General features: G+C 41.4%; 1 protein-coding gene across 3 annotated transcripts; it reads right to left on the reverse strand.

Annotated features, from left to right (window-relative positions):
- Positions 1 to 2,430: 2,430 nt before the first annotated feature.
- Positions 2,431 to 23,257, reverse strand: cidec (cell death inducing DFFA like effector c). 3 transcript variants are annotated; one of them, XM_028824443.2, is made up of 6 exons: positions 23,173 to 23,257; positions 19,305 to 19,415; positions 17,104 to 17,212; positions 14,249 to 14,398; positions 4,107 to 4,294; positions 2,431 to 3,898 (listed from the first exon to the last, which is right to left on the reverse strand). In XM_028824443.2, exons 2-6 carry the CDS (start codon positions 19,355 to 19,357, stop codon positions 3,718 to 3,720), a joined length of 681 nt encoding a protein of 226 aa, XP_028680276.2. In that variant the 5' UTR covers positions 19,358 to 19,415; positions 23,173 to 23,257; the 3' UTR covers positions 2,431 to 3,717. The 3 variants fall into 3 exon arrangements, with proteins under 3 accessions (XP_028680276.2, XP_028680275.2, XP_028680278.2); XM_028824442.2 differs by lacking the exon at positions 23,173 to 23,257 and adding an exon at positions 20,338 to 20,464; XM_028824445.2 differs by lacking the exon at positions 23,173 to 23,257 and adding an exon at positions 19,695 to 19,721.
- Between the last annotated feature and the right edge of the window lie 48,832 nt (positions 23,258 to 72,089).

The raw sequence follows: 72,089 nt of genomic DNA on the forward strand, positions 1-72,089 counted from the left end.
TTGTCTTCTAATGCTTGCCTAGCAGTTCTAAATGATGAGCCACTGTGTGCTAAATCTGGCTTTGTGTTAGCTGTACATGTGAGTGGATTTATAAAAGGGGTTTTTGTACAGCCCACAGTGACATATTAAACTTATGTACTTATTACACTCACGCACTTCACATTTGGGTGCCATTTAAGGAAAGAAATGAAGAAATTCAGAGGAACAAATCTTAAAAAACAAGTCAATTAAGATGATTAGAAAATGACTTCATTAGCAGCAAAAACTGTTCACCAATTAAGAAAAGGGTTAGAATGAAAGCCTCTGCAGCCCTCCAGGACCAGAGTTGGAGACCACTGTACTAAGGCAAGTCCATGATGTGACAGAGGCAGAAGCGAGGTTGCTAGCAGATAATGAGGCTGATTCCTGCATTTGTACAGTAAATGATGGTACTTACCATATATAGTAATGGAAAAAAAATCATTACTTCCGTATTAAATAAATGAAAAATATTGTTATTGCACATGCACGTTTAACATCATACCTGCCTTAAATGGTAATATTCCATCATCAAATCCGCCTGCAGCGAGGTGTATATGTTTTAATGTACATGGCCGCAGGAGTTTCACTGTTTTACAGTCAGGAGCAGCTGTCATACCATACCACTTCCTAAACTTGCCCGAGTACTGTCACTTTGTTCTGGGGTGGGCATGGCAGGAGTGGGGACACTGGCTAAAGGAGCCACTGTCGAGGTAAAACTGAAACTGTACAGAATGCCTCTCTCATTTTAAGAGTCACAAGTTTGCAAATTCACAAAATGTTTTTTTAAAGGGTGATTTTGAAATTTCAAACATATGTACAGTATGCTGCTGTTGAGACATCAATAAAAAGTAAACGGTTTCCTTGAAGAATAAGTGAGCCAAATTTCAACAACAACCAAAAAAAAAAAAAATCAGTCCACCGGGAGTGGAGTTGTTTCATGCGGACAGACATTGCAGTCCCAGAAGGTACTTTTCCACGTCACATTCAAAAGCATCTTCAAATTCAAAACTCCTTCAAATACAACTATACATGCTCACTCTAGAGCAGAGGTGTCCAACTCCCGTCCTGGTGGGCCGCAGTGGCTGCAGGTTTTCATTCTATCCATCTTTGTAATTAGCGAGTTGTTTTTCTGCTGATTAACTTGTATTGCCTTCGTTTTAATTGACGTGACTCAGGCCTCTTAGTCGTTTCTTTTCCTTAATGAGCAGCCAAACAATAATGAGACACAAAACAAGCTGCCACATGACCAGCTAAACTGAAAATAAAGAAAGGTGAAGAAGGTCTCTGTCATGTTGGTCTGCTCAGGTCACCAAAACATTTTTTTTTTCTTTATTTCGCCTTATACAATTTCTTGTATTAGGAATTTGTTAGTTTTCGCATACCCCTTGGGGTCAGAGTGCAGGGTCAGCCATTGTACAGCGCCCCTGGAGCAATTACAGGTTAAGGGTCTTGCTCAAGGGCCCAGCAGAGTAGGATCTCTTTTGGCAGTGACGGGGATTTGAACCGGCAACCTTCTGGATACCAGCACAGATCTTTAGCCTCAGAGCCACCACTCCGCCCCAAATCAGCAGTCTGCTGTGGCAGAATGAGAGCAGCAACAAGTCCGGATATTCAATAACAGCTTTAATGAACAGCAAGAATTGGCTTCTCATTAAGAAACTGGTTGGAGTGAAATTGGCTGGAGTTTGACGACGCAATTCAGCTGGTCATATGTTGGCTTGTTTCACATCTCATTTCTGTTTGCCTGCCATTTAATGAAGAAACGAATCAACTCTGAGGACTGAATCCTTAAAAACAGGGCTATTAAAATGAAGGGAAAAGGAGTTAATTATAGCAATGAAAGCTGGTCACGGATTAGGAAAAAGGGTAAAGGTGCGGCCCACCAGGACTGGAGTTGGACACCCCTGCTCTAGAGCAATTTACAATAGCTGTAGTAGTAGTACAGTGGACTGTTGGTACTGTATGAACCAGAATCAGAGGATAAAAACCAACGTGAACATAATGAGAATGCACAGATTAGTTCCAAAAGGGATCCAAACTGCGTGAGTTACACTAAAAGGCCACATTAGCTTTTATCTATTTTTACATACTCGCACTTTCATTTTCAGCTCAAAGAAGGTGGCACTATACGGCAGTACAACGACAGCAGTATTAGCATCTCATTGTGCTGTGTCCCTGACAGACCCCCGATTAAGAAGAACACTAATGGTTTACTTTTGAAGACATGCTATCACAGCAGATGCATTCTGTAACTAAATGTTATTGACTGCTTCAAACCCTGCCATCATTGCCACAGCAATAGCCTACCAGAGCTCCTTGTAACCCATTACTGGTACAAAGTCAAAAATGCCCACACTATCGGAATAAAAAATGCATTTCTTTGAAATGAACAAATTAAAAGGGTCACTATAATTTCAATATACACATTTTATTGTAACTTTATTAAATACATAAGCTTTGTATATCAAAAACAATACATGTTCCATGTAACAGTGAACTGCTCTGCAGAAAGTATCTGCCAGCACTGCACTACATTCCGCAACAAATATTACATTAGAGGCAACTTAAAATCCACAGCTTTTTTTTAACATTTGAAATTATTGCATACATTCAGTCTTTTATCCCAGCCTCTTCACAAAACTGTGCACAAATGGGCAGTCCATCCAACCCCATTAACAAAAAAACCCACCCTCTTTTTAAACTTGTCAGGTTAAAGGGGACTGGCGTGTACACTTCATAAAAATCCTTCTGTGCCCTCCGCTACTTTCAGCAAGTCAGCTAATAGACATTAAATATAACACTGTTGGCCCATATGAGGCCACGGAGAGTTGAGTAATCAGCTGAAAGCAGACCTGGAAGAGGCGCTCCTGTGCAGGCTTGGGTCATTGGAGAAGGGTGTTTGACTAGGGGGTAGGACATCCTATTGGCACACGGGTCACTTTAACCTTCTGTCAATATAAATACCTTATAAGTCTTCCAGAGAAAGCAAGAGTTGTTTTTAGAAGCTTTGACATCAATGCATGGCAGGCTGCAGTCCTGAAGCCATTTCATATTCACCCCTTCACCATTACTCTTCTGCCCGCTTTGAGGAGATGAACGCTAGGGCACAAGCAGCAGGTTAACATGCTCCATGTTAAAGTGCTAGTAACATACACTGAGGAACTCTCTCCCCCAGATTATCAAAAAAAAAAATCTTCAATACATTCCTCCACATACAGTGAATCACAAGTAAGGTGAAAAACAAAGCTAGGGCACACGTGGTATAAGTGAGAATGTAGCAATGGCACAAACATTTGGCAAGGGTGAAGAGATGCAGTGAGGGTGTGGTGCAGTGAAGGTAAGGGTGCCAACTACTTCAGGCCACTGACCCCTCGATGACCAATTAAACAAAATAAGACGTATGTAAAAGCCAGAAGCTCTGGAAACAGGAGACTAAGAGATAGACGCTTGTTGCCCATCTCTCTGAAAAGAGGTGTGGGTCAGTGAGCTCAAATCATCTCTCTTATACACACACACACTCTCCTCTCTCTTTCTCACTCACACATTCACACGCACACAGTATTAGAATGGCTCTTCTAAGACCAGGAGCTGTTCTGCACACAAGTTTACATGCTAATATACCACGGTGTGCCAGGCTGGCACATCAACCTATAAGGTACAATATAAATGGAGTGTTAACCCAGGGTGGCTTTTCCATCAAACTGCTGCCTTTCCTCCCCAGAAAATGGTCTGCAATTGCTTGGATGAAGACAGGAGGCTGGAAGGTCCACTCATGCTCCTCTCCTCTTCTTCCAAGAGCTGCTGCATATAACAGGAGGTGCCCAGCAGAATGTGGCCTGTGGCCTGCATAGTAAAGAGAGCCCAACGAAAAAGTTCTCTGTAAGGAGGAAAATAAAATTTATGAATACAGTGGTGCAGAAAGTGGACCGCACTTTTATCACTAGGACATAATGAACAAGTGGACGAGAAGCCCACAATGATATGTTAGTCATTCATTTTTTAAAATTAAGTGCTGGCAACATGCAGTCATTGAAAAGAAGCGATCTGCGAGAGTAGCACACCACGATCCGCTTCATCACACTCACTTCATGATCCGCTTGGCACTGTAGCAGCGTAAATCGTATGACACAGAGTACATTCCATATAGCGTCGCCTTAACGTTCAAGCAGCCAATGAAATCGCGTGGATTTGATTTGTACAAATCAAAGGTGATCCTGGCGACGTCTTTCCTCCGGCGCACTCTGTCCGAGAGATTCAAGCGGTACTCCCCACCCTGCAGAGCAACAAAAGAAGGAGATTTTTTTTTTTTAAATAAAAGTTTGGTTCTTCTATTTCTTGTATGCATCTTTCAGAATATGACTGGCATTGCTAACAACTTTTAATTAATTACTGCAACAAATCTTAAAATTGTACCTTTTCTTGGTTACGGTGTTTATTTAGAATCAATCCATCAGCCAGTCTTTTTTAGGTGGGTTTGCATATAATGCTATTACAAAAGCCCCTGTCTGTCGGTCCACGTGAAAAAACTTTATTGAGAAGAGTCACACTTATTCTTCAGTGAAATGTGTTGTGTCAGCTCAATTTTCAATCAGATACAGTACCTCGATCAGATTGTGTTGCATGAGGGTTTAAATATGAAAATTTCCCATTGGAGAGCACTGGCGAATTTGCAAACTTGTACATCCTATAATGGAGAAATGTTTCTGTGCGACTTCAACTAGGAATTAGTTTACTGTTTCCATTTTAGCTTGAGAGTGGTTGATTGAACAGTTTTGTATACAGTACACCCCCAAAATTCGCAGGGGTTACGTTCCTAGAGCACCTGCGAATTGTGAAAAACCGCGACTTTTGGATGTAATTAAAAAAATACCTTTTAAATGCCTATTTTTAAACCCTAAATACAGTATGCCCCCTAAACACTTTAATTTTGTTGCAAACTCGGCTTAATACATTACCTAAAAACAGAATGTAAAGGTAAACCCGTATACTGTACAGTACTGCTATGTCTCCCGCGGTGCTAGAATGTAAAATACCGATGTTACCGCTATACATACTATAATTCATGCAAGCGCGTTTTCGTTGGTATGTGCTGTCGTTTTCTTTGTTATAAGTAGAGTAAATACATAATGTCATTTAGTTAAAATACAGTAAAATGTACGGGTACTCACCAGTGATGAATGATATCGATAATGATGAAGTAACGGTGTAGTACGATGCAGAGGAATTAAAACTCCTTGGGTGGCGCCTCTTCTTCAGGCGCTTCAGGAGGAGTCATATCTTTGGACGGGTTTTCTTCTGGTGGGGTTTCGTGTTGGCTTTTCTTTATAGGTTTCAGGAACATTGTGATGGGAATTTGCTACATTGTATCCTGTAGCGAACCACTGGTACAATTTCCGTGCTTTCTCACGGGTGATTTTACCATCCAAGGGGATGTTGTTCTTCCTGCAGTCGGTGATCCACAATGCTAAGGCAGATTCCATCCTGACGATATTTTTATTCCTTACGGTTACCACCTTTTTGGCACTATCACAGAAACGGTACTCCAGGTCGTTGCTTCGTTCTACTTTATGTAGCGTGCGGTGCTTTCATTAATGCCATAGTGGCATGACTACTCCAGCATAATTTTTTAGCTCCTGGAGCAAATCCAGTAGTTCAACCTTCTCCTGGAGTGTTTTAAATTTCTTCTTTGGCTTAGACTCAGTGCCAGAAGCCTTAGAAGGTGCAGTGCGTTTTGGCGACATCTTGTGCGTTTAAGAATAACAAAATGAATACAATAACAAAATGGAAAACACGAGGACACTCAGCTGGAGACGCGTTCACAGGGCAGCAGTCAATCAGCAGCAAGGAGAAATGAAATTGGCTACTTTCACCATCCCAAGCCACGTTTCCCTCCACGGTTGCTTCCTGTTCACTCTACAGAACAGTATTGCAACGAAAAAAGCAATAAAAAATTGCAGAGAATATTTGCGCTTTCTGCCAACAATTAATAGGTAGGTTCTAAGGCAAAATCCGCGAACGACCGAGTCCGCAAACCTTGAACACACAACTTTGCGAGGGTCTACTGTACTTTCCTTTTTATACTCGTATGACAGCCGCTTAGATGCCCAATAGAAGCGATTCAGAGCGCCCATGTAAACTGCTCACACTTGCTTTAGGCAAGTTAACTAACAGAAGACAAACAAAGTCACTTCTGTTGAAATAATTGGAAGGGGAAAGCAAATATATAAGCATATACAAGACTGAATTGATTAGACAGATATCTGCAGGTAATTATTATTATAAAGCAGGGGTCGCCAACTCCGGTCCTGGAGGGCCCCAGTGGCTGCAAGTTTTCATTCTAACCCTTTTCTTAATGAGTGACCTGTTTTTGCTGCTAATTAACTTCTTTTGAATTCATTTTAAATTGACTTGCTCTTGAAGACTCAGACCCCCTAATTGTTTTTTTCCTTAATTAGCAGCCAAACAATATAACCCAGCCACAGGGGATGCACAAACCAGTGTGTTTCTTTGTGCTGGTTCCAAACCCGGATAAATGGGGAGGGTTACGTCAGGAAGGGCATCCGGTGTAAAACTTTGCCAAATCAGTATGCGGACAACAATACAAATTTCCATACCAGATCGGTGGAGCCCCGGGTTAACAATGACTGCCACCAGTACTGTTAGCCAACAGGGTGCTGGCGGAAATTGGGCTACGTGTCCGGAGACAGGAGGAGAGTAAAGAGAGTGGAACTGAGGGTAGGAACTTTGAATGTTGGCAGTATGACTGGTAAGGGGAGAGAGTTAGCAGATATGATTGAAAGAAGGAAGGTTGATATATTGTGTGTGCAAAAGACTAAATGGAAGGGGAGTAAAGCCAGGTGGATCGGAGGTGGATTCAAATTGTTCTATCGTGGTGTGGATGGGAGGAGAAATGGAGTAGGGATTATTCTGAAGGAACCGTATGTCAAGAGTGTTTTGGAGGTGAAAAGAATGTCAGGCAGAATAATGATTATGAAGCTGGAAATTGGAGGTGTGATGATAAATGTTGTTAGTGCATATGCACCGCAAGATAGATGTGCAATGAGTGAGAAAGAAGTTTTTGGAGCAAGTTGGATGAAGTGGTGAACAGTGTACCCAAGGGACAGAAAGTGGTGATTGGGGCAGATTTCAATGGGCATGTTGGTGGAGGGAACAGTGGAAACAAGGAGATGATGGGTAGGTATGGTGTCAAGGAGAGGAATGAAGAAGGTCAGAGGATAGTTGATTTTTGCCAAAGGGATGGACATGGCTGTGGTGAATATGTATTTTAAGAAGAGGGAGGAACATAGGGTTACATACAAGAGTGGAGGAAGCACACAGATAGATTACATCCTATGCAAAAGAGTTGATCTGAAGGAGATTGAAGACTGCAAAGTGGTGGCAGGGGAAAGTGTAGTAAAGCAGCATAGGATGGTGGTTTGTAGGATGACGTTGGAGATTAAGAAGAGGAAGAGAGTGAGGGCAGAGCCAAGGATCAAATGGTGGAAGTTGAAAAAGGAAGACAGCAAGGTTGAGTTTAGGGAGGAGGCGAGACAGGCACTGGATGGCAGTGAAGAGTTACCAGACAGCTGGGAAACTACAGCAGATGTAGTAAGGGTGACAGCAAGAAGGGTGCTTGGTGTGATATCTGGAAAGAGGAAGAAGGAAAAGGAAACCTGGTGGTGGAATGGGGAAGTACAGGAGAGTATACAGAGGAAGAGGATGGCAAAGAAGAAGTGGGATAGTCAAAAAGATGCAGAAAGTAGACAAGAGTACATGGAGATAAAGTGCAAGGTGAAGACAGAGAGGTGGCGAAGGCTAAAGAAAAGGCATATGATGAGTTGCACAAGAGATTGGACACTAAGGAGGGAGAACAGGACCTGTACTGATTGGCTAGACAGAGGGACCGAGCTGGGAAAGATGTGCAGCAGGTTAGGGTGATAAAGGATAATGATGGAAATGTACTCACAAGCAAGGAGAGTGTGTTAAGCAGATGGAAAGAGTACTTTGAGAGGCTGATGAATGAATAGAACGAGAGAGAGAAGAGGTTGGATGATGTGGAGATAGTGAATCAGGAAATGCAACGGATTAGCAAGGAGGAAGTAAGGACAGCTATGAAGAGGATGAAAAATGGAAAGGCCGTTGGTCCAGGTGACATACCTATGGAAGCATGGAGGTGTTCAGGAGAGATGGCAGTGGAGTTTTTAACCAGATTGTTTAATGGAATCTTGGAAAGTGAGAGGATGCCTGAGGAGTGGAGAAGAAGTGCACTGGTGCCGATATTTAAGAATAAGGAGGATGTGCAGGACTGCAGTAACCACATGGGAATAAAATTGATGAGCCACAGCATAAAGTTATGGGAAAGAGTAGTGGAAGCTAGGTTAAGAAGTAAGGTGATGATTAGTGAGCAGCAGTATAGTTTCATGCCAAGAAAGAGCACCACAGATGCAATGTTTGCCCCGAGGATGTTGATGGATAAGTTTAGAGAAGGCCAGAAGGAGTTGCATTACATCTTTGTGGACCTGGAGAAAGAATATGACAGGGTGCCTCGAGAGGAGCTGTGGCATTGTATGAGGAAGTCGGGAGTGGCAGAGAAGTACATAAGAGGTGTACAGGATATGTACGAGGGAAGTGTGACAGTGGTGAGATCTGCGGTAGGAGCGACGGATGCATTCAACGTGGAGGTGGGATTACATCAGAGATTGGCTCTGAGTCCTTTCTTATTTGCAATGGTGATGGACAGGTTGACAGACGAGATTAGACAGGAGTCCCTGTGGACTATGATGTTTGCTGATGACATTGTGATCTGTAATGAGAGTAGGGAGCAGGTTGAGGAGACCCTGGAGAGGTGGAGATATGCTCTAGAGAGGAGAGGAATGAAGGTCAGTAGGAACAAGACAGAATACATGTGTGTAAATAAGAGGGAGGTCAGTGGAATGGTGAAGATGCAAGGAGTAGAGTTGATGAAGGTGGATGAGTTTAAATACTTGGGATCAACAGTACAGAGTTCTGGAGAGTTAAGGAATTCATGCAAAATCTATTTGCATCCATTCCCAATGTGAACACTCATAAAAATATAATGGCTGGGGACTTTAATTGTGTTTTAAATCCACTCTTAGATAGGACTCCTGCCACATTGGGGATGACATCTAACACTGTAAAGACAATTACACAGTTTGTAACCGACCACAACTTATCAGACCCCTGGAGGTTTCTAAACCCAAACTCAAGAACATATTCGTTCTACTCACCAGTGCATCATAGCTACTCAAGAATCGATTCTTTATAGATAATAATTTCTTGCCTACGATTAAATCTTGTAAATACGACACAATTGTTATCTCCGACCATGCACCTCTAGTTTTGGAGCTAAAATCATTATGCCCCCCACGCTTACCTCACAGATGGCGCCTTAACCCACTTATATTAGCAGACGAGAACTGTACAGAATTTATATCCAAACAAATTAGCTTCTTCCTTGAGACAAACATGCCCTCAGAGGTCTCTGCAGGAACACTCTGGGAAATTCTAAAGGCTTTCTTAAGAGGACAGATTATTTCATATCTTTCCCACAGAAATACATTAGAAACCAAGAAAGTGTCAGAGCTAAGAAGCGAAATTACTAGAATAGATGAACAAGCCAGGCACCCAAGTGAGGCTCTTCATAGGAAAAGGCAGGCTCTGCATACAGAACTCAACATCTTGACAACTAAAGAAACTGAACAATTTATTTATAAATCAAGATATCATTACTATGAACACAGAGAGAAAGCTAATAAGCTTTTAGCTCAACAAATCCACAAGCAAGAAGTTCGCAATGCAATCCCAGTAATCACCAACACTATTGGAGATGAAATCATTGACCATAAAAATATAATGCACACATTTAGAGACTACTATAAAACCTTATATTCTACTGAGTTTAAAGAAGACAACACATAATCTAATGCATTTCTGGATACATTACAGACACCACAAATAGATACTTTAAGTGCTGAGAAACTGGCTAAACCTCTGACCCTATCAGAATTACAAGATGCTATAAAGTCACTTCAAGGCGGGAAATCAGCAGGCCCTGATGGCTACCCTATAGAATTTTATAAGAAATTCTCCGCTCAGCTAGCTCCCCTCTTATTGGCAACATTTACAGAAGCTAGAGACAATCAAATTCTACCTCAAACTTTTCGTCAAGCATTAATCACCATCTTTCCTAAACAAAATAAGGAGTTGTTACACTGTGCATCATACAGACCAATTTCACTTCTGAATAATGATGTTAAGATACTCTCAAAAATTATAGCTAGAAGGATGGAGAAAGTGCTGCCTTCGGTAAAATCACAGGATCAAACTGGATTTATTAAAGGCCGACACTTATCTTCCAATCTTTGATGCCTGTTTAATGTTATATATTCACCAGCAAAGTCAAACACCCCAGAGATATTATTATCATTGGATGCAGAAAAAGCATTTGATATGATTGAATGGAATTACCCTTTCACTGCGATGGAGAAATTTGGGTTTGGCCCGAATATTTGTGCATGGATCAAACTACTGTACACCAGTCCAGAAGCTTCAGTCTGTATCAACAACATTTGCTCAGACTACTTTAAACTAGAACGTGGCACCAGACAAGGATGCCCTTTCTCACCACTGCTGTTTGCAATCGCCATTGAACCACTGGCGGTCCACTGTCGAAATTCTCATCAGATAAAGGGGATCATAGAAGGACTGGAACAGAAAATTTCTCTATATGCAGATGATATGGTTTTATATATATCAGACCCAGAAAACACTGTGCCTGCAGTTTTAACAGCACTTTCAGATTTTCAAAAGATCTCGGGTTTCAGAATTAATTTGAATAAAAGTATACACTTTCCAGTGAATTCACAAGCATATAATCAGATTGGACACCCTACCTTTTACCATAGCAGATCAATTTAAATACCTAGGGGTAAATATCACAAGTAAACTTAAAGCTCTTTATCAACAAAATTTCACCGTACGTATGGAAAAAATTAAGCAAGACTTGCATAGATGGTCAACCCTTCATTTCACTCTAGCCGGAAGAATTAACGTTGTTAAGATGAATATCCTTCCTAAGCTTCTTTTTTTATTTCAAAACATCCCAATATATACTGTATCAATAAATAATTTTTTAAGCAATTAGATTCAACCATAACCTCATTTATTTGGAACTCAAAACATTCACGTATCCAAAGAGCGACCCTACAAAGACCTTAGGCAGAAGGTGGCATGGCTCTACCTAATTTTCAGTTTTATTACTGAGCAGCAAACATTCAAGGCATAAAAACCTGGACACAAATAAATGAACATACACAGGCCTGGTCCGCAATAGAAGTAAAATCCTGCAGCACTTCTTTATATTCCCTGCTCTGCGCTCCAATAAATGCAAGTTATCGCAAATCCATATTACTAACCGAGAATGGTAAACCGGATGGCATGGACGCAGGTTTACTAACTAAACCGGATGGCATGGACGCAGGTACACGGCGATGGGACCATGAGACGTACTGCGCAGGCGCGTACAGCGCACGTCTCATAAACTGCAATCGAAGTTGTATCCACCGCGAATGAAGGACTCACGGCCCAAAAACGAAACAGTTCAACTGACGTGAATGAGAAATGAAGCAACAAGGCGCCCATAGCTAACGACTACCGACACAGCCACGCCAAAAAGAGGATTCTGCGCTGCAGCACGGATTCAAACGGAAGAGGCTACAGCGGCCTCACAGGTCCACAAAGATAGTACGAAGGGCGCAGGCGTCACCGCCATATTGTGAGTGGCACTTCTGCGGGGTGAAGTTAGGAGTAATGTGCTGCTTGGGATTGTACAAACCGCTGAACGCTTTACACCGAATTCAAACACAATACAGCTCAACGATACAAACATGAGCCCACCTAGATAAGATCAATGAACGCAGGCGCCTACAATGTGCGTCTGAAACTGCGGAAGCAAAGCAGGCATGGGTTCAAAATGAATGAGCTCGACTGACGGATATACAAACACGAGCCCGCCTGGATAAAATCAATGAAAGCAGGCGCCTACAACGCGCGTCTGAAATTCCGCAAGCAGAGCAGGCACGGCTCCAAGACGAACGAGCTCGACTGATGTATTTCAGGATACCCAACGCCGGGGGTAAGCGAGTGAAGCGAGCAGGGGGCGGAGCCCCCCTTGTATACTAATAACCCAATTGTGCTTCACTCACTCAGAATACGGAACCAATTTAGAAAGCAATTTAAGATGGAAAATCTATCTGTGGCACCCCTGCAAGAGAACCACCTCTTTCAACCCTCGCAAACATATCCAGTTTTTAATATCTGGAAAACATTTGGGATTAAATTGCTCAGAGATCTTTATATAGACCAGGGGTGGGCAGATTCAGTCCTGGAGGGCCGCAGTGGTTGCAGGTTTTTGTTCCAACCCAGTTGCTTAATTAAAAACCAATCCTTGTCAATTATTTAATTGCATGGCTTGCTAGTGCTTTAACTCTGCCATGTCAGGTCATTCTCATATCCTAGATTTATTTTCCTTTCTAAGGATATCATCCAAATGATTTGAAGTCTAAAACAGATGAGTAATTCTCAGTGCTTCACTTTTTTCTCTTCACTTTCCTTCCAAGTATTTAATTAAACCAAATAGTGCACGATAAATACACACAGGTGTAAATGGTAACAAGCTAAATGGAGAAATTCTGGTCTCTTTTGTCATTTGCATGGTATTGCTAATTAGGAGCAATTAAAAACCAAGAATACAGCTGTTTAAGACTAAAATAAGCAATAAGGGTTCAAAATCTTAACGAGCGAGACAATTAAAGTGAAGCTGAAGTGTTACTTGAGCAATAAGGGTTTCTTATTAAGCAATTGGGTTGGAGCAAAAACCTGCAGCCACTGCGGCCCTCCAGGACTGAATCTGCTCACCCCTGATATAGACAATATCTTTGCATCTTTTGAACAAATACATTCCAAATTTAACCTTCCAGCTACACATTTCTTTCACTATCTTCAAATTAGAAACTTTGTCAAAAAGAACCTGCCCAATTTTCCTCATCTCGTACTCTCCACCATGCTGGAAAAAATACTGCTCAACCTTGAGGACTTAGACACCATTTCTGCAATTTATAAAATTTTGTTAGAGTCCCTTCCTTTCAAAGATCCAAGAAGACAATGGGAAAAAGATCTCTTAATATATCAGAAAAGGAGTGGAAGGTAGCAATTCAGAGAATTCACTCGAGCTCCATATGCGCAAAGCATAGAATTATTCAACTCAAAATTATATATCGAGCACATCTGTCTCGCTTAAAACTGTCCAAAATGTTTCCAGGGCAAGATCCAACTGGCGAACGCTGCAACCAAGCTCCTGCCTCAATGGGTCACATGTTTTGGGCCTGCACCAAACTAACATTTTGGACCAAAATTTTTAAGTGCCTTTCAGACAGCCTTGGTGTCACAATCCCTCCTAACCCATTAAATCAATAATATTTTAGAATAAGAAGAAATAATTATTTCCGCATTTCTTTTCCTTCTCCATTTATCTTTTTTTGTCCTATTAAACTCAATAATTTAGGCATGTTTACAAGCCTTAAGTTTTACTCCTTTGGCCATGCACTCCTTCTCAGGGGTGGGGTTTGATTTGTTTTCAATCCTATTTTTTGTAACAATTGATCTATATGTACCGAATGATTACAATAAATAAAAAAAAATATATGTTAAATTTAAGAAAAATTAATAGTTGGTCACAGATCCTCCACCAATAACACACCTCAATCAATGCCATTTTCACATCACTTGGATTGCAGTCTGCTGTGTATAAAGTCTATTGAGCCACCACAAGCCTATTTGCGCTCCATTTTCTACTCCATTTTAAGGTGCTGTTAAAAAAGCATGTGTTTAATCTAGTCTAACATATAAAATTGCATTATTGCTATTACTTTAAAATATGAATCTGTTACAAAACTAAATTACCAAAAATGTAATATGTGACTCTTAGATGAATAAAAGAAATTTGATATGGTTTCATATCAGTTAACATAGTTGCTGAACACACTTGACAATGTGTACATTATCTAACTTCTTTTATATTGCTGTCACCACCTTAAAGCTCTTTATTGTATGTTAGTAAAACAGTCTAATTGGACTTAATTGTGAATCTATCCAATCACAGAGTTACCGAGAATATCCTGCAATAAAACAACAGTAGTCATGTCCTTACTTCAGCTGGGGTCCACTTCTGTCCCTTGTCCAGCACCACAAAGACAGTATTGTCATCCAGAGTTTGGAAGAACTCTTCGGTGTCGATCACGGTGCCATCCTCATCAAGCACCAATGAACAGGTGCTGGACACATGGAGGGCATCAGGAACCTGAAAGAATTGGAGAAATCTGTTTAACCTTTCTGTGTGTTTTACTCTGTGTTATCAAAATCTAACAACTTTATAGTCCAGGAAGGCCAAAGACAGCCCCCCATATGTGGGTTATTGTGTACATACATCTACTAAAGAAGAGCAACACAAGCAAAGAGCAAGTAAAACTCAGCAAGTCAGATTAGGTGTTACTGCTTACCTCTTAGAGCCTCCAGACCTCATTTTATAGTTCCTTTCTTGCTGTTTTTTTCTTATCCTTTGTCCTGCTATTCCTTTGCTCTGTCACAAACCGCCTTAAGGAGCTACATGGCAAGTCATTTAGAGCCTCCCACTATCCTCCTCATCAGCTATCCTTTGTTCTGGTTATACTTTAACCCTTGTATTCTTCCTTACACCCTGCATTATGCAGACCCTATGCCAACACTCCTTATTAGGTTCCTTAGTCCTCACGCATTTCATACCTTCAGGATGCCAGTTTGTTCTCAGACACCCCATCTCTGACTGAAGGAGTAACTGTAAATCACACTATGCTAATATCAGTGTTTAGGGGGTTAACTGTGAAAGTGGGGAAGCCAATTACCATTTCTATTGTGTGTATATATATATATATATATATATATATATATATATATATATATATATATATATATATATATATATATATATATATATATATATAGATAGATAGATAGAATGTATTCAACCTCAGCTGCTTTGCCCATAAGTCTATCTCTGGCAGTTGATCAACTACCAAACCATTAGGAACACTTGTACACCTGCTAGTCCATGCAATTATCTAATTATCCAATCATGTGGCAGAAGTGCAATACAGAAAATCATTCAGGTACTGCTCAAGAGCTTCAGTTAAGGTTCACATCAAGCACCAGAATGCGAAAAGAAAAGTGATCTCCATGCATTCGGCTGTGGCATAATTTGTGCCAGATGAGCTGATTTGAGTATTTCTGTAGCTGTTGGTATCCTACACAACAGTCTCCAGAGTTTACTTATTATGCTGCGAAAAACAAACATCAGTTAGCAGCAGTTCTGTGGACGGAAACGCCTTGTTCATGAGAGGGGTCAGAGGAGAATGGCCAAGACTGGTCTAACAGAAAGGCTCCAGAAGTTCACATAACCACTCTGTACAACTATCGTGAGCAGAAAAGCATCTCAGAATGCACAACACGTTGAATCTTGAGGTGGATGGACTACAACAGCAGAAGACCACATTGGGTTCCACTCCTGTCAGCCAAGAATAGAAAGTCAAGGCTGCAGCAGGCACATGCTGACCGAAACTGGACAGTTGAAGGCTGAAACAAAAAATGTAGCCTGGTCTGAGGTCTCAGTTCCTGCTAAGGCACAAAGATGGGAGAGACAGAACAGCATGAATCCATGCACCCAACCTGCATTGCTGTCAACAGTCCAGGTTGCTGCTGGTAGTATAATGGTGTAGGGTAGGGGTCCCTAACTCCAATCCTGGAGGGCCACAGTGTCTGCAGGTTTCATTCCAACCCTTTTCTTAATTAGTGACCTGTTTTTGCTGCAAATTAACTTGTTTTGAATTCATTTTATTTGACTCGCTCTTGACGACTCAGACCCCTCAATTGTTTCTTTTTCCTTAATTAGCAGCCAAACAATAATGAGATACAAAATGAGCCAAAACAGGACCACCAAACTGTGTCCATCATACAATATCTGAAAATAAAGAAAGGTGAAGGTCTCAGGAATGCTGATCTGCTCAGGTCCATAAAACATTTTAACAGTGCCCTTAGAAAAGGGAAAAATCAACAATTTGTATGCCAATGCACAATGAGAGCAGCGTCAAGCCATGGAATTAAAGAACGGGTTTAATTAACGACAAGACTCTGCGCCTCATTAGGCAACTGGTTGGAAGTTTCAGGCCCTGACTTAGTTGGTCTTCTGTTGGCTCCCTCACTTCATTTCTGTTTGGGTGCCATTTAAGGAAAGAAATGAAGAAATTCAGAGGAACGATGAAGAAATTCAGGTAAACAAATCTTAAAAACCAAGTCAATTAAAATTAATTCAAAAGAAGTTAATTAGCAGCAAAAACAGATCACTAATTAAGAAAAGGGTTGGAATGAAACCTGCAGACACTGTAGCCCTCCAGGACTGGAGTTGGGCACCCCTGGTGTAGGGAATGTTTTCTCAGCACACCATTGGCATGTCAATTCCAATCAATCATTGGTTGAATGTCACTGCCTATTTAAGTGTTGCTGTTGACCATGGCTACAATTTACCCATCTTCTAATGGCTTACTTCCAGCACGAGAATGCACCATGGCACAAAACAAAAGTCATCTCAAACTGGCTTCATGAACATGACAAGGAGTTCAGTGTTCTTCAATAGCCTTCTCAGTCACCAGATCTGAATCCAGTAGAAACACCTTCGGGACGTGGTAAAATGGTAGGTTTGCAGCATGAATATGCAGTTGCCAAAATGAAGAAAGAGTGTCAACATGGACCAGAATCTCAAAGGAATATATCCAACATCTTGTGGAATCCATGCCATGAAGAACATGATGCAGTTTTGAGAGCAAAAGGAGGCCCTACGCAGTATTGGTACAGTGGTCCTAATCATTTGCTCAGTGAGTGTAGAGTGGCCACAGTCTTTCACAGAAAATGCAAAGCTTGGGCAGCACCATTTGCCAACACCTCCAACTTTCATCATCCTACCTGAAAAACCCTCACCTTGCTTAACAGGTCCCTCAGGCCTTCAGCCATGATGCCCTTCTTAATGCTGCGATTGAAGGTAGCAACTCGGAAGGGTTTAGGGCGAGAGGTGCTTGTGGACACACACCTGGGGGGGTCAAGAAAGAGAGGGACAGAAGTTACAGACAGGCTAATGCAAGACCCTCAACATCTCCCTTGATACTAATTCAAAGCACTTGCACAGGCTTCCTTGAAACCTGCTGCAGATTAAACAAAAGACTAAAATGTGATTGACATGAGACCAGTAAAGAAGTAGACAACAACTGATGGGTGTTAGAAAATTGGCAAAAAAATTAGGTTCAATCAGACGGCTTCCTTAGCTTGTTATCCCTCAAAGAACTTCAGTACAAATGTTATTGTTGTCTCAGCCTTGTGCACAGAAAGAGACATATTTATCTTAAATTGGGTTTATTTTAGTTTGCTGACTCATTAGGACTGAGTTCTTAATTGTTTCTTTTTTTTAAACAAGCAGCAGTTAGCAAGTTGCAGTTACAAAAAATGTAAAAGTAAAAATGAAAGAAAAAAGCTGAACATAAAGGGTTTAAGAAACTTGTTGGCTTATTCAAAAAAAAAATTCTGACTGGGAAGAATGGGATGTCTAATTAACTGATTTGTTCCAATAGCAGACAGGATACGTTTCTCATTACAAAACAATTGTTTGGATTGAGGATTGTGGTCAGTGTAGCTTTCAGAGACTATGACTATCTAACATCTGAAATAGAAACTGAATTTACTTTCATGCCTTAAATGCTATGACAAAAATTCATAATGTGCATAATTGTTCATAAACAGAGCTGGATGCAATTGAAACCTGCAGCCATCGAGGTATTTCAAAACCTCCTCCTTCTAGAACGGAGGGTGCTTTATGCCAAGACTGGCCATCACATCATCTGTACCACCAGTCCAACAGGGAACAATAAAAAGTGATAGATTCATCTGTCTATTGTCTGAACCCATGCATTCCAATAAGGGTGACAAAGATCCCAGCAGAACCCAGAACTGGTTGCCAGTTCAATGGCGGATATATTTCCACAGATTCATACTCATAGCTCCAGTTAACATATCATGCATAACTTTGGGTTGTGGCAGGAAACCAAAACATCCACCTAGGGAAATGGGGAGGCTGTGCAAACTCCACACAGATAGTGAACCAAATCTACTGGGCCACCATGCTGCTGGGATGGAGGTAATGAAACTAAAGGGAAAGAAATTCTCCAAATCACAATGCAGGAATGTTCTCTTCCCTCATGTTCTGTAAATGTTACATTGTGTGTTTTTAGGGTTAAACAAGAGCCCACCACTAAAGTGCTAGGCAAAAGATATAACGCCTATGCTATCTCATCACTTTCTGTCAACAGGAAGCGTTGCCTGTGAAAATTGAGCTGTAAAGATTACGGCTACTACAGCGAGTCACAGTGGGCTGTGAGTTCATCATTTCAATGGCAGAGCAGCTTCAAGGGCTTCACCCTCCCAAAAAAAATAAAATCGCCATGCAGTAAATGGAGAGCCGTTAGGAAGAGGATTATATATTTTTTCCAATAGCCTAACTGTTCAGAAGCAGCAGGTTTATCATAAATGTCTTTGGGGATTTTCCTTACTGATCAAACAAATGGTTTTGCCAGAAACAAAAGTTTGGAAAGCTTAACTTATACAGTAGATTCCATTTGTTTCATCTCTTTGTATGAGACATGGTGACTATCTTAAACAAAACGACATGACCTTTGTCCCCTGAAGGCTGGTCAGCTGGAATGGCACACTGTCAGCTGGCAGTACAATTTCCGTGGCTGATGAATCAGACCTGACACCATGATGATGCAGATTCAAAGCACACTGTTTAGCTCCCTAAGTTACCGGGAGTATACGTCTACATCAACGACAAAAGAAAATAGGCGCTTTACACCATGCTAGGTGTGATATAAAATAAAGATTAACAGACACAGTTCAGTTCAAGGGCAGATGCCACATGGACAACGCAGTTTGGCTTTTCACCTACTTTTTTTAACTTATTAACTTCATGTCCTGCTTTTACAGTGCAACACTTTTACAAGACAAAAGCTGCCGGAAGGTTTCCATTTTCCTTTTAGACGGTCACATTTAACAGAATTTCTGAACCATAAAGTCAGGCTTTGCCCCCCAGGGTCTGTTTTTCCACATGAAGGGGAGGATAGTTACCCACTTACTTGGAGAGAGATTTGGGCGATAGAAGACTCAGCGACTTCCTGGCGTACTCCATTTTCCAAAGCTGATGTAGACGCTGCTTCTTCTTCCTCCTCCTCCAAAGTCAGTTAGATCTGCAAAAGCCGGAGGATTACAATGTCAGCCACATGCAGGGTTTGAAGAAAAGGGGTACAAATATGAATGCGGCATGGCTAGGGAAGCACATTTAGGTTTCTTTATTTATATATATACAAAAAAAAATATGAATAGAACTTCATAGGATTATAACAAAAGAAACTCTCAGCAGAGGTTTAAGGATGCAAACTAAACTGTAATCATCTACACTTCTTGACAGCCTGTCAAAGGAGCTTTGGACTTACCTGGAAGACAAAAGTAATATAAAAGCTTTGTACCTTCTCGATATTACAATAGCAGTTAGAACCTGGAATTAGTTTTAAGTCAATGGTTAATCTCTTAACAAATGTCCAGAACAGTATTTGATGTTGCTAGTGTCAGTCTGCCAGGTATCAAAAACCTAATATCTGACATGCTTAGCTTGATAGCCTTGGATTAAAGCCGAGGCTGGATTACACTTCGAGTTATTATCAGTCATGTCACCCCCCGCTCTCCTCCAAAGAATCAACATTATCAGTCACTGGTAAACATTTCCCTGAAGACTGAATTACATTTTTACTTCCAGTTGCACCCAAAGCAGACTACCTACCACTCTAGTACAAGTTCTGTTATATTGCCACTGAATTTAATTTTACTCTCTTTAAATCTGTATTTTGTTGTTAGATGTGTTGTATCTTCAAAGATTTCTCTTTCTTTCTTACTACTTTCTGTCAATATAACCCAGTTTCCTTCCCTGGATTCTTCTCTCTCTCTCTCTCATCTCAAACAAAGTACACATTTTACAGTTACATTTCTGTCACCTACATCAAATAGGCCATGTGTTCCCCATTAAGCAATAGCTTTAGATATAAGCAGGGCCCACATGCCTCCCTACTTCCTATATCTAAAGACTCAATCATTCGAGCTGCCATCAGTCAGTACCTGGATTGCTGCCCTTCAAATTATTCAACCTAACCTCCCTCCTTGTTGATGCGAGCGTGTTCCTCTCTGTAGCAAAGTGATCTGCATGGAGTGACTGCCTGCAGCCTCACCCTAAACATGAATGATGTCATCAATGCAAGTCCAGAGTCTGCCGTGTTGAGCAATGCTGCTTGCCCGTCACCTGATTGGGCAAGTGGTATGCTTCTACCATTCTTGGTGACACTGCACACACTTGGCAACCTTCACATCCAGAGCCTGGGAGAAGAGGAGAGGCTTGAATCTTTGACCCTCCTAGTTACAGCCAGAGACCAGTTAATCAGGGCCAAGGCCACTTATTCAGGCAAAGGCCTCTTTGATATTGGTAATCACACATAAAATGTCCAGGCGATTCAAAAATGTTCAAATGAGGTGAAAGGTGGTGGGTAGATTTATTAAAAAAGGAAAAAAGAAAAGTCTTGAGGTGAGTGGAGAATAACACAGGAGCCGAGTGTACCCAGCTGGAGTCTGCATCTTGGAGATAATATTAATGAGACGCATCTGCAGACACACCGAAGTCACAGGTCATGAAAGAAAGCTGACTAGACTTAACTGATCCCAAGGGCAGAGCTTCCCATTTTCAGAGCTTACAAGTGGTGTGCTTACTAAATAATCCGACACATGTGATGTATAGAAACAGTTGTCATAGATACTTATTGAAGAGGATATTACCTAGTTAGATGAAAACTCTAAGAGGAGCTCCTAGAAGTAGATTAGCAGTGTTCCGAGTTTAAATAGAACATTTTAAATACATGAACTCTGGTTAGATATATTGGACTCTAATTGAAATTATTGGAAAAAAAAAATAAAATCATACAGTTAGATTTCCTAGGAGGTCCTTTCTATGATGAAATCTATTCATGGCCTGTGCTGTGTGATATTAAGCAGAGAATTGGCGGCTTTAAAATTTATGACATGTAGGACTCAAGAAGAGAGCAACAGAATATCTGCATGTGCCAAGAGTGGGAGAGCAAAATCGGACTCACACCAAAAACCAAAATCTACCACCAAAAATACGGCCTAGTCAAAACTTCACAAAAAGCCTTAACAGCCTAAGAGATAGCAACATAAAATTATTTAACATGGCAAACCTTTCTCTACCTGATGTTCGAGGAAAAAAAGTGTTCTAATACAACGATTTTCAAATCCAGAGAACCTAAGATATCATAAAATATTCAACTGCTGCAAGAACTCAAGCAGCTGGACAGCTTGCACCGCTTGTCAGAGCAAGGTCAATTCTTAGACAAACAGGAGTGCCAAGAGGCTTCTGTGGATCATCATTCTCAAAGGTCACATCTGGGACCCTGAATTTAACGGTGCATGAATGTGTTCACAGAGGACATAATGAGTGTCTTGTTCATTTCAATCCTGCAGAGCCTACTTTGATCCCAGATGCTGGTTCACAGATTAAAAAGAGAAGATAAACATCTTCATGAGTGCAATCTTCATTACAACAACAATAATTGTAATAATTATTGTATACAGGCAGTGTGGCGTAGTGGTTAAAGCTTTGGACATCCATCTTTGAAGTTGTGGGTTCAAATCCAGGTACTGACACTGTGTGATCATGAGCATGTCACTTCATCTGCATTTGCTCCAATTAGAAAAACTAAATACAGTAAATGTAACCAGTTGTGTCTTATATGTCGTAAGTCACCTTGGATAAAGGTGACAGCTAAAAAAATAAGCAATAATAATAATAGGGTTAGCCTGGATCAGAGAAACAGCATGGTTTTCACCAGTTAAACGAGAGAGTGAAATAAAAAAAAAAACAGCATCAAATAAGGAGTCAAAAAAATTTGGACTAGGTGGAAATAAGAACAGAGCTGACATTTTCAAAAAGCTAAACATGTCTACCTACAAGCTTCCCTAACAGTTAGTCCCAAAGGGTGACTAACTCACCTATCCTGTATTAGCAGTCATTGACTTCCCATTGGGTTCTCATTACAGTTTTAAAATGTCCCCTGGGAAGCCAAAAGTAAAAGTATTAAAGGTCACAAGTGGAGGGCCATGTTGTCTATTCTCACCCTCTATCAAACCTCAAGGTTCTGAGACAACAGCGGCCCCTGGTGGACTCCAAGCGCACACCACCACCTACCGGTACATCTTTCAGATTACAGTATATTTGAGGAACCTTTTTTTTTATTTAATTAAATTAAACAATGGAAACAGGTCAAAGCAAAGCCCCCATTAGGCCACGGTGAGCCACTCACTAGGTTTTAAATCGCACATTTGTCTGCGATAAAGGCACAGTGGCAAGTAAAGCTGCCTGCTTTATCATTAAATCTGTCACCAACTGAGTAGCCTAATTCACTGAAAAATCAAGCACACGTGACAAACAGAAAATGCAAAGATAGCGTAAATCGTTCAAAAATGTAAAGATCGAAAAAATAAATTAAAAAAGATAAAACAATGCTCGCTGAACACAGTCTTGACCCTGAACGATGCGTCCTGTACCTGTTTATCAATCTCATGCACAACAATGACAGGCGCACATCGATTCTTATTTCATTTAAGCCAGATCTATCCATGTCGTATCACACGAAAAAGAACTCAATGTCGCAGGCCGTTTTTAAATAACAAGTATCAAATCAATTTATGCTCCGAGGTCCCAAACTCACAAACAGCTGCGTCAGCGGACGGCAAACAACGCGAGTCACACGGCTTTCTTAGACAGATGGGCTACTGCTCGACACACACGCGCACAGCTCTTCCCGTGGTGCTGCTAGTGAAAGAACATTTGTAAAAAGTCCGTGCAACCCGAACCACTGCACGTCCCTTCTTCAGAATATGGCATACCGTTGTTAACGTGTCCGTCTTGAAGCACCGGCTGCCCTCCCACCTCGCATGTATGACCCCTCTCCCTGCTGACCCACCGCCTCACCTGCTCACTCACTTCAACTGCACACTTGACTCCGCCCACTCCCCCAGGTGAGGCCCACAATCCGTCACGTGCTCTTCTCCGCAGTCAGGACACCGCTGGAATAGGGAAGATCCATCCATTTATTTTCTGAATCTTCTTTAACAAGTGTACGATCCTGAGAGTCACAGAGCACAAGGCAGGACTTCATCCCATGTATGGATATTTGGAAATGGCAAAATGTTTAGCAGCATATCATTGTAGTGTGTGGGAGCGTAATTTAGATGTGGTGACATGAAGAGAACATCCATACCTTGCACCAGTCACTTCATCTTGATCCAAAGAAAGAGCTATAAGGCTGCTACCATCGTGGTATCCGGCTACCCATTATTGTTGTAATAATAATATATTAATCTCTCTGGAATATTCAACTGAAATACAGTGGATTCAGAAAGTATTCGGACCCCTTCACTTTCTATACACCTTTTTTTATTATGCTGTGGATTTAATTTTAAATAGATATTTTTGCCATTTTTGCTCATTAATCTACACTCAATAACTCATAATGACAAAGTGGAAACATGGCAAATTTATTAAAAATGTCTCCAGACCTTCAATTCAGTAATATGTACAGTAGAACTCCTTTTTGTAGAAATTATTATTATTATTATTATTATATATCAGGCCTCTTTATCCAAGATGACTTACCTAGCAAGTTATAATGCATGTAAAAATGGTTAAAAGGTGTAAGTATCAAAAGCAACAGACAATAAGATGAAAAATGTGGGAGTACTACTACTACTATATAATTATACCTGCCACTAGACAAAGACAAAAATCGGTATCTTAAAACTCTGTCAGTACAACAGCAGCTATCCTGTAGAAGAGACACTAAGCAGTTGTGAAGTATATCATGAAAAGGCATGTTTTCAAAAGACACCTAAACAGGGGTAATTTGGATGCAGTTTGAATAGCCAAAGGGAGATCATTCCACAGCTGTGGAGCAACAATGGAGAAGCATTGTCCAGTCTTGGTACAGCTGACAAAGGAAAGGAGGGTCAGCAGACAGGCAAAAGAGGAGCCAAGACCTCATGAAGGGACTAAGATTGGAGATACTGAGGAGCAAAACCATTCATAGAATTGTAAGTCAACACAAGACCTTTGAACTGGATCCCTCAAGCAACAGGAAGCCATTGAAAAGACAGGAGTGAAACAAGGAACAGAGAACACCGAGTATTACGGGTCATTGAGTGTAGATTAATTATTTTGCCTAAAAAGTCAATTAGCCAATAAGTTTAATATGCACTTGATTGGCAATGATATTTAGATATCCTGCATCATTTAAATATTGCTTATTCATATCATTTCACAACTGTACTATTGAAAGTATCCTGACCAGATTCATCACGGTGTGGTTCGGTAACCTGACTTTCCAGGAGCACAAACTACTCCATAGCACTGTCCATACAGCTTCTAAAATCATTGGGGCTGACCTTTCACAGCTTCATACCCATCTAATCAACCAGATATCTGAGGACAGCAGAATCCATCACCTCTGTTGACAGCCATCTAACTCATTCCCTGTTTCCATTTCTGCCTTCTGAGGAAGCTCTCCTGGTGCCTCACCATTTGCTCCATCTACTTCAAGATGAGCTTCTTCGCCATAACGTTACAGAACTCACAGTAAGCCCTGTACTGTGTACTGTACCCACCTGCTGGTTTATCTGTAATTGTTCTCTATGTTGCTTTTTTACTGTTATTTATTTATGCTATTTATCTTCCAGTAGTCTTATTTATTAAGTATATTAATTTATATATCACCACAACTGTGGCACAAGAATTTCACTATGCTCTTGCAGTGTATGTTACAATAAAGATCTCTAATCTCTCAAATCTCTAATCAGGAGATTAAATATGTTGTGTACAGACAGTACACCAAAGAAGATCACATTGTCCTCTAATTTAATTGATTCCTGTTACCGTGCCCTTAATGGAGACCTAACGCTCCGTGTGAATCAGCAGTAACCAGAATTAATCAGACTGCTAAACCCCATCAAAGACAACATACAGCAAAATATGCGTCCTCTTGGTTCTCTTCTGGAGCCATGGTGGCACTTGATTGTCAGTTAACTGACTATGGCCCCTCTGTTACCTTGCCATCTCCTTTTATTAGTTGCCCCTTACTGTCTGTGGGGCCGCTATTTACTGGATATTTTTGGGTGACAGCCAATTACACCAGTGCCAATGTAATATATGAAAATGCCAGCAGTGTTTCTATACACATGCCAGGGTGCCTGCCAGCCACTGATGCTTTTTAAAAGGGCAGGCATCTCAAGGTGAAACTTGCAGAGCTGGTGATTTGAGGCCTAAGTGGAGCTTGCCATCTTCTCACAGAGACCAAGAGATGAACTGAAACCGTGTAGCAGGCAGAGCTAATGTGGAGACATTCAAACCCAGATATGACATTTGTTCAAGGTTTTATGTGAAGGACTTTTAGCACGCTTTGTTGAGTTGAACGGCTTCTTCAAAAGGTTTTCTTATGTTTGTCTTATGGCATCATGGGTGCGGTAAGGAGCTGCAGTATGGTGGCTTTGTTGCAATGAAGGACTGGCCCTAACCTTGAGCTGAGTTTAATGGTTGCTTCCCCACAGTCACCCTAAGAGAGCAGTGGCTTGCAATGAATTGGGTGAAGGCTGACTGCAGGAGAGAAAGAGATGCCATATGTTTGGAGAATGACAGAAGGAGTGACACCAAAGGACAACTCAAGAGGGGTGAAAACGGGGAGATTGTCCCATTTGAATAGCAGGTGACATCCTGTGAAGGCAGTCTCAGGGGTGCTGTTGGACTGATTTTGAAACTGAGGTTTGGGTTTCATAGAACTGCACAGTATATTTTACTTTTAAACATTTTAGTTAATAATTGTGTGGATTCTTTTGAACCATTATACTGCAGATATCAGAAAATTAATGCATTCATAAATTACATGAAAGCGCACCACTTTAGGTCATTTCAAAGCATGTATAACCTAGGTGAAAATTAATAAATGTCTGTTACTTCTGTGTCTTCAAGATAATAGCATGTTCTTAAATATGATGAATTAGTGAGCCTGTTGTAATGAATCATGGCTGTTGCTGGAGTTCAAGGTGAAATCAGTAAAGAATGAAGACTCCCAAGGATATGTGAAAGTGAATCACCGTTGACAAGAAGGCAAGAACATAGATTAATGAGACATGTGTTTATTTTTCTAACGTTTTCCAGTTTAGGGTTGTAGGTGACAGATCCTCCACTGGAAGCATTGGGTACAAGGCAGGAAGCATAGGTAAGGAAGTACAGTAAAGGTTCATTTTATACTAAAGCATACACTCACAAAGCAAATTATGAGGAACACTTGTGGACCTGCTTATCCATGCAATTATCTAAGCAGCAACTCATGTGGCGGTAGTGCAATGCATGAAATCATGCAGGTTCAGGTCAGGAGTTTCAGTAAATGTTCACATCAAGCACCAGAATAAGGAAAAACCTCAGTGATTTTGACCATGACTTCATTGTTGGTGCCATACGATGATCTCCTGGGATTTTCACGCACAACAGTCTCTTGAGTTTACTCAGAATGGTGCAGAAAAGCAAAAAACATCCGATGAGAGATGAGAGAGGTCAAAGGAGAATGGCCAGACTGGTTCAAGCTGACAGAAAGGCTATGGTAACTCAAATAAGCACTCTGTACAACTGTGTGGAGGAGAAAATCATCTCAGAAATGCACCACATGTTGAACCTTGAACCAAAACACCATGTCGGGTTGCACTCCTGTCAGCCAAGAACAGAAAGCTGAAGCTGCTTTGGGCAAAAGGCTCACCAAACCTGGGCAACTGAAAATTGGAACAACATAGCCTGGTCTGGTGAATCTCATTTTCAGCTGAGGCACACAGACGGTATGGTCAGAATTTGGCACTGACGGCATGAATCCATGTGTCGATAGTCCATGGTGGAGGCAGTGATGGTGCAATAGTGTGAGGAATATTTTCTTGGCACATTTTGAGCCTGTTAATACCAATCAATCATCACATGAATGTCATGGCCTATCTGAGTATTGTTACTGGCCATGTGCACCCCTTCATGACCACAATTTAAATATCTTCTAATTTTCACAAAACAAAAGTTGTCTCAGACTGGTTTCATGAACATGGCAAAGAGTTCAGTGTTCTTCAGTGGCCTTCCCTGTCATCGGATCTGAATCCCAAAGAACACCTTCAGGATGTGGTAGAAGGGGAGATTCTCAGATTGAATGTGCAGCCGACAAAATCTGTTGATCATGCAATCATGTCATCATGGACCAGAATCTCAAAGGATTGTGCCCAACATCTTGTGGAATCCATGGCATTAAGAACTGATGCAGTTTTGAAAGCAAAACGAGGCCCTACCTAGTATTATAGCATTAGTCTAGTGGTCCTCAGAATTTGCTCAGTGAGTGTATAGTGGCCACAGCAAGGAGGCCCTATAGTATTATAGTATTAGTCTAGTAGTCCCATATTTGCTCACTGAGTGTGTATTGTACAGATACCTTGTTGGATTTACCTTGTAGAAGGTTTGAGGTAAGGATCAGTAGTTTCATTCATCTTATCATGGCTCCGGAAAGTGGTGATGTGCTGCATGTTGATTAACCTATACAAGTATGAACTTTGCAGCACTCTGTACAGGTGACAGTAAGGTTCAGGGTCAAGTAAGTAAATCTATACATAATGCAGGTGGCCTAGTTAGACTCTCCATGTTTTGAAATTACATTATGATGCGCTCAAGTGTGCTTGTGCTTCTTATCTTTAATGCCCTTTCATGAGCTGAATTGTGCTGTAGAAGTTAGTCCTGCTGCCTGACAGGTCATGGAGACCAAGCATCTGTAAAACTTTTTTCCAGGTCCTGGGGTTTCCTTCTATCTTCCAAAGATGTGCCAGTTGTCTTAAGTAGGAACTGACAGAATTTGGGCCTATGCATCTATGTGACTAGTGATGGACTGACGTCCTGTCCAGGAATGGCTCCTGTCTTGCTCTTGATGTTTCTGGGATTGGCCTGTCACTCTAAAATTGGGTTAAACGGGTTTTTAAGTTTGAACGGATGAATGAATGCTCTAAGCTTTCTTCATGAAGCTGTCAGAAAAAAATCTTGCTGTTACAGCTCATGTAAAATTGCCCTGATGGCATTTCAGACTACTTTACACATTTTCTATTTGCCCTTTGTAAAACCTGCAAGGAATCCACTTTGCATCAGATATATGCAAATACTTTTTGTATCAAATTCTGAATAAATAGTACAAGTAAAAATAGAGTAATGTATGTGAAAATGAAAAAAGTGTTACAACTCCCCCGCTTAGGAAAGATGAAGGGAGTCGGGATGCAGAACTTGCATTGAGACCCCGATTGAAATGCCTCATGAAGCTCGAGCAGCCTTCGTTTTATGTAACGCCTATCACGACAAACACGATCTCAAAGCTCTGAACGGTGTATTTTTAACTGTGATGTCTGTTTATGTAACGGAATTGCAGACTAAGTGAGTCAGTGGGTGGGACTGAACCTGCAATTTTGTGGTTTCCTGTCCACCTTCTTATTCATAGGTATGAAAGTCAGTACCGGTGCACACCTTATATAACAACAAGGTGAAAGCCATCTTGAAGAAATGACCAGACAAGCATCTGGATGCATCTCATCTCATTCTCAAACTATACAAAGCAGGATTGTGAGAGGTCAGAGCCAATTCCAGAGGCACTGGGCGCAAGGCTGGACACCCCAAGAACTTTGCAGAGCCCACATACACACCCATACATATAGAAGCAAATGGGAATAATCCATCAAACTAACCTGCCCAATGTACAATTGTTGGCTGCCCACACAGTGCCATTATGTCAGTTTGCTTCTCACGTTGAAAGCCTATTTTTAATTTAAGCATAACTTTCCACTAATTTCATAAGGCACTGTGTCAGATTATTTGATGTAGTCATCTTAGGTCTTCTCTAAGAGGGGCACCATGGTGGCAGAGCGTGTGACTGAGCACGAGTTCGCTGATTGTTTTTTTTTTTTTTCTTCAAAGATAGCATAGCTTAACTACCAAAAACGAACTATTCAAGAGTGGACGTACAGTGCATCCGGAAAGTATTCACAGCGCATCACTTTTTCCACATTTTGTTATGTTACAGCCTTATTCCAAAATGGATTAAATTCATTTTTTTCCTCAGAATTCTACAAACAACATCCCATAATGACAACATGAAAAAAGTTTACTTGAGGTTTTTACAAATTTATTAAAAATAAAAAAACTGAGAAAGCACATGTCCATAAGTATTCACAGCCTTTGCTCAATACTTTGTCGATGCTCCTTTGGCAGCAATTACAGCCTCAAGTCTTTTTGAATATGATGCCACAAGCTTGGCACACCTATCCTTGGCCAGTTTCGCCCATTCCTCTTTGCAGCACCTCTCAAGCTCCATCAGGTTGGATGGGAAGCGTCGGTGCACAGCCATTTGAAGATCTCTCCAGAGATGTTCAATCAGATTCAAGTCTGGGCTCTGGCTGGGCCACTCAAGGACATTCACAGAGTTGTCCTGAAGCCACTCCTTTGATATCTTGGCTGTGTGCTTAGGGTCGCTGTCCTGCTGAAAGATGAACCGTCGCCCCAGTCTGAGGTCAAGAGCGTTCTGGAGCAGGTTTTCATCCAGGATGTCTCTGTACATTGCTGCAGTCATCTTTCCCTTTATCCTGACTAGTCTCCCAGTTCCTGCTGCTGAAAACATCCCCACAGCATGATGCTGCCACCACCATGTTTCACTGTAGGGATGGTGCCCGGTTTCCTCCAAACGTGACACCTGGCATTCACACCAAAGAGTTTAATCTTTGTCTCATCAGACCAGAGAATTTTCTTTCTCATGGTCTGAGAGTCCTTCAGGTGCCTTTTGGAAAACTCCAGGTGGGCTGCCATGTGCCTTTTACTAAGGAGTGGCTTCCGTCTGGCCACTCTACCATACAGGCCTGATTGGTGGATTGCTGCAGAGATGGTTGTCCTTCTGGAAGGTTCTCCTTTCTCCACAGAGGACCTCTGGAGCTCTGACAGAGTGACCATCGGGTTCTTGGTCACCTCCCTGACTAAGGCCCTTCTCTCCCGATCGCTCAGCTTAGATGGCCGGCCAGCTCTAGGAAGAATCCTGGTGGTTTCGAACTTCTTCCACTTATGGATGATGGAGGCCACTGTGCTCATTGGGACCTTCAAAGCAGCAGAAATGTTTCTGTAACCTTCCCCAGATTTGTGCCTCAAGACAATCCTGTCTCGGAGGTCTACAGACAATTCCTTTGACTTCATGCTTGGTTTGTGCTCTGACATGAACTGTCAACTGTGGGACCTTCTATAGACAGGTGTGTGCCTTTCCAAATCATGTCCAGTCAACTGAATTTACCACAGGTGGACTCCAATTAAGCTGCAGAAACATCTCAAAGATGATCAGGGGAAACAGGATGCACCTGAGCTCAATTTGGAGCTTCATGGCAAAGGCTGTGAATACTTATGTACATGTGCTTTCTCAATTTTTTTATTTTTAATAAATTTGCAAAACTCTCAAGTAAACTTTTTTCACGTTGTCATTATGGGGTGTTGTGTGTGGAATTCTGAGGAAAAAAATGAATTTAATTCATTTTGGAATAAGGCTGTAACATAACAAAATGTGGAGAAAGTGATGCGCTGTGAATACTTTCCGGATGCACTGTATGTGACCCCGTGACAGACTGGCACCCAATTCATGTCTCCTTCAAGACTGGCACCCGATGATGCTGCGGTAAAGCCGGCTCTCAGCGATCCTGTCAGGAATAAGCACGTTTAGAAAGCGCTGACAATCACTGGTCAGTCATCGTGTCAGCCCAATGCCGAGCGGACGTCCACTCCACTTGACCGTGTAGTTTTCATTGAATCGCAGAAAAAACTAAATCTTCTCAGCAATCTTTTAGACGATATCATCGCTACAATGGCTTTTCAATGGCTTCAAACAGCAGTTTGAAAAAAAATGTGTCATATATGACGTCTGTATAATCAGATTTGTTGATTTGCTGAATTTTCAGATTATTTAGTGTTCTGTGCATTCGCGTATCGTATTGAATCTCCGGTTTTCTGCACAGATTGCTAATTAAAATACATCCTCCATTAGAGCAGGGAACATGCCTTGTTTGTCTCGATTTAATTGCAAAGACTAGCGTTTTTATTTCTAGCTGCAGTGATTTGGCCGTCATTAAAAATAGATTATTTCACTCTGTGGTCAATGCGCTGTTCAGATAATGTGTTCAGGAGAACAATTTTAATAACCGGTCGATCATTCTTGCTCATTAGACTACTTATCCACTACACTTGTCCTTTAAGATTATGTCACTCGTTTTCAATCAATTGACAATCCCAACAATGAAATTAAATCGGTGACTGGTGGCCCACATTGTCTGTTTATGCAGCATAAAAGCGAGCCAGTTCTCGGTTCGTGTATCAGCAGCAGTCCGCGTACGGGGCTTTGCTTTAATGAGAATTTCTTGGGGAGCGCGTTAAGCAGCGGGAGCATCCCTTTGACTTTAATTAAAATACCTTGCTGTGCAGCGGAGCGGCGCATCCTTCAAGCCTGACACACTGACAGCTGTCCTCCAGAGCGGAGCGGGGCTCGTGAGGCACGGCGCCGGTGAACTGGCCTGAACCAGCCGAATGTCAAAGCAGCCCATTTACAGAATCGAAATATGGGACTGCTGCTCAATGCACACGTAAAACATTTCCCCCCTAATATCTGGCAGATTGAGCTTGTTGGCACGCACCGTTTCGTGTATCTAAAAATAGTGTACACTCGTGAATAATAAATACAAGTGCCGAGAGTCCAATGCCGAGTGCTACAGGCAGGAAATGCCTTCGCAAGGCGGATAATGAAGTGACATCCTTATTCCAGGGATATGCCATTTTAAATTAAATGAGCCGGGCTGCAAACATACGGGAGATAAATCAGATTAAGGATAAAAATATATCTAAAAATTGATGAATATATTCATCTTAAATTCGTTTGACGTAATTTGACTAAATGGGATTATTGCTGAATTGAAACAAGCAACGAACCTAACGGACTCTGAACGGTTTTATTGAGCCTCGGACATTTCTTCATTCACTTAAGGCCAGTATGGGTGTATTTTATAAGGTATTGATTTGTCTCGTTTAAGATTTAAATAGTTGGGAGTATTCTGTACGAAAACAAAACTCGTCTCTTATTAGGGTGGGGCGATGAAATTATTGGTGAAATACGATAAAATGATTAAATAATAGTAACACGAAGGACTTTAAAACAGTTTAGCAAAAAGCAAACAGATTTCTCGAGAAATATTTGGGTAACGCATTTAATAAAGACAAGTGCAAGTAAGGACAGCCTTACCCGTAAATACAATATGAAGCAAACTTTAAAAAGCGGGCTTACGTTTGCCTAACAGTTTAATCCATCATTCAATGTTCAGAACTGTCGAATTCTGTTTGCAGCCCTAAGGGAGGGGTGGATGGACGTCGCCCCTCATTGTTCACAGTGGGTCCTCCTCGGTGACCGGAGTGCGCGCCCCTTCAATAGTACAAACGGCGCCCCTATGTGTATATACCGCGGGGAGCACGCGCACCCTGGTGCGCTTTTACATTTATTAACGGCGCCCAAGTCAGTTATCATCTGGGTTCGACGACCTGAGACCATTGGATGCCTTAAGTTTTAGAAATGGCGCCCCTTTCAGATGATGGCACCCTATCGTCACCAGTGTCGCCTAGCGTGTACTGTTCACAAGGGTGACACATACATTTTTAAATCGGAGTGTTCAAACTATATGAGACGACATTCCTGAAGCTCTTTCAGTCGACGCCATAAATGAGCTTATATGTACGCACCTCGTCTGAAGGCGCGGTGGCGCAGTGCCTAGTGCTGCTGTCTCGCTCAACTTGGCTTTGAATCTCTCGCTGTCTGAACGTGGTTTGTCTTATTCCTGACGGTGTTAGTACGCGTGTACGGTGTTTCACGTCAAGTAACGCTCTTTTGTTCTGTTGGGTTTTAATGGGCTACATCTGTAGCATGGGAGGCACCTTGGCGTGATGATTAATGTCGCGGATCGGCCGTCCTTGTGGGCTATTTCGGAACACATGCAAGTCCGGTAAATTAATTAAACTGAGCTGGACCGGCCAGCACCTGGCGTCATCCATCCATCATCCAACCCAGGGTCACGGGGGTCTGCTGGAGCCAATCCCAGCCAACACAGGGCACAAGGCAGGAACCAATCACTAGGGCCAATTTAGAATCGCCAATCCGCATGTCTTTGGACTGTGGGAGGAAACCGGAGCGCCCGGAGGGAACCCACGCAGGGGAGAACATGCAAACTCCACGCAGGGAGGACCCGGGAAGCGAACCCAGGTCCCCAGGTCTCCTAACTGCTAGGCAGCAGCGCTACCCACTGCACCACCGTGCCGCCCCACCTGGCGTTATGTCTTTGGCTGATTCCTGTTTTATGGCCAGTGGTCCCTCCATCTGTGAACAGTGCGAAGAGGGTTTCGAGAATCGTGTGTTGTATCTGTAGCAATTCTGTAAAGAGAATCTGCTGTACTTGATGCACAGTGACCTTGATCATTCTGTGTGATCTCATCATTGCTTACGTAACCACTTTTGACGTCTCACCTGTAATGTATAGTGCGTTGATCAAGGTTGTGTTGTTCAAAAAGGGCAACAACATGTCTACAGACCTTATCCTGATTCGTCATCGTGAGCGTTCGCTACTGGCCGCAACTGATTGACTTATAATTAGCCCCGCCCCTTTTAGGAACGTGACGCCCTGACGAAGTTTGTTCTGCACCTTTCCAGAGGATCGGTAAGCTTACTGCAGTTCCTCTCTGGCAGGATTATAAACCTTTTGTGTTTAATTTGATTTCTCTTTGGCTGGATATACTCTTACTGTGTTTCTAAAGTGTTTCTGACAGCTTTCCTAGTCTCCAGAACAACAGACTTTAAAATTCATCCCGGATGCAAACAATCAAACTCCAACTGTTGTGCGTCCAACAGAACAAATCACACACCTACTGAAATGGGCATATGTAAGAGTTAGTGTAGTCAATTCTGTGAGTGACTTGGATGCATATGACACGGGGTGTTGTGGTGTGGTTTGGGTGAAAGATGAAGAAATGGAATCAGCCTCTTCACGACAATTGCTGGTTAAAAAAAAAAAAAAAAAAAAAAAAACCCTTGAAAGGACAGTTGGCATCTTCAGTGGCTGCTTCTGCCCAGCCGCTCAGGTCTTGAGCAGTGACACGGGCTCCCAGCTGCTTCATCACTTTGTGTGCTCACACATGCTACCCATTGCATGACATAAGTGTCCGTATTGAGGTAAGATAAGGGGTAAGATGGGGAGAGTCTCCTTGGTCCTCCATGTCTCATAGTACTGACTGAGTGCTATCAGCACTGAGGAGCACCTTTCAGGTAACTTGTTGGGTGCTCACTCCAGACACAGGGGGATAAGAGACTCCATTTGGGCTATGGACCTGTCACGGCATACCCACCTGGCTCTGCCTAACTCAACTCACCTGGGGTCAGAGGTAACCTGTATGCCACACTGTGAGTCAACCCAAGACTAGGGTCCACATCCGAGGATCGTCAGTGGCCACACATCAGGGCCAAAGAGCTTTGTTAGCCAGAAGACATGATACAAGTGCTCTTTAAGTGGTGTTTCTACAACCCCTCTACAACAGGGGTGTTGAACTCCAGGCCTGGAGGGCCGCAGTGGCTGCAGGTTTTCATTCCAACCCTGTTCCTAATCACTGACCAGTTTTCACTGCTAATTAATGTCTTTTCCCTTCATTTTAATAGTCCTGTTTTTAAGGATTCAGTCCTCTGAATTTATTCCTTTCTTCATTAAATGGCAGCCAAACAGAAATGAGATGTGAAACAAGCCAACAGTTGACCAGCTAAACTGGGATTTCAAACTCCAACCAGTTTCTTAATGAGAAGCCGATTCCTGCTGTTAATTAAACTCGATTAAATTCCACAGCTTATTGCTGCTCTCACTCTGCCACAGCAGACACTTCCAAAACTGTTCATTTTCGTTTTTTTCTAAGACCACCGTCAAAAAGTTTTGGTGACCTGAGAGATCAACCTTACTGAGACCTTCACCTTTCTTTATTTTCAGATATTGTGAGATGGGCACAGGTGAGCTGGTCATGTGGCAGCTTGTTTTGTGTCTCATTATTGTTTGGCTGCGAATTAAGGAAAAAGAAACAACTAAGAGGCCCGAGTCAACTTAATTTAAATTAACACAAAAAGAAGTTCATTAGCAGCAAAAACTGGTCACTAATGAAGAAGATGGTTGGAATGAAAACCTGCAGCCACTGCGGCCCACCAGGACTGGAGTTTGACACCCTTGCTCTACAACATGCTGCTCATGGGACTCCTTTATACAGTAGCTGGATTCTGCAGGTGTGCCCACCTGAGGAGCGTGACCCACTCATGCCTGGACACAGCGGTGATACAATATTTTTTAGTAAATAATTGTATGTGGGCATCATCATTAACTATTCTTACTGGACAATCTGCAGCAATTGCATATCAAGTAAAGAACTTCAGCTAAGGTTTCAGTGAGGGCGCAAGTTTGGGCTCAATTATCCAACAACTCCACAACATCAGTTTCATTAGCTTTTTTTAAATTGAGCAACAAGGACGCAGCTACACTCTGAAAAATAAAAGTAGTTCTTCATAGTGATGCCATAGGGGAACTGTTTTTGACTCTGAAATGAAGTATCTATATGATGATCCCACAAAAAAAACAAAACATTTTATTTATATTTGTAACAGGCTCCATAAGCAACCATTAATAGATAAATTCCAGACTTTAATAGGACTCTTGCTGAAAATTAACTCAGGCTAAGTTCAAGTTTTCTTGATCTGTTAATATCCTGCTAGGTAGCCCACCATACATTAAAGATTTCTGTTTATCCCCATAATAATCTTTCCAAAGCCCAAACAACCAATTTCATATGCATAGAACCTGCCCCAGAAGGGAATGGTTCTTTGTTCAAGCGATATTTCTATGAGGAAAACACAACTCAGTAAAGTGCCATTAAAGCACCAGCCGAGTGTGGTTAGTGCTGCCGCCTTGATGCCAATATTCTGGGTTACAATCTGATTGTTGTTTGCATGGTGGTTGCATTTTCTCTCTAGGTCTGCATAGCATTTTCCTCCATCAGGTACTTTGATTTTTCATCCCACAACCCCAAAAATGTGTAGGCTAGGTTAATGTGGTGACTTTAAATTAAGAGATTGTGAGTATGTGCTCAAGTGGGCCCTGCTATGGATTGGCACTCTGTGCAGTGCTGTATCCTTACTTGTGCCCACTGCTGCCAGCATAGGGCTCTGATCTCACCTGAAATGCAATGAATGGGTTTGAGAATGTAGTGGTGGTAGCTAAACAAGAATCTATTAAAATAGTATAATTTTATTAAATACAAAATATATATCAGCTTATCTAATATACTCCTTACGACCGACAGACAGACAGACAGACAGACAGACAGACAGACAGACAGACAGACAGACAGACAGACAGACAGACAGATAGATAGATAGATAGATAGATAGATAGATAGATAGATAGATAGATAGATAGATAGATAGATAGATAGATAGATAGATAGATAGATAGATTTGTCTCCAAGAGTAAATTCAAACTTTATAGAAGCTCAAGGAAAAGAAACTTATATATAGTAACTTGGCCAGGAAGACTAGTGTAGGCTGGCAGGAAACATCACCAGCCATGTCTCACCGTTTAATTGCAACAAAAAACAAACAAACTGCTGTGCAGTGGTGGAAATGAAAGTACATATGGCTCTTGACAGCCTTGCTTTAGAATTAGAGTTTGCTATGCATTAGAGCTATGTCCTTCTCTCTTGCGGTTTAAACAGTGACGCCATGTTCCTCTTTTATATCGTTTGCGTCACAAGGAGTCTCATCAGAGCTTTATAGACTGAGATACAGTTAGGTCCATAAATATTTGGACAGAGACAACTTTTTTCTAATTTTGGTTCTGTACATTTCCACAATGAATATTAAATGAAACAACTCAGATGCAGTTGAAGTGCAGACTTTCAGCTTTAATTCAGTGGAGTGAACAAAACGATTGCATAAAAATGTGAGGCAACTAAAGTATCTTTTAACACAATCCCTTCATTTCAGGGGCTCAAAAGTAATTGGACAATTGACTCAAAGGCTATTTCATGGGCAGGTGTGGACAAGTCCGTTGTTATGTCATTATCAATTAAGCAGATAAAAGGCCTGGAGTTGATTTGAGGTGTGGTGCTTGCATGTGGAAGATTTTGATGTGAACAGGCAACATGCGGTCAAAGGAGCTTTCCATGCAGGTGAAAGAAGCCATCCTTAAGCTGCGAAAACAGAAAAAACCCATCCGAGAAATTGCTACAATATTATGAGTGGCAAAATCTACAGTTTGGTACATCCTGAGAAAGAAAGCAAGCTCTGGTGAACTCAGCAACGCGAAAAGACCTGGATGTCCACAGAAGACAACAGTGGTGGATGATTGCAGAATCATTTCCATGGTGAAGAGAAACCCCTTCACAACAGCCAACCAAGTGAACAACACTCATCAGGGGGTAGGCGTATCGATATCCAAGTCTACCATAAAGAGAAGACTGCATGAAAGTAAATACAGAGGGTGCGCTGCAAGGTGCAAGCCACTCATAAGCCTCAAGAATAGAAAGGCTAAATTGGACTTTGCTAAACAACATCTAAAAAAGCCAGCACAGTTCTGGAAAAACATTCTTTGGACAGATGAAACCAAGATCAACCTCTACCAGAATGATGGCAAGAAAAAAGTATGGAGAAGGCGTGGAACAGCTCATTATCCAAAGCATACCACATCATCTGTAAAACACGGTGGAGGCAGTGTGATAGCTTGGGCGTGCATGGCTGCCAGTGGCACTGGGACACTAGTGTTTATTGATGATGTGACACAGGACAGAAGCAGCCGAATGAATTCTGAGGTGTTCAGAGACATACTGTCTGCTCAAATCCAGCTAAATGCAGTCAAATTGATTGGGCGGCGTTTCTTGATACAGATGGACAATGACCCAAAACATACAGCCAAAGCAACCCAGGAGTTTATTAAAGCAAAGAAGTGGAAAATTCTTGAATGGCCAAGTCAGTCACCTGATCTTAACCCAATTGAGCATGCATTTCACTTGTTGAAGACTAAACTTCAGACAGAAAGGCCCACAAACAAACAGCAACTGAAAGCCGCTGCAGTAAAGGCCTGGCAGAGCATTAAAAAGGAGGAAACCCAGCATCTGGTGATGTCCAGGAGTTCAAGACTTCAGGCTGTCATTGCCAGCAAAGGGTTTTCAACCAGGTATTAGAAATTAACATTTTATTTCCAGCTATTTAACTTGTCCAATTACTTTTAAATCCCTGAAATGAAGGGATTGTGTTAAAAAAATGCTTTAGTTGCCTCACATTTTTATGCAATCGATTTGTTCACCCCACTGAATTAAAGCTGAAAGTCTGCACTTCAACTGTATCTGAGTTGTTTCATTTAAAATTAATTGTGGTAATGTACAGAACCAAAATTAGAAAAAAGTTGTCTCTGTCCAAATATTTATGGACCTAACTGTACATGTTGTTCTTTTTGATGCTTGGGGAAAAGAGAGGATACCGTTAGTGTTAGTACCCCCTCTCATCTCAGGGTGGAACTGATTATCTCAGAAGAGCCAGGACAGTCGTCCCAAGGCAAATATGCATGACTATATATATATATATATATATATATATATATATATACATACAGTATATATACATACAGTATAAGATTAGAATGTATGAGATAAAACATTATTAATCCTATAATGAAATTGATATATATATATATATATATATATATATATATATATATACACACTAGGGGGCTATGCCCCCTGCTCACTTTGCTCGCCAACCCCTTGGCCAATGCTATGCACTAGCCTCTTTGTAGTTCTGCCGCTCGCATATGGGGATGTGGATGTACAATTTAAACAGTTTTTATACAGATAGATAGATAGAAACCCAGGGGGAAATTTCTCTTTTTACAAAAAGGTCTTTAAATAAATACATACATACATAAATCAATAAATGCACACACACACACTATAGTCTAAACACACCAGAATGACTAAAAAGGAAGAAAATTTAAAAAGAAAAGAGAACTTCTTTCTTGGCTGTCACTGTCATAGTGAGGCATTATGCAAGCATATTGTTGCTAATATACAGAAGCCTCAGTAGCATTTCCTGGGCAACTTCTGCTGAATGATTTCTTGGCTGAACGTCCTCAGTGTTGTTTTGTCAGAGAGAGGATGTGCAGCATTGTTCATAATGGCACTCAGTTTTGTTTTAGATCCGTCCTTTGCTACGACTTCCAGGGGGTCCAGAGTGCATCCTATAACTGAGCTTGCCCTTCTTGATTTGGTGGGCCTCTCTTGAAGTGATGTTACCAGCCCAGCACACCACAGCGTAGAAAGTCACACTGGTCATCACTGAGCTATAGAAGATGTGAAGGATGTCACATCCTATATTAAAGGGAAGGCGTCTCCTAAGGAAGAAAAGCCTGCCCTGCCCTTTCTTCTCTAGTTCCACTGTATTTTGAGACCATTCCAACCTGTCATTAATGTGGACCACCTCTACATCCATTCCCTGAATAGTGACAAGACATAGAGGCTCTTTGGTGCGGCAGAAGTCAACAAGCAGTTCCTTAGTTTTGTGGATGTTAAGGTGCAGATAATTCTCTTTATACCAAAATCAAAGTTCTCAACTTGACTACATATGTTTAATAGAAAAAGTCTTGAGAAAGCTCCAGGATAATTATGAGTGGATTTCTCCATCTGATAACATTATAGGTTAATGAACAAACTGTGAATATTGCACACACTCTCAGGTGCCTTGTTATTCTTGACCTGATCATTAAGAATGGCCACATTCAAGACTATTTCCCCTAAGAAATTAAGCAAAAAATAAGTGCATAAGAAAGAAAGGAGTACAGTATACTTTGAATTACACTCTGGTTTGATCAGCAAAACTCTCTGCAACTGTGCACTGGGTTAAAAGTGCTATATAAAAAGCCAAATGGCTAAATGCTGGACATACACACTGCCATATGATTTACAGTCTACATATGACGGCAGTAACTGGCATGAAGTAACCCTGGAGAAGATGACAGGCCTTAGGAAGTCCAAGTCTTACATTGCACAGTTGCTAATTTTCCTAACTACATTTCTCTGTCTGGAAACCAGAGGCCCACCTTATCCCACCCATACACAGCAAGAAGGTACACACTTCACTCAGAAGACACCTTAGCTGGGAATCAAACTGTGTGTACACTCTATTGATTATTTAATAACTGATTTTCTTGTAACTTTAGAATTAATTGTCCTTAATAACCAATGTTCCATGACATCCCTTACTTACTCAGAATGACCAGGGAGCTACTGGGGAGGGCTGTCCATATTTTCAGGGGCTTCTGCCTGACCTGTGAGTACGTCCTCCTTGACACCCGAAGGATGTCCAGCCTAAAAGTGGGTATTGCACTTTCTCGTTTCTCGTTAAAGGAAGCAATTTTTTTCCCCCAATGCAGAGGGTGACCACTCTACCAGAAAACATTTCTCTCAATTACATTTTGAAAATTTTTTTAGGGTACCTCTGTCCACTGGGTGATGAGAGTTGTGAGGAGGAGGAGGAGGACGAGACTGCATGTGAGGTATAGGAGGAGAAACATAGTGCTTGTTGTGTGGTCTAGATGGAAGGAAACCTGAAACTCTGTGGAGGCATTGTCTGAAACAAACACCTTTCATTTGTACCCAGGACTGTGTTGTGAAGTTGTGTTTGGGGGCTTGGAGGTCTGCAACGCCACAATACAATGTCATTATTATCTGTGAATTGAAACAGAGGTTTATTCATGGTATAATTACCAAATGACCAGGTCATTGTTTTAGATTATTGTGACATTTTCACATTGTTTATTTGTCAATTGATATGTTTCTTTACGGTAATGTGCTTATTTTTAATTATTGAAGTTCGCTAACATCGAACCTAGAAATACAGTGGAAATACATACTGTATACATATGTAGCTGGATATTTGCTTAGGTAAATGATTTATAATGTACCTTTTATTCTTCTGTCCAGAAACCAGGCTACCTTCTCTTGTCTCTGCTGTGTGTATCTTTGGAAATGAGGGGCTTTGCCTCGCCCTTCTCACACTCAGGTTAAATATAACATAGGCTGCCCTCTCACACTCCATTGCCCATATTTACAGATAAATAAGCACAAATTTTGTTAACAAAAAAGTACTTTGTGTGCAGATGCTGTCTCCTCAGTATGGCTCCTGTCAGTGTGACTAATACATTGTAATCCTTCTCCATATTGACAAAATCTCCTTCAAAGGTGCCCTTCATGTAGACTCTACCTATAAATAAGCAGATTTAATTCAACTACAGTTGGCCCTCCCAGACCACTCGGTCAGCAATAAATTGCAATAACCAACAGTATCCATATAGAACTCCGCATGTAACGCAGTTTATCTATTTACAGTGACTTGCGCTTGCTGTATAATTACTTGTGTTTTATTAAGCCGTCTAGAAGACCTTCAAGGTCAATTAAGGAACCGTTCAGCATTACAGATGAGAACATTTTGACAACTAAACTCTAGAAAGTAAGTTCAAAATGGAATCAGCTCAGACCAAAATAAATTCATATTATGTTATGTAAGCCATTTACCATGCTGTTTATTCCTCCTCGTTTTCCTATATTATTGCATACCTAAACTGTAAATCTGGTTACATTTTATGGGGGCTGAATTAAAATATAGAAGAGAATCTGAGGGAAAAATACAACAGCCAATGCCTCCTTTGTTTGGTGTGCAAGGTAATCAAAAATATAATTATTCAAGTGTGAAAACTGAGATTTCTCCTAGTGAACTCATCCCAATTAAAGACGTATTTAATACGAGTAAATTCTCTTGAGAACGAGGCCTAATTTAAAACTGACTCATTTGGGCTTCATCACCGGAGGGAAGTTTTCTGCAAAGAGATTCTAGAAGGAAATCACACCAAGGCAAAATAAAATCCCAGAAACTGTCAGAAAAAAAATGTTTCAAATGTCTGTCAGTATAGACGGTGGTGTGAATTGATTTCTATGCCTTTGTGGTGTGCAGAACCACTGAGAGAGCCATATTGTCTATACTGAGATTGAGTTAGGAGCTAATCTTTCCAGGAGGGGCTGTTCTGTCAAAATATTCACAAAAATATGGTGTAAAAAGTTCACAAAAGACCTTAAATCAGTATCTATGGACCTGCAAGTAGAACGGGTAAATGTTTACGACAGATAATGAGCATAATGGACAGAATAGCACAGAGTGAACTTCAGATCAGTGATGGGGGTATCAGTTCTTACCAAAGGTTTGCTCAAATGAGCTTGAATGATATTTATGACTTCAGCATTATGGACAGATGAGTCAACAATGTGGGCAGTTAGAACATTAGAACAATAGAAAAACCTTTGACGAGAACAAGCCATTCAGCCTAACAAGTGCGCCCATCCTATTCATTCTAAATCTCATTCTGAGATTTGAAAATCCCTAAAGTCTCTTTGCCATATTACCTGGTCATTTGTTTCATGTGTCTATTGTTCAATGCTTGAAGAAAAACGTTCTGACATCTGTGTGAAATCTGCTTTGAACAAGTTTCTAAATGTGTCCCCATGCTTTGGTTGCAGAATTTATTTTAAAGTAATAACTGGGATCCACTGGACACATTCCTTTCATCATTTTAAACATTTCAATCATGTCTCCTCTTAATCTCCTTTTTGCTTAAACTGAAAGGGCCCAGCTCCTTTAATCTTTCCTCATAACTCATTCTCAGCAGTCCTGGAATCAGCCTAGTTGCTCTTCTCTGGAGTTTTTTTGAGCACTGCTATATCTTATTTACAGCTCAGAAACCAAAACTGAACACAGTACTCCAGGTGAGGCCTTACTGGTGTGTTATAAAGCTTAAACATCCTACTTGGACTTATACTCTACATATTGTGTGATATAATTTGACATTCTGTTAGCTTTCATCATGGCTTCTGTTCACTGTCTGGATGGTGATAGTGATGAGTCTACTGTCACTCCTAGGTCCTTCTCATAAAGTGTACCTTCAAGTTTCAAGTAATTTACCGCTCACAGGAAGTTTTTGTTTTTCACACCATTCTGAGGAAACTCTAGAGACTGTAGTCCATGAAAATCCCAGCAGATCAACAGCTACAGAAATACTCAAACCAGCTCGTCTGGTACCAGAAATCACACCACAGTCGAACTCATTGAGATCAAATTTCATAAGGTGTACTTTCAAATCTCAGACCTCCCATTGTGTGTCCAAATCTAACATTTTTAACATCCTACATGCAAGACCTTACATTAACTTACATTTAATTGAGTCTGCCACAAATCTGCCCAACCCTGTCCAAGTGTCTCTGTAACAATTCACAGGATTTTAGATTATTTCTACCTATCTTTAAACTATTTGCAAACTTATACAGTGTGTTATTTATATTCCTCTCCAGACCATTAATGTATATTAAAAATGGCAGTGGCCCTAGCACTGAGCCCAGTGGGACACCACTCTTAACATCACCCAGTTCTAGTGTTTGAGCTCTTGACCTGTGCCTGCTTGATTTTATGCAGTGTCCTGCTGCCACATGATTGGCTGATTAGGTAATTTCATGGATAATCAGGCATACAGGTGTTCCTAATAGTTTGTTCAGTGAGTGTATATTTCATAACTCAAATATCCCTATAGAGTTTGTCAGTCATTTTTATCCTTCTATAATATGGGGAGCAATGCTGAAAAATTAAAATGTCATGATTACTGCATACAGTATACACCATAACACATCTTACTGCCACCTATGAACATGACTGACAGCAGCAGCTCTCTTGTTCAAGCCAGAAGTTCTTATATGTTTTTGAAGGGTTGTTGTTGTAATATTTTGTATATATTTATATTTATATAAATATTAGCTGTGTAAGCCACTGCTGTAAAAAGCTAGAAACTATTAAAATTGTCAGAAAAAAAATTGAAATGCAGAGTCGGCGGTTTCGTTTTGCGGGCGTACTTCACCCCCCTTGTCTATCAGTGGCTAAGCGAGTTTCTCTCTCCTCTGAGGTTTCGTTTTACCGATGTGCTCACCTCGCTTATGTATTAGCAGCTAAGCGAGTTTGTCTTTCATCAGCGGTTTCACTTTGGCGACAGAGTCACTTTCTTTCAGCTTCATGCCATAGCCTCGCACTTCTTTCTTCTTCCGATTTGTTAATTTGGGTCTGCCTTGCCGGCTCTTTGAGCTTCATGCTGTAGCCTCGCACTGTCGGCCAAGACAGACAAACACAGACACTTCCACGTGTAGACATTTATATACAAGATATATATCTCTCTATTATATAAAAACTTCTTTTGACGCGACAAGACTTTTTAGGAGACTAAACTTTTTGAAGTCCTGCGAGACAAAAATATTGCCATGATATTTTTAAAAATCACACCCTCCTAGCAACCATTTTTAAACAAGACCACGGTACTCTCACCTCTCAGACATATGAATACTTGTGTCAGACACACTTCCTGCGCTTTCAGCTCTTATAAATTTTAATGTTTTCCTCACTTTAAGTTCCCAATTAAAGAAGACATATTATGTCCAAATCTTATTGAAGAATTTCATCACAAAGGGTTATCAACAGAAAAAATGAATACACAGGCAATCCTAGCACCGAGAACCGAGGAAATCAAATGAATTTACGCCCAAAATGTTAATCAGTAACACGGCAAAATGGTTAAATACGTATTAATAGACTATGCTGAAACAGTTGGTGATGAAAACAACAACTTACAATATCACAAAGAATATCTACAACCGTTAACACCGTCTGGTCTTCCACCGGCCGAATTACTGTTGAAAGAAGGATGTATCCAAGAAAGGAAATGTAGTACATCTTCAGGGGATAACATTAGACACCAAAGGAGATCTTAATATGCCATTCATATTAAGACGTTAACAGTTTCCGGTTAGAATAGCTTTTGCAAAGACAATTAACAAATCTTAGAGCCAAACATTTGAAAAAGTTGTTTTATTTAATAGAGAGAAAGAAACGAAATTCAATCACGGGCAGTTATACGTGCAAATGTAACACTTCACATAGAAAATTAAAAACTGTTTAAATTGTACATCCACATTCCCATACGCGAGCGGCAGAAATACAAAGAGTCTAGCGCATAGCGTTGGCCAAGGGGTTGGCGAGCAAAGCGAGCAGGAGCATAGCCCCCTAGTGTATATATATATATATATATAAATATGAATTTCATTATAGGATTAATAAAGTTTTATCTCATATATTCTAATCTTATATTGTATGTATATATATATATATATATATAGTCATGCAGCCTTGGGACAACCTTCCTGGCTCTTCTGAGATAATCAGTTCCACCCTGAGATGAGAGGGGCACTAACACTAATGGTATCCTCTCTTTTTCCCAAAGCATCAAAAGGCCACCCAAGAACAACACGTATCTCTATAAGGCTCTGATGAGACTCCTTGTGATGCAAACGATATAAAAGGGGAACATGGCGTCACTGTTTAAACCGCAAGAGAGAAGGACATAGCTCTAATGCAGAGCAAACTCTAATTCTAAAGCAAGGCTGTCAAGAGCCATATGTACTTTTGTTTCCACCATTGCACAGCAGTTTTTTTTTGTTGCAATTAAATGGTGAGACATGGCTGGTGATATTTCCTGCCAGCCCACACAAGTCTTCCTGGCCAAGTTACTATATCTAAGTTTCTTTTCCTTGAGCTTCTGTAAAGTTTGAATTTACTCTTGGAGACAAGTAATGTCAGTCAGTCAGTCAGTCAGTCAGTCACTCAAAAATATTACAATAAACTGGCATCCAACTATTCATTTTCTCAACCTGCCTTTTCTTTTATAAGGCTGTGGGTTACTTCAGCCTGTCCCAACAGCGGCTGACTTAAGGCAGGTATCAGATCAGACCAAGGGCAACACCACCAAGTGCTCAATTAGGGATTAATAAAATAACAGCAACATCCAAAGTTCAGGTCCTGTGAATTTAGTTAAAAGACTAATGTAAGGAGAAAAAAAAAAAACTTCAAAAGATAAGACATGAATGAGTAACAGGCTTTCTAAATCGGATTAACCAGAGGTGCTTTTCTGTGCACCAACTCCCTTGCACTCTACTCAAAGATATGGAACTTCAATTGACAAGAAGACCCGAGGGAAGGGAATAAAGAAATAAAAGATTCTGAAGTATCAGGAAGGCTGTTTTCAGCTTAGGATGAATAAAACAAAGGCTGACTGTAGAGTCAAGTGTGTCTGTTGCATTCTAGGCCAACATTTGTTTTTTATTATTATTTTTACATTTTTAATGTTTCATTAATGAGGTCATTTTATTGATAAGGAAAGTGAATGTAATTCAAACACGTTTTCCTGCATACATTTTTAATATTTTTCCCTAAAACAAAACAAACACAGCAAAATGACGTGGCAATGGTCCACTCTGCTGTGTTCTTTGCAAGTCCAACACATACTAACTACAGACACAAAGAATAACTCATCATACTTTTTTAATCAATTATTGACTTCCGATAAAAAACACTTACTTTTTCCCACAAGGTATTGCACAAAACCTTTTTTATGTAATTTGGGGTATTAACATTGCTGCTTCATAAGAGCAACATACATAACCCAGTCCACACTACTTTCATCTAAAACGTTTCTGATGCCTGATGAGGGCACATTGACTTGGGATCATCTGCCAGTTCATGCCTTGAAATGGCCAGTGACTGGACCAGTAATCTTTGTGATGGCAGTTGGCATCTTTTTCCAAAAGACATAATTAACCATGTTGTTAATGATGGCTAAAGGTAAAAATAGAAGGTTTGGGTATATCTGTTGCAAGATCATTATTGTCATAACACCCCAAGCAAGCGAATCATATTAGTTGTGAGCCGGTTGTCATAGAAAACAATGTTTGGCTGGCATCCCAACTGGGATGGATGTTTCTTTACATGGCTGAGATGCCTTTATAATGAAAAAATGGAAGGAGACCTTCTCCTGGAGCCATGTGCTTACCCAGTCTGACGGAGGGCAGCAGCTCTTTGGTAGGTTTACCTTATATAGACTCCTGCAGGGCTTCATGGGAATTGGAGCACTGCTGGGTCTTGTGGGAGCCACCAGAGGGAGCTGTGGGGAGGAGTTTTTCTCCTTTTCGGGAGGTTCTGCCTGACCTGGAAGTACTTCCTAGATGCACTGTGGTGAGCCACTTCTCCTCATTTTAGTAGAGTCAAACTCGGGTGGATGAGGATGAAGCTCACTGAGGAGGAGTGGAAGAGTGGGAAGAGACAAAGAGAAGAAAGAAGTCTTTCTGTAATTGTACTGTGTAACAGATCAGCCTGTTAGAGGTATTTGAACTCACTAAATCGTGTGTTTGCACCACTTGTAGTTGTAGTTGTATTTGGAGTGGGGTGCTGCAAAGCTCCCTGCTGGTCACACGGTGTAGTCGAAAATTCAGAGGAAAAGCCTATTTCATGGCCCTCGGCCATGTAACAAAAAGAGTGAGATAGGAAAATGGATGGATTGGTTTATAAAATCATCAAAAATAGCCAGGCAGACTACACTCAGCTTAATTCTGTATTGCATAGGAACTGTTGCCATTTTCATATTGGAAGGAAAAACACCCATGTGTTTATAGTTCAATATTGCTGAAGATCCTAAGTAGCATACAATTCAAAAGGCGCTTTCCTAATATCTCTCACTTGATAATTTAATGGATACGGCAGAATGAGCACATCTACCGACGAATAAAGGCTCACTATATAATGTGAATCACCTATTTACTGAGCGTCAGAGAACCTCTTGAACATGCCACACTGGGGTTTGAGAAGGGACATACAGTGATCCCTCGCTATATCACGCTTCGACTTTCGCGGCTTCGCTCTATCGCGATTTTTTCCCATACACGCTTACGTCACTACGCATGTGCTTTCTGAGAACTTTTATCTAAGCCCCACGATGGCTCCTAAACGTGCTGCTTTTACTAAGCCTTCTGACAATAAAACTAAGCGCCGGAGGAAGATGCTTACCATCCAGGAGAAGGTGAAACTCTTGGATATGATCAAAGATGGCAATACCCTACAAAAGCCTCCTCACGCATATGAAAAGACAGCGCCAGCAACTGCCTATCAAGTACTCCTAGTACTCCTTCAGTGGAAGAAGACAACGACGCACCTGCTGAAGATACTGCACCACCTGAAGACTCTCCTACTGAAGTCGTGCCTTCATAGGTTAGTGGTTGTGTGTAAGAACTGTGTGTGTGTGTAATTAAATGAACAGTACAATAATAATAATATGATATTTGTAACGTCTAATATGTCTTATTTTCTCTTATTCTGTCTAATATATTGAGTAATACGAGTGTAATGGTGACTAAAGGGTGTTATTTCATGTCTAGAGGGCTCTAATAATGTTAAAAAATGTATTTAGAAGGTCGTAAACAGGTTTTCTATACTCTAACTGTGAAAATATTCAATTTATAAATAAAGAATCCTACTTCACGAAAATTCATTTATCGCGGTAGAGTCTGGAATGGATTAACCGTGATAAACGAGGGTTCACTGTATCACCTGTTTTTATTATTTCTTCTTCTTCTTATTTTAACATAATGCCAAACCTTGGGTTACTTGTGATTTGAGTGAAACACAGCTCACCATCTCCATTTAACAGACGGCATGAAGAACAGCAGATGGGCATTCAGCCTTTTCTGTGCCTACCTGCGGAGTTAAACTGCTGGTTCAGTGGGATATTTCACTTACATGGGTGAGGGGTTCCAAGTTTTAAGACCATATTCATGGTAGAGTCAGCAGAAGAAAACCTCTCCTGCGACCTAGCCACAAAATTCAAGCTCATTTTCAAATGAACATCTAAGCAAGTCTGATGCGTTTTAGAGACAAGTCATGTGGAATGATGACGTCAAAACAGAACTTTTTGGCCACAATGTTAAAGGTATGTTTGGAAAAAAAATGGTGCCAAATTTCCAGAAAAAGAGCAAGTCTCCAACTATTAAGCATGATAGTGGATCGATTACGCTTTGGGCTTGAGTTGTAGCCAATAGCATAGGAAACATGTCATTGGTAGAGGGATGAATGGATTCAAATGAATACCAGCAAATTTCAGAAGCAAACATCACACCATCTGTAAAAAAGTTGAAGTTTAAATTATCAGCAAGATAATGATCTGAAACACACCTCCAAATCTACAGTGGAGTCCTCAAGTGGTGCAAGCTAACGGTTTTGTCATGGCCCTCACCTAAATATAATTGAAAAACTGTGGCTCAGAAGGTCTCAGAAGAGAAGTGCATACAAGATGGCTCAAGAATCTTCCAAAATTAGAAGTCTTTTGTAAGGACGAATGGGTGAAAATACCCCAAGTCAGAACTGAAAGACTCTTAGCTGGCTACAAAAGTGTTTACAAGCTGTGATGCTTGCCAGAGGGAGTCGTACTAAGTACTGATCGTGTCGGGAGCCCAAACTTTTGCTTCAGGCCCTTTTAATTTTTTCTGGGTATTTTGAGCCTTTTGATTAATGGAAATAAAAATGTAACCCTGTTTAAAATATTAAAGCAATGTGTCATCTTTAACTTTATGCCGTTTGGTGATAGTTCACTTAACTATTCACAGTAACAGATATTTGAAGCAAGGGTGCCCAGACTTTTGCATGCCACTTTAAAATTATACAGTGAGAGTAGCATAGCATTAGTGCAACTCCAGAATCCCTGCCAGTCACTGTCTCTATGGAGTACGTGAATTAGGATCATTGGTGCCTGTAAAATGGTTCAGCATCAGTGGGTGTGCAATGGTACCCAGTGATACAATGTTCGCTTGTTCAGCGTGGCTCCCAATGCTCCTCGACAAGGCCCTGACCTCCATAATCATATGCTGTACAAATGATTACAATGTCCCTCTTAAGTCTTTGCTTGGTGATTATGAGCTGGAACTCCAGATAAATGCAAACAGGTCACCAGGCAGACAGAAACACACAGGCAAGCGTTTGTGGGTGGCTAATTTTGCATCAGTTAATAGCAAACAAATTCCACTGGAATGGAATAAATTGTAGCACCCAGAGAAATCCAAATGCCTGGGCAAGATGGAAACTTTAACTCTCTACGGTAGCTCGATTAAATATGTAATAAAAATGGTGTAATTTTCATCATGTACAATACAATACAATTTATTTTTGAATCGCCCAAACTCATACGAGAAGTGCCAATATGGGCTTTAACAGGCCCTGCCTCTTGACAGCCCCCCAGCCTTGACACTCTAAGAAGACAAGGAAACACTCCCAAAAAAAACCCTTGTAGGGGAAAAAATGGAAGAAACTTTGGGGAAGGCAGTTCAAAAAGAGACCCCTTTCCAGGTAGGCTGGGCGTGCAGTGGGTGTCAACAAAACACACAGAACAAAACACAAGTAATCGTCAATACAGTATAACAGGTAAAATAAAAATATTACAAGTACAGAACAGAATTCAACAGTAGATGATATTTCATAATAGGATTTGGATTTGTTCAGAGTCTTGGAGACCTCGGCCATCAAGCTGCCTTCCCCTATTGGCCATTCCACAGCTGAGTCAATGCTGGGCCAGCCAATCCGATGGAAGGACTCCTCTACCTGATGATTCCTGTGATCCTCCATCGTGTGTCTTTGATGTTTTTAGATTGAACTTCCCCATTATTTGTTTGTTATATTATTGGTGCACCCACTATCTCAGCTAACGTGGGGTTCACCATCCACAAAGGAAAAACTGAGACACTGAAGGTCAAAGCTGACCATCAGGATCCAGTCCAGCTTGAGGGAGAACTTCTAGAACAGCTCTACTGTGGCTGCAGGTTTTCATTCCAACCGTGTTCTTAATTGCTAATTAACTTTTTTTCTCTTCATTTTAAATGCCGTGTTTTTTAAGACTTGGTCCTATGAATGGTTTCTTTGTTCCATAAATGGCAGCCAAACAAAAATAAGATGTGAAGTGAGGCAACAGATGACCAGTGAAGTCGGGGCCTCAAACTGTTAATTAATTCAGTTATTTAATTCTATATCTTGTGCCACTCTTATTCCAGCACAGCAGACATCTCCATAACTGTTGATTTTCTTTTTTTCTAAGAACACCGTCACAATGTTTTGGTAACCTGAACAGATCGGTTTTACTGTAACCTTCACTTTCTTTATTATCAGAGTTGGTATGATGGACACAGGTTGCTGGACATGTGTTGGCTCGTTTTGTATCTCATTATTGTTTGGCTGCTAATTAAGAAGAAAAGGGGGTTTGAGTATAATATATCAAGTCAATTAAAGAGTTAATTATTAACAAAAACTGGTCGCTAATTAAGAAAATGGTTAGAAAGAAAATCAGCAGCCGCTGTAGCACACCAAGACTGGAGTTGGAGACCCCTGCCCTAGAAGATGTAAACGTCTTAATTTACCTGGGCAGCATGGTGGATGAACAAGACAGAACAGATGTCAATGTAAAGATCAGCAAGGCAAAGGCTGCATTTTTCCAAATTAGGAACATTAGGGGATGCACAAACCAGTGTGTCTCTTTGTGCCGGTCCCAAGCCCGAATAAATTGGGAGGGTTACATCAGGAAGGGCATCCGGTGTCAAATTTTGCAAAATCAATATGCGGACAAAGATGATGTGCTGTGGCAACCCCTAACGGGAGCAGCTGAAAGAAGAAAAAGAAGGAATTCCAAAGAGTTTTGGATGATCTTCCATTCTTCATTAATTCATTACCCCACAAACTTTAAAATCAATAAACAAACAAGTATCACTAGCTAAGCGGAGGCAAGGACCGCTCCAAAACGTGGCTAGAAGTAGAGCAATTCGAAAGGAGGCTGGCGCGTGAGTGAGTAGGGCCCTGTCTGGCTCCCCACTCCTGATGTCACGCTTCTCCCTCCCCTTGGCCCGCAGCCTCTGTCTCAGAGTCACATGAATAAATCACTCCTGCAAGCAAACTATAATACTTAGTGCAATAAGAGAAATCCCAAAAGCAACCAGAATGTTCAAGCAAATTTTAGAAAAAAACTTGATCTAAATCTGTTAAGTAGTTCTCTTGTTCGCTAGCTAAGCGGATGTAAGATACGCCCCAAGGCTGGTGTGTGAGTAAAGATGGACCCGACCCCCTCCCCTCGGCCCGCTGCATCTCTCTCGGATTTCGCGAAAGTAAATCAGTACCGCAAGCGAACTTTGATACATAGCACAATGAGAGAAGTCGCAAAATCAACCGGAATGTTCAAGCAAATTATCGAAAAAAACCCGATCGAAATCCGTTAAGTAGTTCTCTCATGAAAAGTGGACAGACATACAGATGTTGGATTTTATATATATGTATAGAGAGATAAACGTCAAGTCTGTACTGCTAAATAGAGCAGAGACATGGAGAATAATAAAGGCCACTCTGAGGAAAATCCAGACCTTCATCAATTATTGACTTACTTATTGTGTATGCACTGGCCAGAAACCATCAGCAATGAGTCTCTGGCAAACAACTGAGCAGCACCTCCTATAGGAGAAGATACTGAGAAAGAGGTGGGAGAAAGCCAGACATGCAGACAAATGCGAAAGGCCTGCCACACTCTTGCTTCCAATCACCTAGCTAGCCAAGGCTGCATTTATAGCAGATGTTCTAATTATGGTGGCCAGTTGTACTAAGGCCTGGGTCAACCAACCACTCGGTAGGTGAATTTCAAAGATGTCAAAATGGTTCATTAAAATATATACATGACATAAATTTGTGTGACCCAAAACCACTATAAACTAAACCACAGCTATTCAGGTATATTCTCTCTTCTGTTTTATTTTATTTTTTAAAATATTTCTCTTTGATTCGTTTTTCCAGCTTAGGTCTTTATTACTCTACTATGTAATACCATAATAAATGGACAGGCATCTCAACTGGGATGAAGAACAATATTTTACCCAGCTGGGAGGCCATAATGGAAGGACAACATGAATGGGGGTACATCCTCCCTGATACGATGTCTGATTCCAATCCCAGTCGGGGACAGACACTAATGAATAGACTGGGGGAGTTTGCCTAGCAAAGACAATTCATCCTCCAGTACAATAGGTGGCAGTGCTTCTCTGACATGATCTAAGATTGGACACAAGCAGGTTTGTGTGGGTGATGAAATTCTGAAGTGCATCCCTGTTGGGGTCCCCTGGTATCACCTCCCTGTCTTGTGGAGCTTCCCCAAGATGCTATGGCACCAGAAATACTCCCAGGTCCAGCATAAAAGAAGTCAGAGTTGGGAGGAGGCGGACGACACCTGGAAGAACAGAAGGAGAGGAAAAAGTACCAAGCATTGATTTGTAACTGTATTTTCGGGCTGTGCCTATGGAGAACGTAGTGTCTTACTAATAAAAGAACTTTTATTTAAACTTGGAAATGTGTCAGGTCCGATTGTGTCTGAGATTTGGGACTCAGTGTTTCCCCCTTGTGGTCATAACTGGTATTCTATTCTTTGCCATCAGAGCTGACCTTAGTATTGACGGCACCCGGTGCAAGGACACTAGTTGCTGACCCTCTTTCATATCCCAAGTACATTGCAGAGTTAATTTGACAAAAATGAATCATGTCAAGTAAAGTTAACTATTATAAATGATCTTTTTAGACCTAAATGTATTATTATTTTACAAATGAATTCATGAATAATTTAATTTTTTCAAGTATGCTGACTTTGAAAAATGCTTCATTTTATTCTCCCTATGATATTTCCATCTATCGGATCTATGTTTGATCATCCATCTCCAGTACTTTGGGTAATCCATGCTCTACTATACTCATTGTTAATTGCGTTATCTGTTAATTGATCAGTAAAAAAGTACTTGAGACTGAGGGAAGTGGGATTTGGGTTGATTTATCTAATCTTATAAATAATCTCAGAAAAATGGGGCTGAGTTAAATGGCACAGCTATTTAAAATGTTTTATGTTCAGCTTGACATGTTCATATTTCCTTATTACTTCATTGGATTGTTGAGCAACACATTTTCATACACACGAGCACTGAGACTGACTCACAGGTTTACACATGGGAAACAAAGGGGGACGGCTTAGAGGGTGACACATTTACTAGCCCACTGCTCTGATGTCACTTACCCCACCTCTTTCATCCAGACCACTATTTAAAGCTCTCACCGACTGGCGTTCATTTCAGAACCAGCTACCTAAAGGTCGCACCCCATGGAAGTTTACATTTAAACCCTGGATGAAAAATGCCAAATCTTTGTATCTGAACCTTTCTTAAACTGTTGTTCATTAAAAAGGGGCATCCCTTGTCACCCTAGTCCTTTATGTGCTTTGGTTGTCTTTTATTTACAATATACCTATTATAACAAATATTCACACTGTAAAAGAAAAATAACCAACTTATTAATGCATACAAGCTAAATGGTTTGACATTAACAGAGCAAAAGTCATAGTGTATGAACTAATATGTACAGTAGATTTAGAAAGTATTGAGACCCCTTCACTTTCTGCACACTTTATTGTGTTGTAGATTTTAAATCTATACATTTGCCAGTTTTGCATATCCATCTACATTCAATAACCCATAAAGCATGTTCTCAGAAAGGTTTGCAAAATTATTCAAGATAAAAAACTGAAATCTCTCATGCATTGTAGTATTCAGACCCTGTGCCGTGTGATCAGGTGTATCCCGTTTGCTGTAATTCTCCATGAGATGTGCCAAGAAGAACTTGACTGGAGTCCACCTGTGGCAAATGGCATTGACAGGATATCATTTGGAAAGGCCCACACCTGTGTATAGAAGGTCCCATAATTCACACTGATTGTCAGGACAAAAACAAAATCCAAAGAACTTCCTGTATACCTCTGTGGTTAAATTATGGTAAGGCATAGGTGAGGGTAAGGGTATCTAACCATTTCTAAAGCTTTGAGTGTTCTAAGAATTGTGAAATGGGAGACGTTTAGAACCACCAGGCTCTGTGACCAAACTGAGTAACTGGGCAAGAAGGACCTTAGTCAGGGAGGTCACCAAAAGTCCAAAGGTCACTCTAGCCATTGATGAAACTGTCAGTAATGCAACCTGCAGCACACCTTCAAACAGGCATTTATTTTAGAGTGCGTAGATGGAAAGGCATGTGACCAGAAAGGATTCTGGGAGCATTTTGAGGTCTGATGGGACAAAAATTGAACACTTTGGGTAGAACTTCAAGCACTGTATCTGGCGAAGACTAGGCACTGCTCATTACCGGCCTAATAATCATCCCTATGGTGAAGCATGATGGTGGCAGCATCATGTTATGGTGGTGCTTTTCAGTGGCAGGGACAGGGTGACTGGTGAGAACCCAGAGAAGGGTGAATGCAGCCAAATTTATAGACAACCGTGAAGAAAACCTCCTCTAGAGTGCATGTAACCTCAGACTGGGGTGATGGTTCAACTTTCAGCATGACAATGACCCATAACATACAGTCAAAACCCAGTGACCCAGACTTATAACCACTGAGGAAAAACCTCAAGACTGAAGTTTACATGCTTCCCATCAAATTTAATGGAGCTTGAGAGGATCTGCCAGAAAGAAAGGGATAAACCGCTCTAATCCAGGTGTGCTAAGCTTTTAGAGACTTTCCCAAGAAGACATTAAGCTGTAATTGCTGCTTATTTACCTTGCCTTAATAAGAGCAAACCAGAAAGAAACACAAATAAAACAATCAGTTACTGATAGAGATATAATTAACCATTGTCACACACGTGCGATTAGGAGGAAGCTGAGTGGACCAAGTGGAGGTAAATATCCACCAGGCCAGGGGGTGGTGGGGTGCATTAAACCTTCTTCTGTTGTCTCCGCAGGCCAAATACGGGAAAACCTACCTGATTTAACAACAACAACAACGTCACTTCTGGTTCCGAAAAGGAGGCCATCCTGACGACTACGCCACTGTAAAAGAATGAGTCTCAACACAATGGAAAAGTTTGGGGCAGATAGGCTCTGATGTTCATAGGCTGAGTTCCAGACTGAACTGATTTAGTGATGGAAAAGATGGCGGCTTTAAAGGGTGATACCAGAAGTGATGTCATCTGAGGCCGGAAACCGGAAGTGACATCCTTCTTGGTACCGGAACCGGAAGTGACATTGTTGTTAAATCAGGTAGATTTTCCTGTATTTGGCCTGCAGAGACAACAGAAAAAGGTTTAGCGCACCCTGCCACACCCTGGCCTGGCAGATAATTACCTCCACTTGGTCCACTCAGTTTCCTCCTAATCGCACATGTGTGACGCCATACAAACTAACTGGCTAGAAATTATTTAGGCAAAAGTCAGAGTAAGGAAGCTAATGTGTTTAATAAAAACACAGAAGGTAACACTTGCTGTAATAGGAGCTGCAATTTATTCCAAACTATCCTCTACACACAATCATGGAGGAAGCCAAACAAGTATTGTTCTAGCTGACGGCGTTTCAGTAAATGGTTGGAAGGAAGAGATGTGCTCACCGGCTTCTGATTGTGAACTTCTCTCTCCAAGTGTCAGAAATGAGCCTACAAGGGCAGGCCAGATGAGGAACCTTGGCCTGTGCAGATCTCCAACTGGGATAAAAAATACATGAAGCCTATTTTGTAATACCAAAAATAAATAAATAAATACTATTGGACACCCCTGATCTTGGCACTCCAAAGCAGGGACGCTGCTTACACCACCCTGAACCTGGCCTTGCTCTCAGCCATGATTTTGTCATTCTAATACTATCATAATCCCAAAATAATATACTTGTATCTTGTTTGTGTATTTTGTTTATAATGTTTCTTAGCTTTCTCAGCATACGTTTTAGTAAAGAGAGCTTTTTTTATATTTTGCTACAAAACATTTTGAAGTTTTGATCTTTTACATGTGCCTATTTCCTATTTCTCTCCCATGCAGTCTAATCTATAAACATCCTTTACCACTGAATAATTATTTTTTAATAGATGCAATGCACATCTTCTCCAAAGGAAATGTTTTAGGTGAAAGGATTACCACTGGCTGAGAAAACTAAAACTCTCTAGTTCACACTGTGCCTTTTTCCAGACATTATAATTAGAGATTAGCTTCTGAAGGTGCAGCTTCCTTCTCTGGTGTTGGAAAAGATCTCAGGAAGAACTAATGGAGCCCGAGCAAATATGGGGGCATTTCAACTGTTAGATAGCAGTGCTAACCACTGTGCCACTGGGCTGCCAACAGTGCTTTAATAATATTAATACAATAATAATAATGATAATATCATTCATACATGAAAAAACAGTAACAATAGGGTGAAACAAAGAAAGCTTAACAACTAAGGTGGGCTCCATGATATGCTGAAGAGGATCCAAATTCATCTGTTTGGAATTATAAAGGAATTTGTCACAATTTTGGACACATAATACTGAACAGCTTTTGAAACAGAGGGGTCCATGAATTCTTAAATATCCAGGGGACCTTACAACAAGCAGCTGTCTTGACAACAGTAATCACATGATTTGTAAATCTCGAAAGAGTCTGTCAGGGCTAAGGACACCACCAGACTGGCAGAAGAAAGGCAAGAACCTGTCATAGGGCCTCAAGAACATGGAGGGGAAAAGAGCTGCACTCAGATAGATAGATAGATAGATAGATAGATAGATAGATAGATAGATAGATAGATAGATAGATAGATAGATAGATAGATAGATAGATAGATAGATAGATAGATAGTGTGACCTGTATGGGGTGTTGTATTCCAATTCCAAACTCAACCACACAGACACAAGCCCTGGGTTCAAATACAAGGTTTATTACAACCAAGCACCTTACAATGGCTCCTCAAAAGGCTGTGCAAGCAAAAGTATTCTCTCTTCTAACCCACTTTCCTTCTTCCACTCCTCCCAGGTGAGCTTTGTGCTCCTCTACCTGACTCCAACTCACCTGGGTGAGACAGAGCAACTCCTTTTATTCAAGACTCAGGAGTACTTATGGTGCCAGGACATGGTCTGTTGGTAGCACTTCTATGTCAGACATCCCACAGAGTAGGGAGTAGTGCACATTCCTGCAGCACCCTGTGGTGGTACCCAGGAAACCCATCAGGGTTGCTCTACAGGGCTACCATTTTCAAATGGGTATTGAAGCCAAGGGATACTGCCATCTAGTGTGTTGGGAGGGAATGTAGTCTTGTCTGATCATCTCACTTGTCTGTCCATTATATTGGTAAGATTTGAGCGATAGATGGGTGGCACTGTGGCGCACTGGGTAGCGCTGCTGCCTCGCAGATAAGAGACCTGGCTTCGCTTCCCGGGTCCTCCCTGTGTGGAGTTTGTATGTTCTCCCCATGTCTGCATGGGTTTCCTCTCACAGTCCAAAGACATGCAGGTTAGGTGCATTGGTGATCCTAAATTGTCCCTTGTGTGTGTATGTGCCCTGCCCGGGGTTTGTTTCCTGCCTTGTGCCCTGTGTTGGCTGGGATTGGCTCCAGCAGACCCCCATGACCCTGTGTTAGGATATAGTGGGTTGGATAAAGGATAGATAGATAGATAGATAGATAGATAGATAGATAGATAGATAGATAGATAGATAGATAGATAGATATCCTTTTATTTGTCCATAGAGGAAAATTTATCTTTTAACAGAAGCTCAAGAAATAAATAAATATCATTATATTAGCGCAACTTGTGCAAAATGTTACCAGGCATACAACCAAGATGGCATGGATATCTAACTCTGTTCTTACAATAAAACAGTGAGATCAGTGTAGAAAGACAAATTGCTACAGGTCCTAGCAGCTAAAGAATACATGGCTCCAGTTAAAAGCTGGTAAGTAGGTAGCAGAAACGGGTGTGAACCTTAGCTGGACGTGAAGGTTTAAAGCCACCTCAAGGCCAGAGTTAATTTAAGTGTCAGGTCAGGGGTTGATTGGGGTGAATGCACAACTGTCAGGAGGAGGAATAAAGGGCTATAGTCAAGATAATAAGAAAAAGACAGATAAAAGAAGGAGTGAGAACGTGTAAGAAAGAAGGGCAAAAGTAGCAGTTTGGTTAGTCTCCCCTCAGACAGAGAGGCTCCTGAGAATTATTCAAGAAAGGCCCAGAGGAGGTTGTGTTTTCTTGTGTTTCATTTTGTTGTTTTGTATTCCCGCGGTGTTTTAAAGGTACATTTTTTGAATACCTTTGTGTACCTTCTGACTTTTACCTGTAGGCACTGTTTACATGAAGGTCTGCTGTTCAATTTCTTTTTTTTGCTTTTTCTCATGATTGTACATAGAAATTAAATACAAAAGTCAAATAAGAAAAAACACAATTACAATAAACATATTAAAAATAAACATTTAGAGTAAACAAAGAGAATGCCAAAAAGGGAAATTAGTAGAGGTCAGGGAATACACCCTGCAGGGTGTATCAGACCATCAGACCTCTTTAGAGAATAAGGCATTTACTTACTGTGGGGGTCACCCACAAACTGGACTGCTAGATATGCAATTTGTTTATTTTCCTGTGCTATTGTTTTTTTTCTTTATCTTGTATTACTTAAATTGCAGAATCCTTGCTTGGAATACAGGGAGTGAGTTTTTACTGATTTCTTGATACACGGTTGAATAAAAGTAAATTTCAATCTCTACTCTTCTCAAACCCCTGGATTTAAAGCTTTATTTATTTATTTATTTATTTAATGTAGTTGTGACCATTGATGGCCCATATTCGGTCAGAATTGACCTCTTTTTTTATGTTGTAATTCTGTATCAATATATTTTCTTCTTTTGTTGTCTGGTAATATTGTGATTAATGTTCAAGTTTTAAAGTTAGTGTTTTTGTTGAGGGTTTATCATCAATTGCAAGTATATTTTTCCTTCTTCTTCTTCGAGGAGATGGGCAGCTTTTTTATGCCGATTTGGCTCTTCAGGACAAGGTCACTGAGGAGAGTCTTGCGCGGAGAGCACGGAGCCGGAACAGATTTCCTAATAAGGGGACAGTGAGCGCCCTCTGCAGGCGGGCTCCGGACTTCTGCGTTCGGCTCTGTTAACAGATCACGAGAGCGGAGGACGTCCCAGGTCGTCATGCAGGTGCAGCGGCAGGAGATTTTTACACCTGCCAGGATGGAACTTTGCAGTGCTGCATAGAGTTAATTCATCTTGGTTAAGTTTTCAAGGATTTAAAAATAAAACAATGCTGGAGACCCAGTTTTCTGCATGCCACTGATTAATAGTCTGAGGCCACAGATATTTTTTACCTTCTTTTGGAATGCAGTGAACTAGGGCGAGGAACATGTGTCTTTTACATGTGTACTCTTGTAATATTCACATATAAATGGCAATATATTCTATTTTTTTTAGTATATGTATGTCGTTTGTGGTAGCACAGTGATTAGCACTACTGTTTTCTCAGATGCTGGTTACATCTGCGTAGAGCTTCTCCTTGTGTCTGTGTGGGTTTTTCTTTGCATATTCCGAGTTTTCAATTCCATATTGGCTCTGTATGAGTGTTGATGTTTGCCCAGGTGTGTAATGCATTGGACTGGTGATCCATTCAGGACTGTTTCCTGCCATGCACCCAGTGTTGCTTGGATAGGCTATAGCCCCTGTGACGGATGGCAGGGGCCTATTCCCGGCCAGGAGGCTGTCGTGAAGGATAGACCAGAGGATCAAATGTGCACAGGGCACTCCTCCACTCATTTACATTTATTTGCTTTTATCCAAAGTGACTTAAAAAAGAGGTAAGCATAATCCAGTGAATTTAGGCTGGGGCCTGTCTGTTCAGTAAGTAGAGTAGGACAGGAAACAAAAGATGATTGCCACAAGTGAATTAATTTACAATCATAGATTAACAATCGATAAAGCAAATGTAAATAACAAAGTAACCAACAATATAAAAGATCATAGAGCTAAGTTTTTTTTTGTTTCATTCACTTAGAAAATAATTTGTAGAACATGTATGGATCTGAACTGTCAAAGTGGGTTTTCAATAACTTCTTAAATACATCAAGGGAGTCAGTGGTTTGGATGGAGGTGGGCAACTCGTACCACCAACTATGAGACTACACATCAAAACAGTCTGGATTGAGACTTGCTGCCATGCAGAGGCGGCATCACCAGACGCTGTTCCCTGGCAGACCTGAGTGGACGTGAAGGAGCATAGCACCTCACCAGTGTCTCCATAAACTCAGGTGCTGACCCACTGACTACTCTGTAGGCAAGCGTCATGGATTTGAACTTAATCTGTGCTGCTACAGGGAGCCAATGTAGTGACCTGAAGAGAGGAGTGACATGTGCCTGTCTCGGCCGGTTAAATGCAAGCCTTCTGGACCATCTGCAGTGGCTTGATAGCACATGCAGCTACTCCTGCCAGAAAAGTAGTACAGACGTGACAGGACCAGAGCCTGGACCAGATGTTGGGCTGCATACTCTGTCAAATAAGGTCTAATCTTGGGGATGCTGTACAGTGTGAACCTGCATGAACATTCTTTTGTACAACTCCAGAAGCAAACCATGCCAATAGAGATTCACTTCATTACTTATCAAGCAAGGTGAACCCAGGTGTGTCCAGGACTGCGGGCTCACTATTTCTATTTGAATCTTACTACATGACTTTGTCTTTTATCATATGTCTATTCTGTGCATAGATGTTATAAAAATGAAACAGAATAAAGGGAAAGAGTTTTGGTCACCCAACGTATAATTGGAAAGAATGCACAAAATGCAGTACACAATGAAGCACAGATGGAAGAAGTTCAGAACAGAACTGAGAAAAAGATGGCCAGATCTCAGGTTATATAGTCACTTGGCAGGAAGGAATGGGTCCGGGGGCGGACAACGGAAGTGATGTCAGCTGTGGAGTGGCCATCACTCTTCTGTTCTACAGAGGTAGGAATTACTGTAGTCACATTTTTTCTTCTAATCATCTTATGTAGAGAAGCTGGTGAGGAGATGCCTCCGAATAATGTCTGGTGCTGGAGTTGCACAAGCTGTGAGACCAAACAAGCCACATTAGTACCCCATGGAAAACAAGGAGATTCAGAAATGGAAGACTAAATGATTTGGAAGGCAAAAGGGGGAGTTAGGAGTATGATGGTCTCACAACTCCAGCATTGTGGGTTTCAAAGCCCAGCCTGGGGTTCATTCTGTGTAGGTTTTCTCTTGGTACCTTCAGTTGGTTTCCTCTCACGTCCCTTAGGTTGAATGGCTAAGTAAAATTTGCCTTGGTGTTAAGGAATGAAGGCAGAGTGTTGGCTCTGAGGCTAGGGATCTGCACTGGCAAGCAGAAGGTTGCCAGTTCAAATCCTGTAAATGCCAATAGGGACTCTGCTCTGTTGGGCCCTTCACCAAGGCCCTTAACCTGCAATTGCTGAGCGCTTTGAGTAGTGAGAAAAGCGCTATATAAACGCAAATAATTATTATTATTAAGGAATGTGTCCTGCAATGGCCTGGTGCTTTGGACGAAAATGACCACAGCATTGAACCCAATGATTCCTCCCAGGCCCTGACTTGAATAAAAAGGCAAGTTCTGGTGATACAGGACTACAAGATAGCCCATAAACACATTTATTTCACATTCAATCTTCAGTTATTTATGTAACATAAAAATGCATAAATATTTACACTCCTAACAGAGGATCATCTACTGCAGCTGACAAGGTGAATTATGTCATCGCCCCCTAACACAGAAGCCCAGTATTAGTCCCAAAAATAACAGGGTGAATGTAGCATAGTAAGAACAAAGAAATATGACAAGTGGAAGATGCGTCAGACTGCCACTGTTTTATTAGCGCAGGTTTGCCTTCTGGTAACGATAATAACTCTTGTAAGGTCCAATGGTCAATTAGTGTCAGAGGCTCTGGCGAGGTTGATGAGATGTGTTCTCTTGGCTGCCCTGACTGTCACATATTTTTTCACTTTAACAGAATCAGACATGGGAAAGTGAGCAATCATCAAAGTGCAGAGGAGCCGGTGACAGGATGTACTGTAAGGTCTAGTGCTAGAATTGCACAAACAACAAGATTGAAAGCAGGCGAGATTAAGGGCCTTAACTGGCCATATGTGAGCTCCTGTTCGGGATATGCACTGGGTAAACACAGCAAAGGCACAAACGCAAATCACGTCCATTACACTGTCCTTCGGCAGTCACAGTGATGGAGGGAGGTAAGACTTAAAAATGAAGGAAGGAGCCCATCATCAGTGCGCTCGATCCACAATTCCACTGTGACAAAGAAAGTGCATAAAAGGAACTTGCAGGGTTCCATGTATTAAGGCAGCTGTCCTGTAAGCATGTTTGAGTGAAGTGAGCTCTAAGTCACGTGGTATGGTGGCACAGTGCTGATAATTATTATTATTATATCATCCAAGGTGACTTACAACATTTAAGACACACTTGGTTACATTTCTTTTGTTTTTCCAATTGGAGCACCGGCAGGTGAAGTGACGTGCTCAGGGTCACACAGTGTCAGTAGCGGGATTTGAACCCACAACCTCAGCTCCAAAGCCTTAACCACTACGCTGCCTTACAGCTCCAGGTAGAGGCATTTTCAATCAATCTTTGTTTAATTTATACATAGCACCGTCACAGACATCATAAAGGCCTTTACAGAAACAAAGATTTACACTGCATCCAGAAAGTATTCACAGCGCATCACTGTTTCCACATTTTGTTATGTTACAGCCTTATTCCAAAATGGATTAAATTCATTTTTTTCCTCAGAATTCTACAAACAACACCCCATAATGACAAAGTGAAAAAAGTTTACTTGAGGTTTTTGCAAATTTATTAAAAATAAAAAAACTGAGAAATCCCATGTACATAAGTATTCACAGCCTTTGCTCAATACTTTGTCGATGCACCTATGGCAGTAATTACAGCCTCAAGTCTTTTTGAATATGATGCCACAAGCTTGGCACACCTATCCTTGGCCAGTTTCGCCCATTCCTCTTTGCAGCACCTCTCAAGCTCCATCAGGTTGGATGGGAAGCGTCGGTGCACAGCCATTTTAAGATCTCTCCAGAGATGTTCAATCGGATTCAAGTCTGGGCTCTGGCTGGGCCACTCAAGGACATTCACAGAGTTGTCCTGAAGCCACTGGTTTGATATCTTGGCTGTGTGCTTAGGGTCGTTGTCCTGCTGAAAGATGAACCGTCGCCCCAGTCTGAGGTCAAGAGCGCTCTGGAGCAGGTTTTCATCCAGGATGTCTCTGTACATTGCTGCAGTCATCTTTCCCTTTATCCTGACTAGTCTCCCAGTTCCTGCCACTGAAAAACATCCCCACAACATGATGCTGCCACCACCATGCTTCACTGTAGGGATGGTATCGGCCTGGTGATGAGCAGTGCCTGGTTTCCTCCAAACGTGACGCCTGGCATTCACACCAAAGAGTTCAATCTTTGTCTCACCAGACCAGAGAATTTTCTTTCTCATGGTCTGAGAGTCCTTCGGGTGCCTTTTGGCAAACTCCAGGCGGGCTGCCAAGTGCCTTTTACTAAATAGTGACTTCCGTCTGGCCACTCTACCATACAGGCCTGATTGGTGGATTGCTGCAGAGATGGTTGTCTTTCTGGAAGGTTCTCCTCTCTCCACAGAGGACCTCTGGAGCTCTGACAGAGTGACCATCGGGTTCTTGGTCACCTCCCTGACTAAGGCCCTTCTCCCCCGATCGCTCAGTTTAGATGGCCGGCCAGCTCTAGGAAGAGTCCTGGTGGTTTCGAACTTCTTCCACTTACGGATGATGGAGGCCACTGTGCTCATTGGGACCTTCAAAGCAGCAGAAATTTTTCTGTAACCTTCCCCAGATATGTGTCTCGAGACAATCCTGTCTCGGAGGTCTACAGACAATTCCTTTGACTTCATGCTTGGTTTGTGCTCTGACATGAACTGTCCACTGTGGGACCTTATATAGACAGGTGTGTGCCTTTCCAAATCATGTCCAATCAACTGAATTTACCACAGGTGGACTCCAATTAAGCTGCAGAAACATCTCAAGGATGATCAGGGGAAACAGGATGCACCTGAGCTCAATTTTGAGCTTCATGGCAAAGGCTGTGAATACTTATGTACATGTGCTTTCTCAATTTTTTTAATTTTAATAAATTTGCAAAAATCTCAAGTAAACTTTTTTCACGTTGTCATTATGGGGTGTTGTGTGTAGAATTCTGAGGAAAAAAATGAATTTAATCCATTTTGGAATAAGGCTGTGACATAACAAAATGTGGAAAAAGTGATGCGCTGTGAATACTTTCCGGATGCACTGTATGTTAAAATGAACCTTTCAATAACTCGTTAGAATTAAAGGCTGACATGCACAGAAGTAAGAAACAACTAAATATTATAGAGGGGTAGATGGGTGACAGTATGGCTGAAGGAAAGCTAGAAAAGGAATTAAGCGAGATTTGAAAGAGTCCATGAACACATTTACGGAGAGTGTCCCGGAAAGTGAATGCGCAGTTGCCAAAGGGTCTTTTGGATTTGAAAAGGCCAGCTTCAAAGGATCTCTCTTCTGTCCGGTTGATTGGTAAAATACAAGTGACAAGTTAGATTCCCGGCCTGTTCAGTGTGGTGTTTCCATGTTTTCCAAATGTGTAGTTTTTCCACACATCCCAAACACATGCATGCATTGTTAATAGGCAGCCTTACACAGAACCATTGTGTGTGTGTGTGTGTGTGTGTGTGTGTGTGTGTGTGTGTGGTGTGCACTGGGAAGGGCTAACATCCCATCCATTGATGGCTTCTGTCTTGCAACCAATGTGGCAAAAGGCTAAAAAATGACAACCCAGAAATGTGCAAAATGTACAAAAGATGTAAAATTCCAAGAGCTGTATCTTTACTTATAAAAAGTAGGAGTATTAAAAGAACGCTACCTAGGTGGAGTGTTAAAGGGCCTAGTGGTTAAGTCGATAGACGCTTTGGCAGATAGCACCTAGGCATTATTAGAAACTGCTTACTTTGAATAAAACAAAGTATGACCTAAGCGTGGTAACCTTGACATTCACTGTGTTCTCATAGAGAGAAGGAGGGAAGATGTGCCGAGAGGGCCCTCATTTTAGGATGAAGATGGGTGTCTGCTCTATTAACTGGAAAAAAAAGTGAAAGGAATAAAATAAGTCAATCTGTCCAAAATGTTTTGCTTACGTTGAGATTTGAACAATTAAAGAGAGATATGTTAAAAAAATAAAGCAGAAGACAAAGCACAACTTCCTTACTCTATTCTAATGGCTTTTTCTGTTTTTCCGTAATTTCATATTTGTAAAATGTAAGAACGAACCAGTGCAATAAAAGCACTGAAGTTTTTCAATGACATGTTTGACTGTTCTCCAGCAGGGGGCACCCTCGTCCTTTTCATGAACTATGGGGCTACTAGTTTGTCATGGAATAAGGAAGACTTTCACGGTATGTCACTGTTTATATTCGACACATAAAATGAGGCCAAAGGGCTAAGAGGAGGCCAGGATGAACCCTCTTCAGAAAAATGGCCTTGACAATGTTCCAGAACATTCCTTACTAGCACCTTATTTTATGATCAGGATGCAAACTATTTTTGGACTCTGGACCCCATTAAAGTACCCACATGAAATCATACAAGATTTATGAAATAAGCTTAACAGTCTACTATTTCTAAACTGGAAGTCAGGGATTTTGCACTATTTAAGTTGTAATGCAGTCATACTCCATTAGCTCTCCTAGTCTGCGACTAACAAAATGGGGTTTTCCTCTACCTGAAACAACAACAAAAACAAAAAAATTCTTCTATTTTTATTTATTTTCATACATAGGATGTAGCTCAAAGTGCTTTTCAAGATGTCCATGAAAACATTACAGGGAAAAATGCAAACTCGTTACAGTTAGGAATATGTACCCAGGGTACAATAACCAGGGTTCACGCCCCAAGTCCTACCTGCATGTTCTCTCGATGTGTGTGTGTGTTCGGTTTCCTCCCACAGTCCAAAGACATGCAGGTTAGATGAATCGGCCCTAGTGTGTGTCTGGTGTGTTTTCACCCTGCACCTTGTCCAGGGTTTGGTCCTGCCGCTTACATCCTAAGCTTGCTGAGACAGGCTCCATCACCCCCTGCATGACCCTGTTCAGGACTAAGTGGTCTGAAAATGACTGACTAGTATTAAAAATAGTAAATAAGAATAAATCATTATGCACTTTCATAACACAGATATACAGTACAAGTAACAGATAAAGCAGATTCCTTACTTATAGATTCATTTTAAGTCTCTAATGATAAGTCCATTGCTATGGTCAGATGGCCAGGGAGGACAGAAAAAATACAGCAGACAGGGTGGCTTATTACTGCCAAACATGGATGCTTCTTCTTCTGTACTGCAGTAGCCTCTAATATCCAAAACTAACAAGATATGTAGTACCGAGCATGCCGTTGTGAGGCCTTTACAATAACCTGTATTTCTGACATTCGTTGCTATAAAATGTGATTTCCTTCTTTAATCAGGAAATGATTCAGTCTGTCGAAATTCGCATGGTACATGATGAGCAGATTCCGACGATGGCAGGGAAGCTTTCTGTTTTTTATTGGACACCAACCCTCAATCTCACACCTGACTGCCATCTCATTAGCGCATCTCATTCGAATGACCCTCGATTATTATGTTAAAGATTCACATGTGTTTTCCAACAAAGGTGAGTGTTAGATAAATGTGTTTCATAATTGCCTGAGACAATACAAGGTTTATGCTTAATGTGCTTCAGATTACATCTTTTAAGTATTATTAGGACGTAGATCACGATGAAATCAGTGAAGAAATATAGATAATTTGAACGACTTAATGATCATTTTTACACCATTGTGCTATGCCACCTAAGTTCTGTGTTTTTCCATTCCATTGTAGGATGCAATCCTTATTCCACAGTACAGTGTAGGGCCATTAAGCCGGGGTGATTGGGGTCCAAACTGCTTAACCGCGGCTTAGGTGGTCCGCGGCTTAAATATTTTTTGATAATGCATAAATTACAATAAATAATGAAAAAATAAATGTTTTTTGATCACAATCCTTTCTCACGCTTGGATGACTGGACCAGAAATAGGGATACCATTGTTTCTTGCCTCACAAAATGCATTGAAAGTTGCTTTGTCTAATTCTGGATTTTTTGCTGTTCTGGCTCTCTTGCGTCTTAAACCACCTTCATCAAGCTCATCAAGAAATGTTCTTAATTTGTTTTCATCTTTGATCCATCCGCGTAGTGTTGACTCAGGTACCCCTAACTCTCTGCTTACTTTAATGCGAGTTTCGCCATTTCGTATTCTTTCGATGACATCCAGCTTTTGCTGAACATCATATGAAGCGTGTTTACGTTTATTACTCATGGCGTAAAAATTTTTAAAGCAAATATGATGTGCTCGCTATAGATTCAGAAACTGAAGTGATTTACGTTGGGTTTGTGACTCATATTTATACAATTTCAAGTTTTATCAGATTATCGAATTAAAAATAATACTTTAAATACGAGTCGATTTTTTGCGGATTTACCGCGGATTAACTTTGTAGCATTGTAAGGTGTGAATCGGTTACAATGACGGCCTCCATAACGCTGACACTCAGCGTGGATAAAACAGATTAATATTTGAATTTCATTGTAAGTGATTTTATTGTTTATTGATAAAAGACTAATCTTCTATAAATACCTCTTTGAAGTTATAAGCCAGCATTTAAATATTTAATCCGCGATAGTGCATAGCATGTCAATCACGGACATTCGAAATGCCAAAATGACAGCTGTCAACACCTGTCTCGAGTGTTTGAGAGGCCATGTTTTGGACCGTACGATCCATAGTGTTAAAAAATTGGGATCCAAGCTTTTGCACGGCTTAAGCAAATTCACGGATTACTGGCCCTACACTGTACTAACATACAAGGGAACAGTTCAAAGGTGCATTGAGGTACATTGGCTATCATTGACATGTAAGTTCAAGTGGGTTACGCTGGATTCACCAATGACATTTTTCACTAAATTGTTTCCAAAAATTTGCCATGTGGCTTTGTGATTGTTGATTTTCACTATATGATTATATATCGATTATATTAAATGAATTCTGTTTTTGTGAACTGTTTGCTTTTGCCTTTAGCCCTTTTTGGAAGGCATTTTAATTAAAGCCCCTTGATCTGTGACCCAGTCCTGCTGCTACTTTAGCACAAGGACAAGTATCGATAAGAAAACCAGTATAAGCTAGTGTAGCAGAATCCTGACTCCATGGGTTCTGTTTATCAGTAACTAGTAAGGACATTAGAAATGAAACATCACATACTTCTGTAATTGACAAGCGAATTTAAGAAATGTAACCAGCATTTCTATGTCAGTCATCTTCTACTATGTACTGAGTGACTCCATGTGCATATCAATAAAGGTAGTCTTCCCATTCTGAACTGGCTTTTGCAACCTGTCTTTGACAGCTCGCTTAGATGAATGTTTCCCATGATGCTTTGCAAGACTAATGTGACATCACAGAGTTGTAGCAGTCATGCTGGGAGGGGAAGTCATTACCTGATCTGTGCTACCTTTCTGATTTGCATTGTGCATGAGCAGAACTCTCAACTGGCAGTCACCCAACTCGGCTCACAGGACCTGGCAGGGACGTGTCGCCACCCCTGAACCCACCCGCCGCGTCGTGGAGACTCTGGTCAGACCAAGAGACTGGATGCCTGCGCCGCCGCGCTGTTTCAAGTGTGGCGAGTCGGAACACCTACTGCCAGCCTGTCCTCTCAACGTGGAACCCATTGACTGCAGCTGGGCCAAAGGAGAGAGGTATTGTACTCTGTTGAACCCCCTGGCGGTCATAAATACGGGAGTGGTGTTGTTAAATTGGCACACAGTGATGGCATTATTTGATTCTCGCTGTTATGTCCTACCACGACAATGGGTCGCTCAACAAACAAGCATTAAATGCGTGCATGGGGAGACCAGGTCATATAGGTCCGTGAAGTGTTACATCACCTAGGAAGGGACTCCTAAACAACTGTTGGTTGCTGTAATGCCGGGGCCCTCCTTTTCAGTTATCTTGGGACAAGACTGGTCAGAAAATAAATGTGGTAGAGCTATCACCACTCCTATAACTATGTTGGGTCTGACTATGGAGGGTCAAGGGGTCTTCCCAGCTGCTCCTACGCCGTGCTCCTCGGCAACTAATGATGGTGTGGACGAGATGGGGGAGCCCTCTTCTGTGTCGGACCTTGACCTGGAAGTGCAACCGGGTGGGGATCTGGGGCAGGCGGGTGCTCCCACAGACCGGTTTCCTGACGTACTTGCCAGCATAGACTTTCAGTTCTGGTCTATGCTGGCATCATTTAAACGAAAGCAGTGGAACGATGATTCCCTGAAGTTTGCCCGGAATGCTATCATGTCCGCAGACGACATATCGTTAATAGCTTCCATACCACGCGGATCCTACTTTGTTTTGGACAATAAGCTGGTATATCGAGTTGCAGAGCACGAAGGTGAGGTGCAGAAGTTGCTGTTAGTACCGCGGACCTACTGGCGGGAGGTTTGTGAACTAGCTCACGCCCACCTCTTAGGCGCCCATCTCGGGGCCGAAAAAACCCTGGAGAGAATAAAACTCTGGTTTTACCGGCCTGGGATTAATGAGAAGGTCTGGCATTTCTGTCAGTCCTGCCCAGTCTGTCAGCTGCACCAGATACCCTGGAGGGACCGCGCTCCTCTGATCCCGATTCCCCTTATAGATATTCCCTTTGAGAGGATCCGCGTCGATCTAGTTGGACCCCTAGAACCTTCGATGCGTGGTCACAAGTACATTTTAGTCATGGTTGACTATACGACTCGATAACCCGAAGCGGTTCCCCTGTGAGTTGCTGATATGAAAAATATCGCATGGGAAATAGTAGGGCTTTTTTCCCCCAAGTGGGTATACCCAAAGAAGTCCTCACGGACCAGGGCACGCCCTTCACATCGGATACGTTCAGGGAGGTTGCCAAGTTGCTCCGGATTAAGCATCTAAGGGCATCCGTCTATCATCCACAGACGGATGGCCTCGTGGAAAGATTCAATCAAACATTCAAACAGATGCTCCGCAAGGTAGTCAGCGCGGATGGTAGGAACTGGGACCAACTATTACCCCTAGTACTTTTCGCCTACTGGGAGGTGCCCCACGGGTTTTTCCCCTTTTGAGCTGTTATATGGACGCCAACCTTGGGACATATTGGATGTACTAAAAGAAGGCTGGGAAGGGTAGGCACTTCCCTCCACCAACCTTTTAGAATATATTGCACAGTTACGCTATAGATTAGATAGAATTCGACCTTTACTTAAAGAACACATGTCCAGGGCTCAAGCAGCGCAGGTCCAGAATTACAATCGGAACTCCTCCCTACGCGAATTCCACCCGGGGGATCACGTAATGGTGATTGTGCCGACTTCCCCAAGGGCCTTATGAGGTTAAAGAGAGAAAGGGGCGCGTCAACTATTTGGTGAGTCAACCAAATCGTCGGCCGAGCGAGAGGGTTTATCATATTAAGTTATTGAAGCCATGGAAGGACAGGGAAGAGTGCCCTCCTCCTGGCCCCGCCCTCTCCCTTTTCTCAGAAAAAAACACGCTTAACCTCGGTACAAATTTGTCATTCCACCAGCGACAGGAGCTCAAAAGAGTGATCTTGTCCATCCCGGAAGTGGTCAGCGAAGCACCAGGCCGGACCTCGCTGATTCAGCACGACATAGTAATGGACCCGGGGGTGGTTGTCAGGGAACGAGCCTATCGCCTCCCCAAGGAGAAACGTGCTGAGGTGGAG

This window comes from Erpetoichthys calabaricus, chromosome 18 (assembly GCF_900747795.2).
Source record: "Erpetoichthys calabaricus chromosome 18, fErpCal1.3, whole genome shotgun sequence".
Classification (NCBI taxonomy): Eukaryota; Metazoa; Chordata; class Cladistia; order Polypteriformes; family Polypteridae; genus Erpetoichthys; species Erpetoichthys calabaricus.

Excerpts from the sequence above, each read along its gene's own strand:
- cidec (XM_028824443.2), bottom strand. The coding sequence starts at position 19,357 with ATGGAGTACGCCAGGAAGTCGCTGAGTCTTCTATCGCCCAAATCTCTC. Across the intron at positions 17,213-19,304 it reads TCGCCCAAATCTCTCTCCAA|GTGTGTGTCCACAAGCACCT; the intron begins GTAAGTGGGTAA and ends TGACCCCCCCAG. Across the intron at positions 4,295-14,248 it reads AGAAGTGGACCCCAGCTGAA|GGTGGGGAGTACCGCTTGAA; the intron begins GTAAGGACATGA and ends GTTGCTCTGCAG.